General features: G+C 44.2%; 2 protein-coding genes across 5 annotated transcripts; both read right to left on the bottom strand.

Annotated features, from left to right (window-relative positions):
• Nucleotides 1–5978: 5978 nt before the first annotated feature.
• On the bottom strand, nt 5979–10849 carry spa17 (sperm autoantigenic protein 17). 4 transcript variants are annotated; one of them, XR_008810534.1, is made up of 4 exons: nt 10700–10849; nt 8691–8849; nt 6813–6911; nt 5979–6655 (listed from the first exon to the last, which is right to left on the bottom strand). XR_008810534.1 is itself a non-coding variant. In XM_056284028.1 (4 exons), exons 1-3 carry the CDS (start codon nt 10712–10714, stop codon nt 6856–6858), a joined length of 276 nt encoding a protein of 91 aa, XP_056140003.1. In that variant the 5' UTR covers nt 10715–10849; the 3' UTR covers nt 5979–6655; nt 6813–6855. The 4 variants fall into 4 exon arrangements, 3 of the variants coding, with proteins under 3 accessions (XP_056140003.1, XP_056140002.1, XP_056140004.1); XM_056284028.1 differs by having other exon boundaries at nt 8645–8849; XM_056284027.1 differs by having other exon boundaries at nt 5979–6911; nt 8645–8849.
• Nucleotides 10850–28303: 17454 nt separating this feature from the next.
• On the bottom strand, nt 28304–30668 carry LOC130116156 (uncharacterized). Its single transcript, XM_056284109.1, has 10 exons — nt 30620–30668; nt 30137–30439; nt 29967–30020; nt 29856–29891; nt 29606–29722; nt 29470–29494; nt 29304–29344; nt 29150–29200; nt 28919–29031; nt 28304–28611 (listed from the first exon to the last, which is right to left on the bottom strand). The coding sequence occupies exons 1-10, from the start codon at nt 30666–30668 to the stop codon at nt 28465–28467; spliced, it is 936 nt and encodes a 311-aa protein (XP_056140084.1). The 3' UTR covers nt 28304–28464.
• Nucleotides 30669–66133: the final 35465 nt, after the last annotated feature.

The following is a 66133-nucleotide window of genomic DNA, read 5'->3' as shown; positions in this document are numbered from 1 at the left end:
GTAATCCCACCTCCATCTTGAACCCATCTGTCATTCCAATCACACACCTCACCATTGTCACACTTCCCTCATACATATGCTGCACCACTCCTACATACTTCTCTGCAACTCCTGACTTTCTCATACAATACCACACCTCCTCTCTCGGCACCCTGTCGTGTGCTTTCTCTAAATCTACAAAGACACAATGCAACTCTTTCTGGCCTTCTCTATACTTCTCCATCAACATTCTCAAAGCAAACATCACATCTGTGGTGCTCTTTCGTGGCATGAAACCATACTGCTGCTTGCTGATCATCACCTCTCCTCTTAACCTAGCTTCTATTACTCTTTCCCATATCTTCATGCTGTGGCTGATCAACTTTATACCTCTGTAGTTGCTACAGTTGTGCACATCGCCCTTGTTCTTGAAAATTGGTACCAGTATGCTTCTTCTCCACTCCTCTGGTATTCTCTCACTTTCCAAGATTGTGTTAAACAATCTAGTTAAAAACTCCACTGCCATCTCTACTAATTACCTCAATGCCTCCACAGGTATGTCATCTGGACCAACTGCCTTGCCACTCTTCATCCTCTTCATAGCTGCCCTCACTTCCTCCTTGCTAATCCGCTGAACTTCCTGATTCACTATCCCTACATCATCCAACCTTCTCTCTCTCTCATTTTCTTCATTCATCAGCCCCTCAAAGTATTCCTTCTACCTTCTTAGCACACTCTCCTCACTTTTCAGCTCATTTCCATCTCTATTCTTGATCGCCCTAACTTGCTGCACATCCTTCCCAGCTCAGTCCCTCTGTCTAGCCAATCGGTACAAGTTTTTTTTCTCCTTCCTTAGTGTCTAACCTCTCATACAACTCACCATACACCTTTTCCCTTGCTTTGCCATCTCTTCACTTTACGCCACATTTCTTTGTACTCCTGTCCACTTTCTTCATCTCTCTGACTATCCCACTTCTTCTTTGCCAACCTCATCCTCTGTATACTTTACTGTACTTCCTGATTCCACCACCAAGTATCCTTGTCTTCCTTCTTCTGTCCAGATGACACACCAAGTCTCTTCCTAGCTGTCTCCTCACTATTTCTGCAGTGGTTGCCCAGCCATCTGGCAACTCTTCACTACTACCCAGGGTCTGTCTTATCTCCTGCCTGAACTCCACACAACAGTCTTCCTTCATCAGCTTCCACCATTTGAGCCTGAGCTCTGCCTTCACTCTCTTCCTCTTCTTGATCTCCAGTCATCTTACAGACCACCATCCAATGCTGCCTAGCTATGTTCTCCCCTGTCACCACCTTGCAGTCTCCAATTCCTTTCAGATCGCACCTCCTACATAAGATATAGTCCACCTGTATGCACTTTCCTCCACTCTTGTAGGTCACCCTGTGTCCCTCACTCTTCTTGAAATATGTATTCACCACAGCCATTTCCATCCTTTTCACAAAATCCACCACCATCTATCCCTGCAAATTCCTCTCCTTGGCACCATACCTACCCATTACCTCCTCTTCACCTCTGTTCCCTTCACCAACATGTGCATTGAAGTCCACTCCGGTCACCACTCTCTCCTTCTTGGGTACTCTCTCCACCACGTCTTCCAACTCACTCCAGAGTTCCTCTTTCCCTTCCATCTCACACCCAACTTGCGGGGCATATGCACTGATAACAGTCATTAACACACCTTCGATTTCCACCTTCATACTCATCACTCTGTCCGACACTCTCTTCACCTCAAACACACTTGACATACTCTTCCTTCAGAATTACCCCTACCCCATTTCTCCTCCCATTCACACCAGAATTACCCCTACCCCATTTCTCCCCCCATCCACACCATGATAGAAGAGTTTGAACCCACCTCCGATGCTCGGGGCCTTACTCCCTTCCATCTGGTCTCTTGCACACACAGTATATTTACCTTCTTTCTCTCGACTATATCACCCAGCTCTCTCTTTACCAGTCATAGTGCCAACATTCAAAGTTCCAACTCTCACCGCTACACTCCTACCCTTCCTCCTATCTCACTGCCTTTACACATGCCTTCCCCTTCTCCATCTTCTTAACCCAATAGTAGCATAGTTTCCACTGGCACCCTGCTGGCCAACAGTACTGGTGGCAGTTGACTGATCTGGTATGTAAGTCTGATTTATGATCTGCATATTTGATTTTGGCAAGTTTTATGCCGGATGCCCTTCCTGATGCAACCCTCCCCATTTATCCAGGCTTGGGACTGGCACTAAGAAGGCACTGGCTTGTGCATCCTCAGTGGCTGACTTCCCCAGACCCCTTTCCTCATAGGGACCCATAAAATGTCCCACAAGGTAGGATAGCAAAAAAGGGCACACACACAGACACAGACACAGACACAGACACAGACACAGACACAGACACAGACACAGACACACGCACACACACACACACACACACACACACACACACACACACACACACACACACACACACACACACACACACACACACACACACAATCCTATTTCTAACCTTAACCCTAAACCCAAATCCTAACCCTGAAATAGACCCTTTTCCTCATGGGGACCAGCATCCCCGTGACCTGAGAGCATGATAAGCGGTTTGGATAATGGATGGATGTCTGGATTGCATAAAATATCCCCACAAGGTAGGATAGAAAAACAAGGGCACACACACACACACACACACACACACACACACACACACGCACGCACGCACGCACGCACGCACGCGCACACACACACACACACACACACACTGTGTGGCTCAAATGTTATGGCACATTTGAGGCGTGTTGTAAGTTGTTACTCTGCTTGTTCTTACTGCGCAGGATGATAAGGGGGACAGAGCTGCTGTTTGTAGTTTTTCCACTAGGTGGAATAGAAGGACCATCAAAGCTGAAGCATCAGTAGTTAAGCAGCTAGAACAAAGAGGCAGTAAGGAAAAGCTGCCAATAGCAGAACTGGTACATTACGACATGGGAATTACAGCATGTACTTCAGTGCACTTGTGGATTTTTGTTTTGTTTTTTGTTTTCTATCTCCCATGCTTCCAACAGTCCATCAGATGGTATCTATCTGACAAAGACAGAGGATTACAGTGGATATCTACCACATGTCATGACTGATATCCACATTTGAGTACTAAAATTGATATGATGCCAAGTGTCTGATGCTCTGCATGAGCCATCAGTTATAATACTGATTTTGTTTCAGAGATCAGGATATGTCAGCTTATGTCATTATTGCGATGAACTGCATCATATTTCAGATGTCTCTGAGGTCTGGACACCATTTTGTAAAACTACAGAGGGGCATTCTGTGCACCAAACCGAAGGCAGCAGCGTTGATGGGAAGCTGCAGGAATGTGGGAACAGCTGCTGTCATCTCTTTGCCTCACCACCACTCTCCCAGGTTTGTAGTATAATTCAGACTCCTCTGTGGCCGGCCATCAAAGCAGAACCTCTGCCCTCTGTCTCTGCCCCCTCACTGCCATGGGTAAAAGCAGCACCATCCCCTCCCTCTCATCTTCTATCAGACCCTAAATCAAGAGGAACACTTTCAGAACCACTACCGGTCAACAGAGGAATAGAAAGAAAACTGAGTGGGGTGGGGTGGGCTTTGTGTCTCAGTCTGTGTGTGTGTGTGTGAGAGCGAGAGAGAAAGAGAGAGAGAGAGAGAGCGAGAGAGTAAGAGTGAGTGTTTGTTTTGGGAGGACCGAAACCTGCTTCAGTCGTGTTGTACACAATAAGCCTCTCCCAATGTGGAGAAATGCCTTGTGGAGAAATGCTTTGTGTAAAAAATTTATGGAGGCATTTCAACATGTAGGGAAACAAATGTAATCACTCATTTATTTGACATGTCTTTTATGAGGGATCCCTCTGGCACTTGGTACTGGCTGACTAGATAGTTAGATCGGCAACTGTCTTTGCAATCAGGTTCACTCATTTCCCAACCTCTCATAACCCAGTTTGTGTAACCCAGATTGGGGTATCAGGCATTTATACCTACGCTCCTGAGAGGTCACACACGTGACCACTGGGGATCACACAGCTGTGCACCCTACTGTTTTTAAGATGGCGAGATGGCTCAAATTCAGCTCTAATTACCACCCAGGAGAGTTCAGACATGACTTCCCACTGACAGGCTGAAAAGAAAAAAAAAGGGAACCAACCAAGCAGATCACTCCAGATGAATGCTGCCTCATGTCTGTACCCCATTCAACTTGAGGAGTGGTAAAATGAGCAGACCGTGCCATGGCACTTTTCTTCCCAGTTGTAACTTGTGATTACCTTGGACTGATCTGCACAACAAATGGCAAAACATTGTCCTCATATGGGACTTACACAGGCTCTAATAAGCCAAATAGTTTTGTTATGTTTTTTTTACGAGCCTCAGAATTGAATTTACAGCCCTGGGTGGGTGTTGTGCTATGTTTGCAGGTGTGCGGAGTATTGATTATTCACCAACATTCATTAAAACAGCTGGGGGACATGACCACGGCACCTTGGGAGACTGAGGAGAGTGGATGAGAGAGAGGGAGACACAGAAAGAGAAATAATAGAGCGGTATGTGATGAATAAAGGATGTTGATGGGAGGAAGATCGTCAGTCTGAGAAGTGTCTTATAAGTTAAGAGTTTCAGATGCCATGGAGAGCTGCTCTCATGTTAGTTCAAATGTCCCGCCTCTACCCAGTGACACTGTGTGTATTTTTGTGCAAATGTACATTTGTGTGTGTGTGTGTGTGTACATGTGAGTGGGTAGAAGTGACTGTGTGCGTGGGATCTGCGTATGCAAGCATGGCTCGTGTTTTTCAGTGAGTGCGGATGCATGTGTGTTGTTAGTGTATGTACCGTGTGCAGCGTGCTGTTTTACGGCTCAGATGTGCGTGGGCGGGTAGTGTGGGAGAGCTGGGAGACTAAAGAAACTCAGGCAATTTCTCACAAACCACACAAGACACATCTTAGCAAATGAAGCTTGGCTGGTGTTGCTCTTTTTAAATGTAAAAAGGATACTCGGGCAATAAATGTACGGATCACAACATATTACATAAATCACCTATCGATGAGACTGCAAGTGCTGATATTGACAAGCAAAAAAATATGACCCAGCTGGGAGAGAGCTTTAATACATACAAGCTTGGCAAGCAGAGAGAAACCAATGCTATTGTTGTATACTGTGCTAGTGGTGTGCTCACCATCACCATTTGTGAAAGCTGGATTTGACTCATCTGGTTAGACAAGCAGATAGAAAACTGTTAAGGATGTGAATTTTTGTGTGTGTTGCATGAGTTATTTACAAGCGTCAGAAATAGCCTTGTTGTTAACCAGCCACATGGGAGGGAAAAAAAAACTCCATTTATTTTGGCTTCATGGAATCCTGTCCTCTCTAATTAGCGGAGGTGCTTATGTTGCAGTGATGGAGCAAGAAAGAACAGTTTTGGTTGATGGCTGTTCATTTGTCATGTTGTTTTTGGAAACAATCTCTCTCTCCTCTCTTTCTATCACCATTTCTCTTTTTCTCCCTATATAGAGCAACAGCATATGTATATTCTTATGTCTTGATTTGAAATGCTCATTCCATTACTTGATGGCCTGAATGAATTAGTGCATTTGTGAAAAATACTTAGTAATCTATAACGATGCATGTTAGGTTGACTAATTTGTGATCTACATAAAGCAGGAGAAAATTCTAATTACTGACTGTATGGTGTTCATTAGTGGTGGGATCCTGCTGAGCGTGAGTTGCAATCCCAGTAATCACTCACAGCCCCATTGATGAAAAGCAGGTGGCTGGGCAGTCCATCTATTTGTTGATTCATTTGTTTACCACACTGCTCCCAGGTAGAAAAGTTGGTTACAAACAAGGTCAAAACCCACTGACTGATCAACAGCTGCAAGAATCAAGAGATGGTGGAAATGATGCAAAGTTTAAAACAGACATTTTACAATACATATTACATAAATTTATTAAAGTAGTGCCATGACTCTACAGCAAGGTTCAACAAGGCTCCATTCAATCAGTTTTTAAGCATGATCATGTTGACTGTTGTAAATTCTTAACAGAATGACAATGGAATATCATACACCTGATTTTATGATGTGTCACACAGGTCAAACCAAATAAAAAAAAAAAAAGAACTGCAACTACGAACCCTAGTTCTCATAGGATAAAGCTTTACCAAGAGTGTCTCAAAAAAAAAGTGTAATAACTGCATGCTTACTGCTCTGGAAGATCAGATTTATAGAAAATGTTGGAGAATGTGAAAAGTGAACTGTGTGTGACCAAAAGGATAACTGATACAAGTGACAATCTAAGTGACAAGTTAATATGGATAAGATATATCATATATCATATACTTTATAAATAGCTACCTTTGTTTTGATATTGTCATGTGCAAGCAAAAAAGGTTAACAATAGTCAAGACACAAAAGAAAAAAAAATCATACAAGCCATCACATAAGCAAAGATTAATCATGATGCATACAACATTTGTACACAGATGGTATGAACTGTACCCATGTAAGTAAGCCCTGTTTAGCATTTGGAGCACATTCATTTTCACATTCACAGATTGTCATCTAAAAACTAGCGCACTACCAGAAGTTTCACAAGTACATGCAGTGAGTTGCAAAATCTGGGTCAGAGATATCCATACTGATGAGACCGCTGGGGGAGCAGAGAAGGAGTGTTAGAGTTCAGATATATCATATAGCACACTCTCAGACCTGTGTGACTGACTGTTAATTTTTTAGCGGTGATCAGTGATACAGAGAAAGTTACTCCTGGGATAAAAAGGTGGTGCCCAACAGCCAGCTCACGCTACCTTGCCTTCCCTCCGTCTCTCCATCCAGGTCAGGGCAGAGGTGTCACTGCTCTGGCACAGATGTGTCGTCTCTCTCTACTGCCCTCGATCCTCCTGTCTCTAAAAACAGAAGTAGGCAAGGCATACTTAGCATGGCGTATCCTTGAAAACATTTTCACGGCACACAATCTTGCATCGCAAGCTAAATGCTATTGTACAGTGTCTAAAAAAGATGGAAGAGGATAAACTCGATAAATAGGTTGCATTAATGTGAAACTTCAGGTCTATGGTGCTAAAAATCCACTTCAGGGTGTCAAAAATAGCAATAATCGTACAGTCTACTAGCAACATAGAATTCACTGTCTGATCATATGAAGTGTTTAATGATGCATATGTCACCCCATAAATAGAATCCTGTATTTAAAGTAAAGCCATTAACATGTTCTATGAGACTGAGGGTTTAATTTATTTTGACAGGTAGTGGTGGTTAATGAATTTATATACCCACTCCAGTGACTGGATGTGGAAAGGGGGTCTTCCCCAGTGGGAGGAGCTTGGGCTCAGCTCTGGTCCGACAGGTCCATTAATCCTGCCTGGCCCTTAGAGAAATCCATCTAACACACCTGGAGTTATAAATATATCCCCTACATATGGATGGCAGGCAACCAGCAACTGGGTTGGGTGGAATGAGTGAAGTAGAGCCGTGCTATGGCCTTCCTCCGAGAAGAGAAGAGTATGCTTTGTCGTACAGGAAAAGGTGAAACTTCTGGCTGAGGCTTAGAATAGAATGCCCTCTCTGCCTGCTTTTCAAACAACACCCCCCCCCCCAATTGGTCTATCAGTTTCACATCAAAAATGTGACTTCAGCGTTGAGTTGGTGGATAAGCCTGTGTGACGAGTTCCACTTGAGAATGTTTGTTCTCTTTAAGCATTGTGCCCTTCAGCAATGGTTGGCCTTGGTTTGAATAAGTACGATGATAAAGCTATGTTGCAGCTCATATGGATTGTAGATTGATTTGTTAAAGCCATCTCAAAGGCATTGGCACCTAGTGCAAAATGTATGGGATAAGAGTTATTTTTCTCTTTTCTGTTTTCTGTTCTGTTAATTTTCTTCATAGATGTACAAAAAAGAAAACAGTAAGTTACGTATGTCTTAAGATGAGTAAATACAAAACATGAACTGATGAAATCTAACAGGCGTTGACGTCTCTGAACTGATATGAACTTATTACAGCCATCGATTTAACACTACAGCTACCAGCAGAGTCATTAATCAACGCTTGAGGCAGGTCTCGACCAGCCCTTGTCAGGCGTGCCTATGGGGTAATTAAATGATTCAGTCTATGTATCGCATTAGTCCCACTTGGATTCTCTTAGTGGGGGTGCGCTATTAAGTGTATTTAATAATGTATTGGTTCTAAATGGGTTTTCTTGCTGTTAAATGGAGTATGTACTTGCGCTCTAGCATCATGCTACTATATCAGACTTTGACAAAGGCTGTGGTAACCAAATCTTCCAAGCCCCGTAATTGTTTAAATCAAATAATGACCCTTAACAAATTACTCTACGTTGATATCTAATCCACTTATGCTGTGTACTGTTTCACAAGACACTGAGGTAATTTCTTATTCTATAAATACTTTTTTCCCTCCATTACATCACTTAAATGTATTTCTTTGTAAAGACTATGTAGTAACTGTATTTATCATGACTAACCCATCACTTAACTTATGCCTTCCACTGTAGTTGTATCATCTTATTAAAGGCTCTATGACCTTAGCATCAGTAGTCACAAAGCCCTCTTTACTGGTATTATGTCACCTAGTGTTATCCCTTGGTTCTACATCACTGACCTGTGTCCCCCTGGTTGCCGTTGAGCACCTCCCCAGTGCTGCTCACCTCCTCCCCCTCCGTTTTGTCCTCTGGCTTCATCTTCTTACGGGTCATGTGGCCACGGAATCCGGCCTGGATCTTGGCTGCGGCTTTGTTGGCCTCGGGGTCATCCAGGGGGATGTCCATGATGTCCTCCTCCTCCTCCTGGGGTCTGCTGCACTCCTCCTAATGAGAGCACCAGAATACAGGGTCTCATCACAGGAGAACAACAAAATAGACCATCGTTTCAGGTGGTATTTCCCTTGGAACACTGGCAGGAGACTGTATTGAATGCATATGTAAAATGCTTTTCTGTACATGACTGAGAGAGAGCGATGTACTAGGTGCCAAGTTGTTCTACCTTCCTTTAGAACTTTAGACTCTCTTGTCCTGTTTTGTGTCCCTTGCAACTGCTAAACTAAAGCAGGAAGAGACCGTGTCCTTACCAAAAAAATGGAGAAGGTGACCCTGTCAACAAGTTAACAGTTGAAAACATGTCTGAAGACCAATGCATTTTTGTTGTTCACTGTATCATCTACCATTGCCGTTGTCCGCTCCCCCTTTGGGAGGTTATATGTATATGTCTTCTACACATTGGTTTGTTCCATGCTCTGACCAAGGTTTCTGACCAAATGCTTTGCGAATAAAGTTTGAACTTTACATGGAGTAAGTGTGTGGAAGCTTATACCCTTTTCTGTTTCATTTTTACTGCATGCCTCAGGCACTTTTTTGAGACAGAATCGTAATGTGCAGCAGTTGTTCCATATGTATTATCTACCAAAAAATCACACAGAATAGGAGTATACAAAGAGGTGCATTTACTGTAGATAGTCAGATTAGATAGACAACTCTATTAGGAAAAGGCACAAGTGACATAACTAGGTTGGTAGATATTATCTGAACTGGTCTATGGATGATAATGAAAGAATAAGATTTGAAGACAGAATATAATAATGAAAGCAACGTTGTTTCTGTGCAGATGTGTGACTTCTTTCCATGTATAAATCACAAAGTAAAGAAAAAAATCTTTAAGGTTAAGACTGTGTACAATGTTTAGAGTTTGCTTAATGTTAAGGTTGTGCATGATGTTTAACTATGGCAGTGCTGAACATATGGAATAAGGTTTAACAAAAACTTTTAAGTGAAGATGGCAACATCTTCCTATGCTCCAGCAAATGGCCCAGAAAAAAAAAAAGAATAACCAGTGAGAGAAGTGCTGGGATCAGCACCAATATCCCAGTCAGTCACTGAAAATACAGTGCACACTATTCCATAGCAGGCATGTGGGGTGGGTGGAAGAAAAATTTTGGCTTGTCATGAAGTGACAGTGGAATAGTGACATGGCTGTCATCAAGTTATGTAAACACCAATTCAAAATTTTCAGTGAAAGCATATTGGCAGCATCCTGTATGCTCTTTTAAAAACAAATTGACGTTTCACACAATGGCTGCTCACAGAATGATCCCACGGTCATCCCACTATCCTGGTGAAGCAGCGCATCTTTTCTCTGGTGAAACCCGCCTAGTGTGGGAGTGTGACCACCCACCTGTACAGCAAGCATTCATTAGCCTTTCTGTCTGACTTGTCAGTAAGCTGCCAGAATCCACTTCACTTATAGCAGCAGCACAGAGCAGGGCTGTTGGACTGCACCAGCTATTGGCTATACTTCTTTGCCCCCCCTTTTTTTTGGACTATCATTTCAGGGTACATAGGCAAGCTCTGATGTAATTTTAAATGAGCTGACGAAATTTTGTGATGTGGAAAAGAAATACCATGGCAATTTTACTAGAAAAATGCCTGGTAGCTATTTTCGCTAGGAAAACTTGTGCTACCTGTCTGTTAGATTCATAAACGGAATTTGAGAGAGTGAATCCAAAACACACAAATTAAATGATGTGCACAGGACTACCGTACCTGGTAAACAGATTGACAGTGGAAAAAAAAAGCTTTATATACTTTTACAAAAAACAGTGAAGACTTTAATTAGTCAATCAATTACTAATTCTGAAAAAGATTAATCTGGAGATTTTACTTACATTGTGACAATCCATGGCTTGCTACCCAGAGATAACTTCTGTTGAGCTGACTTACTATGCCTTGCACCTCAATTTCTATGTTGAAAGCTCTCTTACATGAGTCTCAAGTACAATACAGATGCCTCTCGCTGGCTCCTCACTGTTTGCTCACAAACGCCTGCTCACACACTGAGCGAGAGAGGGAGGAAGAGAGAGGGACAGAGAGCGAGCAAGAGCGAGAGCGAGAGCGAGAGAGAGAGATAGAGAGAGAGAGAGAGAGAGAGAGAGACCTCCTGCAAACTCAACACCATGTGTTCCATCTTTTCAGTCTCATTAAGGTCGCTACTGTGTTCACATTACATCACACAATCAAGCAAAATGCAAAGACTAAAGAAAAGTAACTGAAAAAGTCTTCCGTGCTGCGTGATTCACTCAATAACAGATTTAAAAAAAAAGAACTTTATTTTAAGTGAGCATCAAAACAAAATGTGCATGGTAGAGTCTCATAATGGTAAGCCCAACAGAAAAAACAAATCACTTGACCAGTGATACTATTTCAATGCTGGCCAATTGAATATATCAACAATAACAATACAAATTATTGCTGACTTTTAAAGGCTTCTGATAATTTTGATAGATATCAAATGAAGCATATCTTGGAATGATTTACATTGCAAGGTGTTATGAATTGATAGAGCCTGAGTGAGCTAACAGCCCTGTCTCTGATCCCAGCTAGTCGCCCACACGCCTCTCCCCGCCTCAGAGGCAAGACGAAGAGGGAGAAAAATAGAAAATATATCCATGGGTCTGAATTATTATCTTTGAGATTAACACTCCCCTAATGTGTTACAGACCAATTACTATAATGCATTATCTGTAATTTAAATGTTATGCCTGGTTTCATTGCACTGACTTGCTGTATCAATCAAGACATGTCTGTCCCTAAACAGGACGGCTTGTCACTCTGAAATCAAAATCGGTCTTACTATCATCAGTCTTATAGTGAGTTAGTCTGCAAGTAAAAAAAAAAAGTTAATCTGCAAGTGGCACATTAGCCTAATCACAAGTGCATCTAACATGGTATTCATCTAAGAAGATGACACATTGTGTTCTTGTCGATGCAGGTGGGGCCTTGTGCAGATGCAAAAGTATAAAACACCACTGTTAGAGTAGCTGGCCAACATATAGTTCAGTAGTATTTTCATTGCAGGTAAAATAACTTGTACCAATAAACAACAATGCATCAAATGCAAAAAGCATATGGAAAAAAGAAAAACAGCAGTTTTATCTACCAGTCAAGGTAAAAATTGCTGTTAAGGTTGAGTACTGATGCAGATGGTGCCTAGCAACAATCAGAATCACCATCTCCCATTAATATCATGACGACATCGAGAGAGAGAGAGTAGGATGGTGAGGGGTTACCATGGTAACATTCTTAATACCCTTTCCTCCACTCCCACCCTTTGTGTTTGGAGCCATGTTGGTCCAGACAAATCAAATGGGCTAACTGTGACAGCAGTAAAAATCTTTATGGGCTAATTCACATGATAAATTGTTCAATCAGTCTTTTATAATGGTAGATTATTGGACTAAGTTGCAATCTGCAGATGCTGTGGTGGCACTCAAGAGTATTTAGAAAACAGCATGAAAAATAGCAGTGCAGTGATAGTCTATGAATGTACTGTATGTATGCTGGAGAAAAGGCCACAAACAGCATCTCTGGGGATACATGTCCAGACACCCACACAAGTACATATCTGCACTTTATTGAATCACATGGATCACTTTAGAGTTTGACACTGGTGTCTGCACTTTGCGCTCATGACATTTTTTTTTTTGGCTGTGGTCTTTTGGATGACATTAAAAGTTCGCAACAGTGTAGGCCAGTCTAGTCATCTAGGAAATTGACTATTTTTGGGAGCGTTTTCAATCAACTGTCTCTGGAGAGTCTAGTGGAGAGAAAGATGCACTGATGATCGGACACGTCCTTGAAGAGTTTACTTATATATAGGCTACCTGAGGAAGGAATGGGAGCAGAGGAGGCTGCAGCCAAGCAGAGGACACTACTGTCTGAAAATGTCATGTGAAGATTTTTCTATTGTGTCTACAAGGTGTGCTGGCCATTCTAGGTATCAACAGTCAGAGGGACTGTGTGATGACAGCCACCAATCAGCTGACTCGACATCAGCTGAGTCAGCGACTGCAAGTTTGTGCAATGGCAAAGATCTGCTCAAGTCAACATTATGCCTCATTCTGAAAAAAAATTGGTCTATAATATCTTGACTTACAGACAGGTATTGTATCTGGTCTAACTAGTGTTACTGGTCTTAAGCGCACTGCAGTGAGAATATTATCCAAGCTCTTACCTCATCATTGCTTTTGCCTTTTGACTCTTTGGTGTCTTTAACCAACCCTGGTGGCCCGCTCTCCTCCACTTTGTCATCATTTTGTCCCCAGTCGGCACTGTGAGTGGGTCTGACGCTACACTCTTCATTCACTGCATCATCCTTTGATTTTCCCTCAGAATCAATCTTCTTTTCCTTCACATGTTGCCCTGTTTTGGAGACCTGTTGCTTTGACCTGCCACTTGTATCTTCTGACCATAGCTCTGCAGGTGATCTCGCTTTCATTTCCCACTCCTCTGGCAGACTCGCGGCAATCCCCTCCGTAGTTTCACACTCGGCTCCATTAGCTTGAGATATATTCATTTCTGTGCGACCAGCTTCATGAGTTAATTTCTGCTCCATCCCACTAAAACCTTGTATTTGTGGATCCTCATTGTCCTCTCCACCATTGTCTGTCTTCTCAATAATGTTTGTCCCATTTGTTGTTCTCTCTATTTCGGAGTCCTCACTCTGGCTAAAGTCAGTCTCAACTATTTGTTCATTATCTTGATCTTCAGTATCATCGTAAGTCTTATCCTCTGGGCTCTCCTCCACTGTGTCAGTGGTGGGCTGGTGTGATGAGCTTTTCCCACTCTTTCCCTTCTTTTCTTCTTCTGTATCACTTGAATGAGAGTCACTTGTGTCTACCTTCTTTTTTACTATATAAGAAAACTCTTGCTGACTGGTCATTTCCTTCCCTTCGGGGTTAACTTTCTTCTCTATACCCTCAGTGTCATCATGGCCCTGTGTAATATAGTCTCTTGCTACTCCTGTAAACTCTTGAAGTGGCTGTATCTTTTTTTCTTCTTCTTCTATATCATTTGAATGAGTGTCACTTGTGTTTACCCTCTCTTTCGCTATATAAGAAGCATCCTGTTGATTGCTCATTTCCTCCCCTTTGGTCTTGACTTCCTTCTCTACTCTCTCATTTTCATCATGTCCATGTATAATATGGCCTCTTTCTGCCCCTGTAAACTCTTGAAGTGGCTGCATCTCTAATAAATCAGTCTGCAACGCAGCTAAACTCTCCATCTTAGGTTGTTTCTCCTCTACCACAGTGCTAGATTGAACCTCAGGAACATCCTCAAAGCTAATTTCAACTAAAGTTTCCTCCTTTTGACCAACATTACTATCTAAATCACCCTCCAATTGAGGCATCTCTTCAAAGGCATCTTCTTTGGTGGGTAAAGGCTCATGTATTTCCCCAAAGCAAGAATTGGTTTCTATTTTCTTTCCCTCCAGTGTTTCCTCTTCCTGATCTTCCATTTCATGTATTTTAGCTTTGTGGGCTCCAATTTGGAGCAATGATGATGGCACAGTTATTTCTGTCATCTCTGATGATGTTATATCTTCCTGTTCAGTGGTTTGAACATCGCTGTGGTCATCATCAACCACAGCCCCTATTATTGTTTCCTCTGTTGTTATCCCAAGCCCCTCAGCACACACATTCATATCTGCTAGCCCGGAATATGGGAGTTCCTCGGTTTCTTCTTCAAGTATAGTATTTTGCTCCTCTCTTGCTGTGTCTTTTATCTCCTCACTACCAACATTGACCTCATGCTTTTGAAAAGTTGGTTCTCCCTTGTCTTTTTTCATTTCCAACTCCTTGGTACACACATCTATATTTGATTTGTAACGAAATGAAGAAAAGTCGGTGGGCTCTAATTCGGACTGACATATATCTTTTGTTTCAGTTAGTCTACCAATATTTTCATCAAGCACCCTGTCAGATGGATCAGATACATTTATCATTGTGTCTTGGTTCTCCTCTGTTCCGTCCAGTTCATCGTTATTTGCATCTGTAACTGGAAATAGGTTGTCCGATTCTTCACTCAAGACATTCATCTTCACTGAGATAACATCTGTCTCTCTGGGGTTTTGTTTTTCTTCTTTTCCTTTGCTTTCAGTTTCCAACACCTCTTCAGAGGCATTAGGGTTTATGGTTGTGGAAGAGACCTGCACTGGGTGGTTGGGTTCATCTTCACTTTGGTACTCAGATGACTTTTCTCTAAAAATTGTTTAAGTCAAAGCAAAGGAGGAAAATAATTTAACATTTCAAACATTGCATAAGACCTGTGAGGCCTCTTTTAAATAAATGGGATGGTGTCACACAGACTCTAGATTCATCCTAACCTTGTAGCTCCCTCACTTCAAATTAATGGCATCTGAACCTCCAGTCCTGTTCCTTTGATTCACATTATTATTGTGACATTTGGATGATCTGCCAGTTTCTCAACTTGATGAATGATTGTCAGTGTGTATGTTTGCATAGCTCTCAGACTATGCTGAAATTTTTTTTGCTCTATTTGCCCTAAGAGGAGAGCAACTAAAAAAAGGTTGAATAGCATCTCATTCGAAACAATTCCAAGTATACACTTATTGTATAAGTAATACTAATGAAAAATAACACAAATTATCAATTTTTATTGGTGTCTCTACTTTCTTTTCACTCCTCTCTGCCCCTTTCTTCCATTTCATGCCCTCCCAGTCCTGTCATTGATAGTGCATATGAGGTAAGACTCACTCGCTGCTGGACTTCTCTGCTGCAGGTTCTTTTTTGGGACAGGTCTGTGAGAAATAAAAGCAACAACACATGATAAAATCATAAAAGAATGTCTCAAGCAAGTTCATGACCACTTTATATGTATGCTTGTACACATCAAATAAATAAGCCAATGCTGTATAAGCTAAAGAGTCAATTTGGCACCTACCCATTTTGTATAATGAGTATTTTTAATCAAATAAAACTAAATTGATTATAATTAGGTTGACATTAGTTGTGTGATGTAACACTAGCCTTGAACACATGGTTGTTGTAAAATCTGTCTTCAAGTTTCGCAGCCCATTCGGCAGGGTCCACATCACTCCCTGCGAACAAAAGCAAACACAAACGTTTTCACATAACAAGGAGTTCTTACGCAGTGACGTTGTTCGCAGTTATAGGTTATGCTCGTTAAGACTGCTCAAAAAGTAAGTTTTTCATTACTTTCTCGTTCTTTGAGAAGAGCCTCAAAGTGAAGAGCAGCATAGGTGGGGATGTCCTCAGGTTGGTCTCTCAGGACCTCTCTCGCCAGCCCCTCCAGGAGGGCGCGAAACCCATGGGGCACACGCAGGTGAGTATTGGAGAGAGGAGCCGCCATCTTTCCCTAGATCTGACAACAGACATCAGAGGTGTTTATGGAGGTGAGTCATGACACTATTTGACAAGAATGAACATTGTTTTCTATCAGGGGTTGCGGGTAACTCGGGCTAAAGAAGGATAAGCTGCCCCTGACTGCAGGCTATTGTGCACCCTACACGGCCATATGTCCAGCTTTTGGACGGACAGTTCGGTTTTTCAGCTCTCTGCCTGGCATAACATCTGGACGGATGCCTATTTGTCCTCTTTTTGATGGTACTGAATAAGTATCACGCGCGCTTGTAAATTCCCTCTCAGAGTGCTAAAGTGCACTTTGTTACATTGCGTCTTGTTGGCTACTTTGAAGGAAGTCTGTGTTTTGACTAGCTAATGGTGTGTGCAGGCACTCTGAAAGTGCGTATTTACGATTCACAGTTATTTTCAATGTCAATGTAGCTCCTTTACCCCATGTATTATGTTTGAAGGATCACACCATGACTCAGTATCAGTGTCAACACAGCGTTCGTTTTACTCTCCATTTAAAAAAAACCCCTTACAGCAGACTCAACCAATCAATTCAAGAACAACCATGAAGGCATCACATACCGATTGCAGCACAATAGAACAGTGCTAACCCAAATGCAGCACTGATGACCCAGTGTGCAGACATAATATCCCCCCCTCCCTCCGCATGGTTTCAAACATGAAAAGTTTACACAAAGTTCTCTTGGTGGCCAGGGCGTGAACGTGTGCGAAAAGGTTGCAGGGAGGCATGAGGCTGAGGCTGAGCAGGCCGAGGTGAGGAGGCAGAAGGCAGGGGCAGCTGAAGCCCAGGAATGTCTGGGGCCTGTGTAGGGGCTGCCTGAGGCCCCGGGTTCACCTGCCATGCTGAGGGAATGGTTTGGGGTGTGTCACCAGCTGTGTGTGGCAGAGCTGGTACCTTCCGGAGGTGGCTACAGTGATCCGAGTGCCATCGATGAGGAGATAGGTGGCTGGGCCCAGCTGACGGGTGACTTGGAGAGGAGAGGACCAGTATGAGGCCATTTTATTGTCCCTGTGGGACTTACGGACCCTGACCCAGTCTGAGGCGTTGATATCTGGAACCCTGGCTCATTTTGACTGGTCAAATCATTGCTTCATCCGCCCCTGCTGACAGGTGACTGAGGCTCTGACCTTAGAGGGAGGTGCCTGGGGTGTAGAGGGGCGGAGCCTATTGAGGGGCATGTTTAGCTTCCGGCCCAGCATGAGAGACTGGGGAGATGCCCACGGTCGAGTGCTGTGTGACCCTGTAGTGCAGCAGAGTGTGATGGATGGCATGCGTGAAGGAGCCCCCTTGGTCAGGTGTGCTCTGACTCAGTTCATCCGTGTTCTCATCGGGCATGACCCTCAACAGTAGGTCAGCATCTACATTTTGTCAACCTGGGTGACACTGCACATCGAACTCGTATCTGGACAAGGCAGCTAACCATCTGTGCCCTACTGCATTGAGCTTTGCTGTGGAGAGCATGCACGTAAGAGGGTTTTTATCTGTATGTACTGTGAACCTCGTCCCGTAAAGATAATCATGCAGTTTGTCGACCACACCCCACTTTAGGGCTAAAAACTCCCAACTGGTGGATCGGGTAATATTTTTCAGATACACTCAGCTTTCTGCTTGCAAAGGCAACTGGTCGCAAACCGTATCGATACTCCTGGTAGAGTACTGCACCAAGTGCCTTTAAGCTGGCGTCTAAGTGTAGGATATAAGGCCTCTGAGGATTTGCAAATTCCAGCACAGGTGCATGCATCAGGCAGTGGATGATCTGGTGAAATGCGTCTGTGCAAGAGTGATCCCATCTCTTCCTGAAGGGCTCGGACTCTTTCAGGTAGACTTTACTATGATCTGGGGCATGTTTCCTGCTCTTCTGAGTTGGAGCATAGCCCTTTGTGAGCTCTGTCAGTAGTTGGACAATGGCTGCATAATGGGCTATAAAACAGTGATAGTAGCCGCAGAATCCAAAGAGGGATTGCAAGGTCTTCAAGTTGGTCGGTCGAGGCCAGTTGGTAACTGCTTCTATTTTTCGGGGTCTGGCTCAACACCCTCTGTGGACACAATGTGTCCCAGATACTTAGCCCTCACCCTCGGCAAGAAGTTTTGGCACTTGTCCACAGACAGTTTCAGCCCAACCTCTCCGAGATGGTCTAGGCCCATGAGCAGTCTTTCCTCATGTTCTTCCAGAGACCTCCTGAAGACAATCAGGTCGTCGAGGTACACTAACACCTGACACAAGTTCATATCACCTACTGCCCTCTCCATTAACCTCTGGAAGGTTGCCGGGGCTCCACTTATGGCCTGTGGCATTCTCTCTAACTCACAGAAGCCTAAAGGGCAAATAAGATGCCATTTTCTCCTTGTCTTCTTCAGATATGGCTATCTGATAATAGCCACTTCTCAAGTCAAGGGAGGAGAACCATTGGCTTCCTGTCAAGGTGTTCAGAGCATCATCAGTGCAGGGTGTCGTATATTGGCACAGGATGGTATGACTATTCAACACCCTGTAATTGATGCACATCCTAATAGTTCCGTTTTTCTTCCTCACGGCAACTATTGGAGATGCATAGGGGCTTCAGAACTCTGTTTCTGCAGAAGCTCTTGTAGATGCTTTTGCACATTTTCAATGTCTGCAGGTGCCAGTTGACGTGATCTTTCATGGAACAGTCAAGAGTTGGAGAGCCGGATTTGGTGTTCCACCCCTTTGGCTAATCCGACACCCTACTCAGACATGGGATCTTTGCGACAGTTTCTGATAAAGTTGGTTTTTCCATTCTTCTAATATAGGCGAGTCGCAGAAGTTGATCTTAGTCTCATCAAACTCTGACGGAATTGTCTCTTTGTGCAGGATGGTAGTTCTAGGTGGGCCGACCAAACTTTCAGGAATACATGGACTCTCCTGCAAGGTAATGGCATTTTTTTTACATCACAGTTCAGGTCGCCAGCTGAGGCATCACCTGCCTGCTGCTTGTCTTTTGACACTTTCAGGGCCTGGATTCATTTCTTGATAACCTTAGCCTGATTTTAAGGGTTGTGACACTTCCCTGCAAAATGCCCACTCTCCCCACAATGGTAGGAGAATGCTCCTCTGCACCCTTTGGTGATCCTTGCGGGGAACTGGAGACGGGTTTTGAAGTGTCAACAGTTGCGACTGCACACAAAGTCACTGTTTCAGTCACCCTATTTGCGACTTTCTGCTGCAGTCTCTTCATTTGCTTCTTCAAAGCTGCCAGCTTACAGTCAGGACAGGGCTCACTGTGCAGAGATGCATTGAGGGATGTTTTCTCAGCACATTCCTGCATTGCCTGGTCTGGCCTAGTCGCCACAGATGCAACTAAGGACTTCAGCTCTTTTATTTCGGCTTTCAAGCTCTGAATTTCAGCCTGCTTTACGTCAGCCTCTTGCATCGCATGTACATACTGCACAACGGTGCTGAGCTTTTTCCTTGAGACCTCATATTCCTCCTCTGTACATATCTGTACAGAGTCTCTGTATGTATCATACCGATGTTATGACCATCTGATGAGGAGATGATTCCTTCTTGGTTGTAGCTGATGAATTCAGTTTTCCTAGCACTGATGTGGAGGCCTACTTGTTTCACTGCATTTTCAAGACTGTGCAGAATGCTACCTTGATGTTGCACCGTCTTGAAAATGTAGCGAAACAAGTAGGCCTCCACATCAATGCTAGGAAAACTGAATTCATCGGCTACAACCAAGAAGGGATCATCTCTCATCAGATGGTCATAACATCAAATCTGTCTCAGAATTCATTTACTTGGAATGCAACATCGAATCCACTGAAAGAGATGTGCAGCTTCGAATTGGAAAGGCTTGGGGTCCATGTTACCAGACAAACTGAAGCACGATTTTTTTCAAGCAACAGTTGAGTCCGTTCTCACTTATGGATCATCTTCTTGGACCCTCACTAAACAGCTTGAATCCAAATATGATGGGGCTTTCACCAGAATGCTGTGTGCTGCACTAAATGTATCCTGGAAGAAGCACCTTACAAAGAAGTGTCTCTATGGCAATATACCCATCATCTCAAACACTATCTGAGAATGAAGGGTTCGATTTGCTGGTCATTGCTGAAGGAGCAAGGAAGAACTTGTAAGCGACACTCTGCTTTGGTCACCCAAACGTGGGAAGACATGTGGGAAGGCCTGCAAGAAACGACATCAATCAACCTGTCGATGACACAGGATGTCCATCCGAGGATCTTCCAGCTGCTATGCAGGATAGAGATGGGTGGCATGTGAGGGTCAGAGCCATTTGAGGATACTCGACCTGATGATGATGATGATGATGATGTACATATCTCCTTCAACAACTCAAGAAAGGTTGGCGGTTTGGCTTTCCTCCCTCTTAGGCAGAGATCAACATTAAATCTGAGGCTACAGCACCTCCCAACAACTGCTCTACCCATAAGCGTCAGTTATGCTGGGGACGCTGGGGACATGTCCCAACCACTTTTTGTCATGGCCCATTTTGTCCCCACTTTTTTTTTTTTGCAAGCCTTTGGTTAGTCGAACTTTGTCCAAATCGTGTCATTAAAAGAGATACCTAAAATCACTATGATCCAGGTAAATCTGAATCGAAACAAAATATTCTTGAGCGCTTATCTTCTACACGCCTATGACGCTGCTGTGCACTTGGTATGCAGCAGTGCATGAATGAGACCTGTTAACAGATTCAAGTTCAAATCGAAAATCAACGGAACCTTAACGGGAAAAAAATGCTTCTTTCTTCCTCCATGTGTTGATTTGTTTGGTTGCATCATGGATTAAGGGAAAGCAGACACGGGTAACTTGAGCTTTTGTGTGATTTTCCTGATATTTTATTCTATGTAAAAGCAAATTGCTTGCATTGATGTTTATAAAGCATCCTTAGAAAAGAGTCTACTTCTAATTTGATATGTTAGCCCAATTAATAGCGTTGAATCATTTGCACTTCAGCCACTCCACAAACGTTGGTGCTCACAGTCAGATAAGGACAATTAACTACGATCAACTTAATGAAATTGAAGGGTTGAAAATTGTTGAAGTGAATTATATGCTTCAGTTCAGTCATTGAGAAGTGGCCCATTGAACTGTTTGAAGTTAATGCGTTGGTCCACACAAAAGCAGATAGCTTAGCTAAGCTAGGATATCATCGCTAACATTAGGTAACACGAGAGACCTACTAAAATGGACCTCGCCAGTGAATTGTCATTTAACTATTAATAAAGAATTAGCCTGTAAGTCCTGAAATTTGGATAACTTATCAAAGGTATTTTGAAAGTTAAGCAAATTATAGGAAATTTGTGCTAAGCTGGCACATGTTACTTACAGTACATCTTTGCCTCGTGAAAAATGCTCTGATATCACTTCCATTTTTTCTTTTGGACATGATGCACAGCAATAGTAGTAGTAGCCACAACACACAGAACTACGTTAAGGGTTAACTTTTTTTTTTTTGGTAGTGGGCGTGAGTTCCTCTGAATGGCTGATTGTAGATTGTCAGGTTTTGTAAAAAAAAAAAAAACAGTTTTCATTTGTGACTATTACTTTTTTCATGAATTTGGTCAGATGACAGTAGTGTAGTGGTAATGATGACTTAATTCACATAGTTATGATTTTACATCACGTCCATGATTGGTGGAATTGTACTCGTGACCTTTGATGAGATGACCCTAACAACACACACAGAAGCCAGCCATTTACTTTAGTCTGCGTCTGAAAACCACATTTCTTTCGGAAAGTAATCAAGCAACTTATTATGAAAATAACTATGGACACAAAAGAACGCCATGCTACATGGAGAATTTTTAGAGGACCATTTAAAGGTAAGACAGGTTTATTAATAAACTTTGCTGCTGTTAGCTAAGTTCGGTGTGTATTTGCTCAACTGTTGGGGTTATTTCAATTCTAGCTATTAGCTGCTAAACTCTATAGGCAACTGGAAGTAGCTGGTGGTAGAAAGCTAACGTTAGCTAAACTGGGTCTGTGTTACAGGGAACAATTAGAGAAATATAGTGCTATTTAGTGTACAGTCACGGACCCTTGCATATAGCAAGGCTAGATGGTTCGGGCATCTGATTAGGATGTCTCCTGGGAAGTCTGCAGTGGTGTAGCGGTCTAAGCATCGGCTTTGTGTCGATGCAGTTGCCCACTGGGGACCGGGGTTCGCGCCTCGGTCTCGTCAGATCCGACTATGGCCGGATTCGATGAAGCAGCAATAATTGACAACGCTGTCTTCGGGAGGGGACAGAGTCGGCTTGTGTTCGTCACATGAATGCGTCTCTGTGTCGGAAAAAGCAGTGGTTTGGCCTGGAGTCGCCTTGTCACCAAAGTGGCGAGGTGTCTCTTTTGAGACTGCCGGCTGGCTAGATGCAGTTGGCGAACACATATAGTACGAGGGTGGGTGTTTGAACTAGAATAGGGAGCGATTGGCCACTAAATTGGGAGAAAAAAGGAAAAATCTGAAATAAATTTATAAAGGATGCCTCCTGGGTGCCTTCCTTTGGAGGTTTACCGGGTATGGCCAACTGGGAGGAGACCCCGGGGTAGACCCAGGACTTGCTGGAGGGACATGACTATAGGTCACGCCTCTTTACCATCAGTAAGCAGCACTTCAGGAGGAACATTCTCTTTCATTAACTTCTCCCGACATTCACACAGGACCATAAACCTGTCGCGCGATGGGATGAGGACCATAAGTGGATGAGCCTCATCTAAAACCTCACCACAACACCAGCCCTTAAACTCCGTCACTAGCTCAGCTTTACCTTCCATTTTCTCCAATTACATTTTTCCTTATGCAACTTTAATTTGTCCTGACTTTTAACTGATTCTTTTTTCTTTTTTTTGTACAACCAAACTATCCCAGCGTTGCCTACATTTTATGTAGCCCTTTTTACCCCGTGACTAGAGAGGACAAGGCCCTAGGTTCTCTCACTATTGTAAAGTTTTGAAATAACAACTCAAATATCAGGAAGCTGCGTTTTGGAATCTTTAATGATACTTCTGCATAACGACAATGGTACATCTGCTAGTGTACCTGCTATCCATGACTACTAACACACCTCCCTCACTCTCCAACTTCCGGGCTTAACACTTAACTTAGAGCGCCCCCTAGAGCGCCCCCCTTGTGACCAGAATAAATATCAAAAACCAACACCAGAAACATTATTAAACATGTTACATTACAACCCTCATGGACATTACAACCCTCCTTTCCTTAATTTTTTTTAACAATAACTATTAACCAGTCCAACTCAAACTTTCTCTTGCATTATACCTTTTAGTCAATTCACTTTAAAGTCAGTGAGGTATGACGGGGGTCTTCTGTTTATCCTGACTGGGTATCTCTGAGCAGGTGACTGTGGCCCAGCGGGGTTGGGGGCTAAGGGTTCTGGGATTATTTCAGGGTGGATTTCGGTCCAGTCCATGCCTTTCAAACCACATTGCTGAGAGTGGTGATTTTCAGTCACCGGGAGGAACTTGAAGTGGGATGAGTTTCTGGTGATGACACGGTCATTGTGTTTGGCTGTCACCATGGAGCCTTTGATGGCGATGACCCTTGTGGGCGGGGATTGTAAGCAGGGCATAGCTTCCCTTCCTTCTTTTGACGACACAGGACCCTGTCGCCTAATTTCACAGCCAAAGGAGCAGCATGACACATCCTGTCAGCATTGTGTTTCATCCTGTTCTTTGCCATTGCATCTGCTTGTCGTAGCTTTGCATTAGCCTGAGACTGGAAGGGAAGAGGAGATTCAGGCAGCTTGATTCTGAGGGGCCTACCGAACAGCACATCTGCAGGTGCCATACCAGTTGAGCAGTGAGGTGTGGCATGGTAGTTATGGAGGAACGCGTACAGAGTCTGTTTCTATGGGCGACCTTCAACGTGGGCCGCACGTATGGTCTTTTCAAGGGTACGCATGAAGTGTTCAGCCTCAGCATTGGCCTGAGGCCACATCGGAGTTATCTTCCTATGCCTGAAACCCAAGCATGTAGCGAAGTCTGCATATTCCGAGCTTTGGAAGGGTGGGCCGTTGTCAGTTTTTTCCTTCAGTGGAATTCCCAGTGCAAACCGCTATCTGGTGTGTCTGGTTCCGTTGCAGTCTACTTTTAGTAGCTGCGCATGTTCACTGAACTAGCCAACAAGGCTACTACATCAGCTAGCTTAGCTAACTAGCTGACTAACGACAGTTACGGTGAACTGGAGAATGACGCAGTAACAGCTAACCGACGCTCACTTTACATCCACCAGTATCACACTCAAAGCTTACGCCTTCGAATAATGTGCGACTAAACTTGTAAACCATAAGACTGACGTTTGCTACGTTTTCCAACTATGTTCTCTTGACAAGCACCGAATCTACCGTCTCACCGCTTCTCTCCCTAACGCCCTTCTTTTTTCCTCTCTCCAACCGCTTGCCCCTCCCTTCACCGGGACCCTTCCCCCTTACTCCTGATTGGCCTTACGTACAACAGGTAAGTAAAATAAAACATATATAATCATATATACATATTTGAAATAACATTGAACATTTCAACATATTTTAATCATATTTCAATTACTATGTAACGATCACGGATGAATAGGCTCGGTAGCCCTTGGCTAACGGGTCGGATCCTTTAGTCGACTGGTTGACGTTGTCGCCTGCGGTGCAGGAGATACGGATTCGCGTCCCGGCTGTGACGTTTCCCGACTGCCCCCTCCCCCCGAATTCGTTGCGTTGGTGTCAGAAGCTCTCTGTCATCTCGGCTCTCTGTATCTGGAGTGCAAAGGTGAAGCTAGAAATCTTGGGTGTAATCATGGACAGTGTTATGTCTGCACACATCGACAGTGCTGGATTTGATTTGGTGCTGTTCTATTGTGCTGGGATCGATTGGTGATGCCTGCGGGCTCTGGGTTGTTTGATCGGGTCTGCCTTTGATGCTGTGTCGGTCTAAATAAAGAATGCCACGGAGAGGTTGTGTCGAGCGACAGCGCTGTGTCCTGAAGTGATTTAAAAATACAATATTGGCGACGAGGATGGCTGATATCTCTCTCCCACCACCTGCCCCCTTCCTGGCATTACCTGGCGAGCCTCCGGTACCATGGACTCGCTGGCTACACAGTTTTGAAAATTACATCATCGCCTCAGGGCTCGACGACGTGAGCCAGGCTAGGAAGACGGCTCTGTTGCTACACTGCTTGGGAGCAGAGGGTCATCGTGTGCTCGGGACTCTGGGGAACGTCACAAGCTTTGACGACGCTGTGGGACTTATGAGCACCCATTTCGCTGCTCCACAGAGTGCCCTCCTTCGGCGATTTATATGCCGTCAGCGACACCAACTGCCTGGTGAGTCTGTGCGGCAGTACGTAGCTAATTTGCGAGGGCTAGCTAGCTCATGCAAGTTTGGCGCGCTTCAGGACGAGATGGTTCGCGACCAGCTAATCGAACACACCAACAACGCAAAGGTGCGTGAGACTCTCCTGCTGGAAAAAGACGATCTGCTGCTGTCCAGAGCAATTACCATCGCACTACAGGTTGAGGGAGCAGCTGAGTGTGCTGCTATGCTAAATACACAGCAAGTGGCCACCTCCAGTCAAGCTGCCAACGACTCCTCCCTCTACTCACGGCTGCCCCTCGGGACGCAACCCAACCAGAGCGAGGCGGGCGCCGACTCCACTGGGGACGTCTTGCAACTGCAACGACGGCGTTCTCGGCCCCGCCCTCAACAGTCCTGTGGTAACTCTGGGTCTCGGTCTCATGTTTCAAGGGCTCAGAACTGCCCTGCCCGTGGCCAGACATGCCGTAGCTGCGGTAAGCACAATCACTTTGCCAACGTCTGTCGATCTTCCCCGGCTGGGTCAGAGGGCCACACCCCCCAGTCTTCAACCGCCGTCATTCACAAGGTGAGCTCTGGGCCATTCAAATCATGCACAGTCAACATTAATGATGTGTGCATCCCCCTGCTGTTGGACACCGGTGCAAGTGTGTCGCTCCTGAATGTTGATACCTACAGTCAATTTTTCGGTTCACTGCCACTGTCCGCACCCTCAGCTGTCCTCTGTGGGTATGGTGACTCCAAAATCGATCTGGTTGGCTCTCTCCAAGTGACTGTCCGCTATGGAACCAAGCTGGTGCCCAATGCAGTTTTTCATGTGGCACGCCGTGGGGCCAACCTGATGGGCCTGGACCTGTTCTCCGCTCTGGGGTTCTCCCTTTTAGACACAAGGGGGGCAGCAATCCTGACTGTTGCCACACCTTGGCAGCAGAAGTGGCCATCGCTGTTTATGGGGCTGGGCTGCCTCTCCGCCAAGTAGATGGAACACCCTGCCTGAGGACCTGAGAGAGGCCCCCACACTGGACACATTTAAAAGCAGGTTAAAAACCTGACTTTTCAAAACAGCCTACAGCTAAATTCATATTGTGTGTGTGTGTGTGTGTGTGTGTGTGTGTGTGTGTGTGTGTGTGTGTGTGTGTGTGTGTGTGTGTGTGTGTTTTATATATTTTGCTATTTTTATATATTCTGCTCTGTTGTTACTTTTAATTAATCAGTGTTTATGGCACTTTTATTTATTTATTTCACTAACTCAGTTTTAAATTTGTTTGTACTTTTCTAGAATTTGCCTGTACTTTTATTTATTTATTTTTTGTGAGGGGGGAGATTTTATTGATTTCATTGTTTTATTGTGTGAAGCACTTTGTGTTACATTTGTTTGTATGAAAAGTGCTATACAAATAAAATCTGATTGATTGATCTGATTGATTGAGAAGTGGGATGCGCGCGGACGCGCTTCCCGAAGGAGGGGGGGTAGTGTAACGTGCGTGCATAAGTAGACACGTTAGCCCTTGGCTAACGGGTCGGACCCTTAAGTCGACTGGTTAACGTGGTCGCCCGCGATGCGGGAGATGCAGGTTCGCGCCCCCCCGAATTCGCTGCATTGGAATCAGAAGTGGGATGGTGAAACCGTGAGGTCATCGGACGTGCGGGGACGCGCTTCCCGAAGGAGGGGAGGTGTAGTGTAACGTACACGAATAAGTAGACACGTTAATCTTCGGATAACAGGTCGGACGAGCGGTTAGCGATGTCGCTCCCGGTGCGGGAGAAACGGGTTAACGTCCCGGCTACGTCGGTTCCTGCGGTTGCCCCCGGAATACAATACAACTGTACTAAAATAATAACCGGGTCACAAACCAAATAATAACCGGGTTACATTAATATAATTATTTTGCAGGCTATTGGCTGATGCAACTGTCAAATCAATGATCTTGTATTTCGTTGGTTTAATGTGTAAACGCTTTATGTAAAAGTCAGTCAAAATGCTGGAACGAAAAACTATACAAGTTCCAGAGTAGAGTAAAGAACATAAATTCATAGTGAAAAGTGTCAAGGATGAATTTCATACATTTTGCATGCTTTGCCAAGCCGACACTGGCGTGAGCAGCAACAGAAAGGGAGCTATGAACGGCATGCAGCAGGTAATTAAAACAAGTATGATAGTTGGTCAAATGCTAGCCTTCCCCATCCTCAGCCTCACCCGCCGCCTGATATATATATATATATATATATATATATATATATATATATATATATATATATATATATATATATATATATATATATATATATATATATATATATAGTGGCGGACACTAGGGGCTTCGCCTTCGTCTGCTGTGTTTTTCCTCATCCTGCCACAATATGGTTATTTTTCCCCCAGCGTATTTTGTCCCCCAATATGTTGTGTCGGAAGCGCTGGATTTGCCGACAGTGGTGATTTTTGAAGTTCCTTGAGATTGTCTGGGAGTCGCACATCTATCTGTTATTAATATACTGGTAGTATACTGTTGGCCCATGAATTTTATCTCTAAGACAGAATTATTTATACAGACGTTTTTAATAAAAGTGTGATAAACCGAAACTAGGAAGGCCTATAAACTGTATTTCGTACGTACCTGTCAAGCTTTTGTTTTTCCGTTAGTGGAGTTTTGTTGATGCCTGTTGCTATGATACCGGTATAACTACGGAAACCGATGAGGCCCATGAGAGGACGCACTGAATAAGCGCTCCGCTTTACTTGGTAGTTACAAACCATTTCACTTTATTGGGGGAACCAACTTGACAAAGGACAAAACGTATAATAAACATACAAGACGTCAGCACAATACGCAACATGCATGTTAATGGCAAAATTAGATGACACAAGTCAAACATATCCAACAATTGTGAGAAAATCTTAAAAAAAATCCCCTCCTCAGCTGAGGCATCCTGCAGTCAGGAGTATGTGATGACTGCATACTCAGAGCTGGTGCTCATTTTTCGGGTGATGTCTCTGGAATGGACATGCAGCCTGTCAGTGGAGCGTGACATCTGCAAGTGGGATCTTGGTGCAGGGCTAAGTCTTGACTCTTCTCTCCACTTCTTGGGGGCGGGCGGGCGGGGGGGGGGGGGGAGAAAACACTCATGGGTAGTGTGTCACACACATGTTCTGCCCTCACAGCTGATACCTTGGTATAATTGGACCCGTGCATTCATTGTGTGCTTATGTACAGATCTGCATAAGCAACAAATTAATAGATTTAGCTAGACTAAAAATTAAGCCTGAATTAACACATGCTCCTTGAGAACTTTAAAGTCACAAAAAGTTGTGCTTTCATCTGGGATCACTCTGAGATCAAAGTGATGGATGGATATATGTCCTAGAGGACATTGCAGTCAGGACCCTTACCTTACTTTGATCGTCAGGAGATAAGTAACAGATCTGAGTGAGTTCTGGTGTACTGGCTCCTCGGACAGCGATCATTATATCAGCATATGGAACCTCGGTATCACTCTGGTTATCTGGGTCAAAGGAAAAAAACACCGTAATTATCAGCCTCATTAGACTCAGTGGTGCAAAGAGCTGAAAAATCATGCGGTGACAACATTTATCAGGATATGATTATATGATCATGATTACCTTGAGTAGGAAGCCTCACCGTCACTCGTTCACTTTGTGTTGCTGACGACCCTGTGGAATATCAAGTTTTTTTCGATTGGCTGGAATGAAGTCAAATCTAAAATCTAAAATCTCTGCAAAATTCCAAACAATTTTATCCACGTGAAAGGATTACCCTTAGTTGGTGAACAAACAGCGTGAGATGCTGTTGATGCACTGAAAGAATAACGAGTAAAGAATTTTAGGTATACTGATTCTGATTTCCTGAAATACACTTAAAACACAACCTGGTTACTAAATATTGACTTTTGCAAATATTTAATAAAACATATTTTACTTACTCTGAATCGGGCACAGCTGGCTGCCCTAAAATGCACATTACAAGATTAATATGACCACACTGTTTGTATTTTCCTAATTTGAAAGTAGGATTAAGTTTCCAAGTATCATTGTAATTGTAATATGTTGTATCATCACCTTTACCGTTCCGGCTTTGTCTGCTCCTGTTCATACAAAGGGAAACAGTCAAAACTGCCAGGACTACGGCCACAACTACAGTTACAGCTGCCAGCACCTTTATTCCTGTAAATTCCCCTGTTGCATTGACAAAGATGGAATCAACATGGGCTGAAAGGGTAATTTGTAGTTATGAAATGTTCATTGTGTTTGTGATAATGTGTCAAAGAAACATATTTATAGTCCACCACATTGTAAGATGCCACTTCACCTTCTCCTGAGTCTCGTGGGTATGTTTGAAGTGATACTGAGAAATGTAGAAAGAAAAATGTCAGTCATTTTGATGGATTTTGTTATTTACTTGATCAATTTCAAAACTCACCAGCTGGAGTTTCAGGGAGAGGGGTGACCGTCTGGCTTGTGGTCCTGGTATGAGCTGAAGAAACAAATTATGAGTTGTCTACTTCTGACTTTACTGTATAATCCCTAGCAAACTGTAATTTCCTAAACTTGTTGAAACCAAAAAGAGATGCAGCATAGGTTTCATCTTACCTTTAAACTGTAGTAAGACAGTGTGCTCTGTTTTTTGTTGAAGTTGCTTGTCATCTGTTTCCACTGTATAGCAAGTGTAGTTATACCTAAGATCTTCCACTGATACATTTAGCAAGTGAAAAGATACTGTGCAAAATTCTCCGTGTGTGGTCCCTAGACAGTCAGAGTTGTCCAACGCTCTCCTCCAACAGCCACGTACGAATCCAGCAGAGCAGTTGTAGGTGCAGTTCAGTGTAAGCGATTCCCCTAATGCCACATTTACGGTCACAACAGGCCTCTCTGAATCCATACAGGTTACGGATTCTGCAATCAAAAAAATAAAAATAAAAATCATGCTTCATAGAGCAGTCTACAGGAAAATGCATGTTGAAACAGTATTAAATTAGACACAGGGAATGTTTTGTAAAGATGTACTAATTCGTAAAGTTTCATCTTGAAGAACCTGATTGTAAAGTCTGTGTGCATAGGAACAAATTACTTTACCTTTGGTCACCCAAAGAAGAAGCAGTGTAAAGTGGAGCAAGACTATCATCATGGCTTCAAGTATTACTTATTTTTTTTTCTTTTCAAATCTTTCAGTCATGAGCCTTTCTGGTGTATGTGACACCTGCATCTCAACTAATAGGCACTCTAGTGCCTGCATGAGATGTAGCTATGTAGCCATCCCTTTAAGAGCACAGGAAGTGGTGTTGAACAGGATGTTGTGTAGTGTGGAGAACAGTTATAGTTTTCCAGGCATTACATCTGGCTTCTTGACAATAGCTCTATCAGTAATATGCATTGATAAATGATTATGAAGGATTATATATCTTTGTGTAAAAATTTATACATTAACTCCTAGTTCCAAATAGCGGAATATGACTCAAGCTTTGTACTGCAAATAACACATTTGCACCTGGCTTGATAGAGTAAGACCGATGAGGGTGGCACATGCATAGCTGCAGGTGCACGCCCACACATTCACATCTCACCCACTGCGAAAGTTGGGAGACACAGGAAGCAACCCACATTCATTTCACACTAAAATAGAATAAGTCATCTTTAAGACATTATCGGCAAAAGAATGCCTTGTGCGATTAAGCAATCCACTGTAACCTCAGGCCTCACTTTGTTTTATTCAATACAGTAATGTGGTGTTTGGAAATGTGTTTGGCACACATTTTATTTGTCCTTGCAAGAATAAAACAATTGTAACCCAAATGGTTAAGCCATTTCATTAACAGGAAGAATGTCTGGGTTAGCTTTTGCACACACACACATACATTATGAAAGTAGAGGGTACAGTTACAGGAGAGCTTCCCTACATACCATTATCAGACTGGGAGCGATCTAAGAATCAGATTTCAGGGCCATGTTTCACTTTCAGTGTCTGAGGACTTCTCACTTTCATCCCTCTAACTAAACAGTCTCATACAGACCAAACTGCCTTGCAGGGAAAAAAAAAAAACCCAAACCAAAGGATCAGGATGAAGTTAATAGGGGATTCTATGATAATGTGCCGGTGGACAGAAATATATTTTTTCTGTTTTTCAGTCAACTGGATTTGTCTCCTGCTGATGCAATCTGTAGTCACTTCAGGTATGGTCATTGGCTATTTTCAAGTTACATAGTATAAAATGGAATCTGTAAGTGGATAACAAAGCAAAGCATACTGACTTACTAAGAGTTTTACATTCTGTCTAACCTTAATTTGTAATGTATGTAAGAATTGTTTGACGGGAGGGCAGACCTCAGCATCAGTGAGGAGAAACACCTTGGTCTGTGTCCAGCAGGAATGTACTTCATCAATCACCTTTGTCTTGAATGCCCCTCTGGTCATTAGTAAGTCCATAACCAACTTTATAACTGTCCTGTTTTGCTACATAGAGGAAATACATGAGAAGTTGAGGTTTTTTTTAAACTATTTTTCAGTATTTTTCAGCTCTGCAGAGTCCTGCATGAACAAGCAGTTGAACAACAGATAAATAAGACATTTGAATGAATATATTTCTATTATCTAGTTGTCCAGGCAATGTGTCTTCACCACATAGATGTCCAACAGGAACATTCAACCTTTATACAGGGAAGAGCAGTATTGGAGATTGCAAGGTAATCAACTATATAATTTGCGGGGAAAAAAACATTCTTCATTATATTTTTTTATGTTAGATTGCTTTGCTTACAAACATAACAGCAGATTTGTACATTGCCCTCCACATCTTAATATTGTGTTTAAACTGTGAGAGACAGTAGGTTCATGATCATGTGTGCTGGCATGCTGTAGTCCTGTTGGCCAGGTCTGATCAGTTCAGAGGACAGGGTAGACTGTAGATTGTGTCCTGCGGGTTTCTCCTGCGATCCAGCCAACAACACCCTCTCTCAGTGCCCTCAAGGACTACATTCCCCTGAAGGAGTCCGTCAGTGTTTGCCCTGTCCACTGGGCTCTGTCTGCACCTATGGACATCCTCAAAAGGTAAAAAAAGAAGTGTCAGTAAACTCTGGCATTAGATCGAATCTCCGCTAAATATTGCCCCAGAAATATAACTCAGCATAAATGATTCTCAATAATTGGAGGGTTTTTTTTATGTCTATGCTTCACATTTAGTGTGGGCCTGGCAAGGAGCCCAACTCAAACCAGACTGAGTGTGATGACTGCCTTCCAGGCTTCTTCTCCACTCTGTGTACTACCCAGTGTCTCCAGTGTCCTGCAGGTAGCACAGCAATAAACACCACAAATATGAATGGAGCGGCTGGCCCTTGCCCCCCCATTGAAAATGTATTGTTTTGGTGTGAAGTTAGAACAGCTATTGGCTGATGTATTAATTTATTGTACAGTGTTGACCGTCTCTCCTGTTTTCTTTCTTTTCTTCTTTCTTTCTTTCTTTCTTTCTTTCTTTCTTTCTTTCTTTCTTTCTTTCTTTCTTTCTTTCTTTCTTTCTTTCTTTCTTTCTTTCTTTCTTTCTTTCTTTCTTTCTTTCTTCCTTTCTTTCTGTCACCCCCCCACCCCCCTTTCAGCGGTGTCCTATGGGGGACTAAGAGAAGCAGGGTGGAAGGGAGTAGGTTTGGTTTATAACTCATACAGGCATCCGACATACAGAGGTCGATTTGAAGGGGATGCAAAGGGAGCCCCCCGTTAAACTAAGTGACAAAAACAAACCCTTTATAAAATTGCCATCCTCCCTTTCCATCCCCATTGGGTTAGTGGCACTATGTGATATGTCAAGGAATGCTAGTAGTATATAAAGATACCTATTCTTGATACTTCTCCTGGATCACCACCTTGTTGTGGTGGAGAAGCTTGTGTGTACCAATGATCCCAAGAGCTATGCCGTCTGGAGCTTGGCTCCTGGTAGGGTCACCCAAGGTGGATAGGTCAAGGGGGAAGGTTCCAGACGAAGCACGAGCCAACAAAGATCAAACAAAGAACTAAATGGCGAAACTGTTGGAAGATGTCTCCAGGTCACAATGGCGGTGAAGGAGGATGAAGGCTGCAACAGGGGGTGGTCCCCAACGTCTTGGTTGGCCATTGGACTCTGGCCACCCCCTGTCAAGGATCATGTGGTGGCTGCAGGCACATAAACCACTCCACGTAAAAAGCTGTCATGCACAGGCGTCCTCCCATTATGCAGCTCCAGGATTGGCCTCTATACCCACCTGAAGACCCAGAAGGACCCAGAGGGAGGACAGTCATACTCGACCCTGAGTGACCACCAGTGATGATTCTCGATATTTAGATTTCCTCCTTACTAGAGAGTTCCTTACCTGTAGGCTTGCCCTTTGCGGCATCGGGACCCTTCCCCGTTGCCAGATCCAAAAGAGTGAGGAGACATGTGCTCTAAAGAATGACTCTTTCATTTCCATACTTATATTATTGTGATATACTGATAAGAGTGTGTCAGTTACCTCATTCCCATCTTTCCACATAGTTAAATCACTCATTTAACATCCAGCATGTGTTTTTCTGGCTCGAAGGTCGTGAAGTGTATGGTGTTCTCGGGACAGTGTTGGAATGAAATAAATTCTTAACACAATCAAAAGTATAATGAGTACAGAATTGCTAAAAAGATTACACTGTGTCATAATATAAACGAAAGGGGAGTCTGGTAACAAAACTAAACCAAACACCAGACACGTGGTGATGTGGTACAGAATAACAAGTAACAATAGTCTTCTGCCTCCCATAGGAAGTTACTGTCCAGAGAGTGGGATGTCACAGCCCCGCCCTTGTCCTCCTGGTCATTATTCTCATCCTGGCCAGACTATATGCCTCAAGTATAATGACACTTCCACACTGTGTGAAAGAGCCTTGGCTGCCCGCTGGAGCCAGTCAGGGAGCCACCCAGCTCAGAGGTCCAGTCAGCCTATCACCTGTCACCCAGGAACGTATAAGGACACCAGAGAAGGGTCAACCTGCCTGGTCTGTCCTTTAGGTCAGTGATTATCTCCACATACTATGTACGGATGTATTCATGGAAAAATGTGTTGTTTCTATTGTATGGGAAACCCTGATTTATTTTCCCCACCAGGCCATTACTGTGTTGGCGGTGTTGCTCTCCCATGTCCTGCTGGGACATATGGTCCAAAAGAAGGGCTACAAAAGCTGAGGGACTGTCCACCCTGTCCGTCAGGTGCACCATTAATTATTCAATTACTTTACAAGCTATCACATTTTTAATCATCAGTTGGCCCCTTTGCATTCATTATATAAAAATGTGTGTGTGTGTGTGTGTGCGTGTTTGTGTGTGTGTGTATATAGTATATATATATATACATAGTATAATCCAGTGAATCAAGTACATTCTTTATGAGACAGTACAAGCCTGGCAGTACAAGTAATCACACAGCCCAATAGTGTACTTATGCAGACAAGAGATACTTTATTTCATGTGCAAAAACAGGATATTTGACAGGAATTTACATATATATACATACACATACACACACACACACACACACACACACACACATATATATATATATAGCGTTTTTTCCCCCCGAAACCATCAATGGTGTTGTTATAAGTGCTCAACTAATGAGGAGCAGAATATCAGCATGTGTTGATATATATTATAATCCAGTGAGTCAAGTAAATTCTTTATGAGACAGTACAAGCCTGTTTCATGCCATAAGTAATCATCAGCTGTTTACAGCTGTTTACTTGACTCACTGTATTATTTTGTTCCTTATTTGTTGAGCACTTTCCCTACCATTGAATGTTTCCTTAAACAAAGTTTTATACAGTGCATCCGGAAAGTATTCACACCCCTTCACTTTCCCCACATTTTGTTATGTTACAGCCTTATTCCAAAATGGATTAAATTCTTTTTTTTCTCATCAATCTACACACAATGCCCCATAATGACAAAGTGAAAAAGGTTTTGTAGAAATTTTTTCAAATTTATTAAAAATAAAAAACTGAAATATTGCATGTACATAAGTATTCACACCCTTTACTCAGTACTTGGTTGAGCCACCCTTGGCAGCGATTACAGCCTCAAGTCTTCTTGGGTATGAAGCTACAAGCTTGGCACACCTATATTTGGGGTATTTCTCCCATTCTTCACTGCAGATCCGCTCGAGCTCTGTAAGGTTAGATGGGGAGCGTCGCTGCACAGCTATTTTCAGGTCTTTCCAGAGATGTTCAATGGGGTTCAAGTTTGGGCTCTGGCTGGGCCACTCAAGGACATTCACAGACTTGTCCCGAAGCCACTCCTTCATTGTCTTGGCTGTGTGCTTAGGGTCGTTGTCGTGTTGAAAGGCAAACCTTCGCCTCAGTCTGAGGTCCTGAGCACTCTGGAGCAGGTTTACATCAAGGATCTCTCTGTGCTTTGCTCCATTCATCTTTCCCTTGATCCTGACTAGTCTCCCAGTTCCTGCCGCTGAAAAACATCCCCACAGCATGATGCTGCCACCACCATGCTTCACTGTAGGGATGGTATTAGCAAGGTGATGAGAGGTGCCTGGTTTCCTCCAGACATGACGTTTGGCATTCAGGCCAAAGAGTTCAATCTTGGTATCATCAGACCAGAGAACCTTGTTTCTCATGGGCTGAGAGTCCTTTAGGTGCTTTCTGGCAAACTCCAAGCGGGCTGTCATGTGCCTTTTCCTGAGCAGAGGCTTCCGTCTGGCCACTCTACCATAAAGGCCTGATTGGTGGAGTGCTGCAGAGATGGTTGTTCTTCTGGAAGGTTCTCCCATCTCCACAGAGCAATGCTGGAGCTCTGTCAGAGTGACCATTGGGTTCTTGGTCACCTCCCTGACCAAGCCCCCCCCCACCCCGATTTCTCAGTTTGGCTGGGCGGCCAGCTCAAGGAAGAGTCCTGGTGGATCCAAACATCTTCCATTTATGAATGATGGAGACCACTGTGCTCTTCGGGACCTTCAAAGCTGTAGAATTTTTTTTGTACCCTTCTCCAGATCTGTGCCTCGATACAATCCTGTCTCGGAGGTCCACAGACAATTCCTTTGACTTCATGGCTTGGTTTCTGCTCTGACATGCACTGTCAACAGTGGGACCTTATATAGACAGGTGTGTGCCTTTCCAAATCATGTCTAATCCATTGAATTTACTAGAGGTGGACTCCGATCAAGATGTAGAAACATCTCAAGGATGATCAGTGGAAACAGGACGAACCTGAGCTCAATTTTGAGTGTCATAGCAAAGGTTGTGAATACTTATGTACATGCAATATTTCAGTTTTTTATTTTTAATAAATTTGCAAAAATTTCTACAAAACCTTTTTCAGTTTGTCATTATGGGGTATTGTGTGTAGATTGATGAGAAAAAAAAGGAATTTAATCCATTTTGGAATAAGGCTGTAACATAACAAAATGTGGGGAAAGTGAAGGGGTGTGAATACTTTCCGGATGCAATGTATATATAAAAATTCCTGCCAAATATGCTATTTTTGCACATGAAATAAAGTATCTCTTGTCTGCATAAGTATGCTATTGTGCTGTTTGTGACTATTTTTACTATATATGATACATACGCTACAAAAATGTTGCACTTATGTTTTATCATAGTTACAAGTTTTTTACTTACGGCCTTCTATTATAAATACTTCTCCTCAGGGTTTTACTGTCTGGAAGGCAGCTCTCAGAGACCAAGCTCCCAGTTCTTGTGCCCACAAGGCTACTACTGTGAAGAGGGCACCGCCACCCTGTATGGGTCACCTTGTCCTGCTGGCACGGCAGGGGAACAACTGGGACAGACAAGTAGGGCAGCCTGCAAGAGATGTGGCGAAGGACGTTTCTGTCCTGCAGGTAAGGCTTTGAACTAGTACAATTATACTCCAGGAAACCAATACACATGCAATAAACTCTATTGTGTTAGAGTAGCTAAAGGTACGCACCATGAAAAAAAAAGAGTCTCAAAACCTGATGAAATCATACACACAGAAAGGAATATGACCAACTGTGAGGAAACGATCTTAGATTATAACATACACTTTCCTAAGTAAGCCGTTTTGTTCATTTAGATGTGTGAAATGAGTAGATGTGTTCATTTGTATTGTCAAACCAGCTTGTTCATGCCTGCGTGTGTGTGTGTGTGTGTGTGTGTGTGTGTGTGTGTGTGTGTGTGTGTGTGTGTGTGTGACAGGTTCAGTCAGCCCTGGCTTGCCCTGTGCTCGAGGGAGATACTGCCCCGCTGGCACCATAGAGGAAGTGATATGTCCTCGTGGCACTTTCACCCCTCATCAAGGAGCTTTAAGTAAGGAGTTTATGCTGCAAAGTATCACACATTTCTGCAATAACACAATAGCCTCAATTTAAAGAAATTACAATATTGATTGATACAAAATTTGGATGCAGAATAGAATCTATCACAGAGCAAAGCTTAAAGTTGTTTTACATTCCTGCTGATTCAACAACACTGACTGTGTTTCTAACCCCTCCCTTGTTCTTGCAGGAGTGAAGGACTGTCTCAAATGTCCAGCTGGTTTCTACTGTCCTGAAGATATCAGTGACCCCATACCCTGTCCTCCAGGCACCTTCAATCCCCTGGAGGGTCAGGATGAGTTAGCCGACTGCAGACAGTGCTATCCAGGGAAGGCCTGCACCCAGGTCGCTCTAAGGGCCCCTGACGTGGACTGCATGCAGGGGTAACTAGCCCCCTCAGACCTGAGAAAAAGTTGTTTGTCGCAGATTCGCGAGTTACACTATTAACATATTCTGTTGAGAACGAACGCCTTCTTTGCACAGACACCAAGTCTTTCACATTCTGTAAATAACATTGCCCCTTCTCACCGAGGGATTTGTGTAACCAGTCTGACACAGCTTGGACCGGCTTATTTTCTGTTTGCTTTGGCTTGCTTCAATATGTTGCCTCCTACACTGGTTTCCTCCTTTGTCACTCTTTTGATCTGGCTGTCTGAATGCCGATAGGTTTGTGTGTCCTCCTGGTTCCTCCAAACCTAATGCCCTGACCAATGCCTGCCCACCGGGGACACTTAGCAATCGCACTGATCTTACTGACCGCTCACAGTGTCAGCGGTGCCCGGCACGATACGCCTGCCTTCAAGGTTCCACTCCATTAATCTACTTATATTCAAAAGCTAGCTGTCAAAAATGCATTTTAATATACATATCTTGCCCTTAATTCACCCTCTGCATAAATTTACCCAAGCAAGAAAACCACCTAAGGCATAAAAGGGTCAGAAATCACATTGCTTTCTTCAGCTTAGATTTTAACCATTTTTTTCTCACCTGTCTTTCATGATATAGACAGAAACTGATTTTGATAACAGAATGTTGCTGAATTCCACTCACACACATTATATTTGATGCTTTCTATGTTTTACAAATCAACAGTTCAGCTAAGAAACTAATCAGATGTGCTTTTTCCTGACATTTCAGCACCTTGAACTGTTATTACTCTAACCAGGCACAGGTTGGATCCAGAGACCACCTCTCTCCTGCTTTGTGGGACACTATTGTCCCCCTGGAACCATGTTCCCCACCCAGTACAAATGTCCTGTGGGGACATGGAGTAGTCGCAGTGGTTTGGAGGCTGAAAGTGAATGTCGCCGATGTCCCCGGGGGTGGTACTGTTTGGCGGGGGCAGGAGCTCCATCAGGGCGATGCAAGTCTGGACACTACTGCCCTGAGGGTACGTTAGGAAGAGAATGTACAAGGATAATTTTGGTTTGTAAGGTAATTTAATATACACTCACCGGCCACTTTATTAGGCACACCTGTCCAACTGCTCGTTAACGCAAATTTCTAATCAGCCAATCACATGGCAGCAACTCAATGCATTTAGGCATGTAGACATGGTCAAGACGATCTGCTGCAGTTCAAACCGAGCATCAGAATGGGGAAGAAAGGTGATTTAAGTGACTTTGAACATGGCATGGTTGTTGGTGCCAGACGGGCTGGTCTGAGTATTTCAGAAACTGCTGATCTACTGGGATTTTCATGCACAACCATCTCTAGGGTTTACAGAGAATGGTCCGAAAAAGAGAAAATATCCAGTGAGCGGCAGTTCTGTGGGCGAAAATGCCTTGTTGATGCCAGAGGTCAGAGGAGAATGGCCAGACTGGTTCGAGCTGATAGAAAGGCAACAGTAACTCAAATAACCACTCATTACAACCAAGGTATGCAGAAGAGCATCTCTGAATGCACAACACGTCGAACCTTGAGGCAGATGGGCTACAGCAGCAGAAGACCACACTGGGTGCGCCTCCTGTCGGCAAAGAACAGGAAACTGATGCTAAAATTCGCACAGGCTCACCAAAATTGGACAATAGAAGATTGGAAAAACGTTGCCTGGTCTGATGAGTCTCGATTTCTGCTGCGACATTTGGATGGTAGGGTCAGAATTTGGCGTCAACAACATGAAAGCATGGATCCATCCTGCCTTGTATCAACGGTTCAGGCTGGTGGTGGTGGTGTAATGGTGTGGGGGATATTTTCTTGGCACACTTTGGGCCCCTTCGTACCAATTGAGCATCGTGTCAACGCCACAGCCTACCTGAGTATTGTTGCTGACCATGTCCATCCCTTTATGACCACAGTGTTCCCATCTTCTGATGGCTACTTCCAGCAGGATAACGCGCCATGACATAAAACTTGAATCATCTCAGACTGGTTTCTTGAACATGACAATGAGTTCACTGTACTCAAATGGCTTCCACAGTCACCAGATCTCAATCCAATAGAGCACCTTTGGGATGTGGTGGACCGGGAGATTCGCATCATGGATGTGCAGCCGACAAATCTGCAGCAACTGCGTGATGCTATCATGTCAATATGGACCAAACTCTCTGAGGAATGTTTCCAGTACCTTGTTGAATCTATGCCACGAAGGATTAAGGCAGTTCTGAAGGCAAAAGGGGGTCCAACCCGGTACTAGCAAGGTGTACCTATTAAAGTGGCCAGTGAGTGTAGTCTGATTGCTGTTACTGCTACCTATCTATCTATCTATCTATCTATCTATCTATCTATCTATCTATCTATCTATCTATCTATCTATCTATCTATCTATCTATCTATCTATCTATCTATCTATCTATCTAATCTATCTATAAAATGTGGTTCACAACATGGTCTAATGTACTCCAATTACTGTTACTTCTCTATACTTGAAGTACAGGAGTTCACAATTCTGCCAAGTTTTTAAAAAAAATAATTATCACTCCCCCCCCCCCCTCGTTGATATAACCCTGTTCTTTTTACATCACCAGGGACCACATATGGATCCCAGTTTCCCTGCCCTGCAGGCACCTACAGCACTAGAATGGGAAATGGCCACATAGACGACTGCCTACCGTGTCCGGAAGGTTCTTTCTGTCAGATGGGCACCTCCAAACCTTCACCCTGCCCCCCGTAAGAAGGGGTGTTGTGTAGGAAGATGTGAAAAGAAGGGGTGGAGTGGGAGAATTTAAGGATGATGATGATGATCATGATGAAGGGGGTGACAGGAAAGAGGAAATTTGCTGAAGACCACGTGGTGTGATATGATAAATGAAGCGGGTGAAATGATCCTGATTTAATATCTCCTCTCTGTCTTGTCTTTCTCCAGCTCCACATTTCGCCATCTGAAAGGAGGCCGAAGGCTGGAGGACTGCACTGCTTGCCCTGCTGGCTATTTTTGTCCCCACTCAGCCACTGTCAGCCCCCGAGTGTGTGGAACTGGCAGCTACTCTGTAAGGCGCTGTCCATAACACGGTCCACTGTGAATGGTCAACTTACAGGATCAGTGAGAGCTAGAGCTAGTTTTTTTTAACCCTGTCCCACCACAAGCCATGATTGGCCTATTTTTAGGTCAGCACTTTCCACCTACTGTGCAAACATCATCTTACATTACTCACCATGTATATACATCTATAAATCTGCAAATGTCTAGCAGAAGACCAGTTTGAGTCATGGACACATGATTCTGTTCCTCCCAGCAAAGTTCACATTTCTGCCCCCATTATTGAAGCGATACCATTTCCATTTCATTATGTTTCAAATAAGCTTCTCTCTTCCACTGGATTTTTAGCCCATGTTTTTTGCTGCCCTCCCCCATACTGGATACTGGATGAAGATATCTTTATCTTCGGCTCTCTCTTTTTCTACTTTCTTGCTCTCCCCTGTGTAGGACGAGGGCTCTGTAGAATGTTCTCCATGCCTGCAGGGCCACTACTGCAGTAATGAAACCACAAGTGAGGAGGCCATGTTGAGTGTGATGGTGTGTCCACCAGGCTTCCTCTGCTCTCAGGGACTGGCCAGAGACCCTCAACGCTCCGCTACCCTCTGTCCCCGAGGCTTCTATTGCCCCGGAGGAGGCATTGTGAGTTTGACGTTAAACCATAAATGACATTTGTATGTGATATATGATCGATGTTTAAAACGTTCTAAGTATTTTTAGTCTGTCCTTGCCTCTGTAACCTCAGTTGAATAACTGTCAATGTGATTACCCCTATAGGATCCAAACCCTATCCCTTGCCCCAATGGGACATACAGTGGGTTTCCGGGTTTGCGTGACATTACTGATTGTTCCCAGTGCCCTCGGGGAATGTACTGTTACTCCCAGCAGCCTCATGAGCAGCCTATTACTGAGCCTGTGAGATGCTGAGTAGATACAATATAACATCATATATACAAGATGAAGAACACAAAAATCTAATGTCTTATGTTTATGCAAAATGTTATACATTTCATTTGTGAATAGTTGAGTATGTTACAGATTTAATCAGATAAAACTTTCGGGAATGAATGATGTTGTAAAATGTATGTCACTCTTAAGCCTCACTAAGTTTTTTGTTGTATGGATTCAGACGGGAATGTGTCCTGATGGGCACTTTTGCCCCCAAGGAACTGGCTACCCATATACCTTCCCCTGCCAGGCTGGCCAGTACAGGAACAACAGAAATGGTCACAGTGGGGAGGTGTGTGCATCCTGTCCATCCAAACATTACTGTCACAGTCCAGGAATGCACACTCCTGCAGTCTGCCTTCGGGTAGGACAACTCAGTGTTTTGAGAGGTTTCTCCCTCCCTGTCTGTCTGTCTGTCTGTCTGTCTGTCTGTCTGTCTGTCTGTCTGTCTCTCTCTCTCTCTCTCTCTCTCTCTCTCTGAGCGGAAGTGCGAGTGAGCGTGCTGAGCAGACGCCCGAGAGCGGTTGTGAGCGTTTTTCTATCTTTTTTGCCATTTTTCCCGCGCAAATATTGTACATAGTGTGTTTCGTAGGGTTGCTGGCTTGGTGTGTGTGTATAAGGGGGTTTCGAGGGGTTTTGTGTGTGTGCGTGTTTGCGGTCGACCAGCGCTTGCTGGTCGGCGTGCTAAACGCCGACATGGAGTTTACCAAACTCACCAGAGAACATGGCCTTAAAGCAGCGGTCGGGAACCTATGGCTCGCGAGCCATATATGGCTCTTCCGGTGACGGCATATGGCTCCCAGACAATTTTGAGTTGACATTTTTAAAATAAAAAAAATCAGTTTGGAACTGATTTTAAAATACTTGTGATATTTCTTAATAATACTGTGTCATTTTAAAGTAAACAGAAATTAGTTTTGAAGATAAATTTCACGGGTCACGGGTCACCCGTGGGTCGGGTCGGGAACCAATGGCTCGCAAGCATGTCCGGGTCATTGTAAAGTGAAGAAATCAATTTGATCAGATAGCCAACTAGTTTATCCGCTTCAACCCTTGTAACGGAAAAGATGGCGAAAAGAAAAAAAGACGATGATTACCGTGCATTCCAGGCTGCGTGGACAGAGGAATTTGCATTTGTGGAGAGAGCAGGATCTGCGGTATGTCTAATATGCAATGATAAAATTGCATCGATGAAACGGTCAATTATAAAGCGGCACTTCGATACGCACCATGCTTCATTTGCATGGAAATCTCCAGCGGGGGACAGCAGGAAAAGGGCATGCGAGGAGCTACAGCGGAGAGTGCAGATGAGTCAGCAGCAACTACGTGTGTGGACCAAGCAAGGTGACGGGAATTCCGCTAGCTTTGCGGGGGCTTTGGCAATAGTAAGGAATGGAAAGCCATTCACAGATGGCGAGTATGCCAAAACATTCATGCTTGATGTGGCCAATGAACTGTTTGATGACTTCCCAAATAAAGACGAGATAATCAAACGAATAAAAGACATGCCCCTGTCAGCAAGAACTGCACGATCGTAGCATCATGATGGCAAATCAAGTCGAGGAAACACAAATTAAGACATAAATGCCGGGACATACTTTTCTCTCGCGTTAGATGAGTCAACAGACGTTAGCCATCTATCTCAGTGCAGTATAATTGCCAGGTATGCTGCAGGTGACACACTGCGTGAGGAAAGCTTGGCTGTTTTGCCAATGAAAGGGACAACAAGAGGAGAGGATTTATTCACATCTTTCATGGAGTTTGCTAAAGAAAAAAAACTACCGATGGATAAACTTATTTCTGTCTGTACTGATGGTGCACCCTGTATGTTGGGGAAGAACAAAGGATTTGTAGCGCTTCTCCGTGAACATGAAAAGAGAGCCATCCTAAGTTTTCATTGCATCCTGCACCAGGAGGCGCTTTGCGCTCAGACGTGTGGCCAGGAGCTTGGCGAGGTGATGTCGCTGGTCATTCTAGTGGTCAACTTTATTGTTGCCCGAGCTTTAAATGATCGCCAGTTTAAAGCTCTGTTAGAAGAAGTTGGGAATCATTATCCCGGTCTGCTTTTACACAGCAACGTGCGTTGGTTGTCAAGGGGGAAGGTGCTCAGCCGTTTTGCAGCTTGCCTGAGTGAAATCCGGACTTTTCTTGAAATTAAAGGCGTCAAGCATCCTGAGCTAGACAACACTGACTGGCTCCTGCAGTTTCACTATCTCGTGGACATAACTGGCCTTCTGAACCAGCTCAATGTGAAAATGCAAGGTATTGGAAATACAATCTCATCCCTTCAACAAGCAGTGTTTGCATTTGAAAGCAAGCTGGAAGTCTTTCTCAGGGACATTGAAACAGGTCGTTTCTGCACTTTGAAAGACTGCAACAATTTAGAGATGCATGCTTAGCAAGTGACTCCACTCAACATCTGGATCTCCAGCAGCTAGCTGGCTTTACGTCCAATCTCCTGCAGTCATTCAAAGCACGTTTTGGAGAATTTCGTGCGCGCACTGGTCTTTTCAAGTTCATCACTCATCCACATGAGTGTGCAGTGGACAAAATCGACCTGACATGCATCCCCGGGGTCTCTATCGGAGACTTTGAGCTGGAAGTTGCTGACCTGAAGGCATCAGACATGTGGATGAGTAAGTTCAAGTCACTTAATGGAGAGTTGGAAAGTCTTGCACAACAGCGAGCAGAGCTGGCAAGGGAACACAAGTGGACAGAAATGAAAAATCTTCAACCTGAAGACCAGCTGATTCTTAAAACTTGGAACGAGCTTCCTGTGACATACCACACAATGCAGCGTGTGAGTATTGCCGTACTGACCATGTTTGGCTCTACATATGCATGTGAGCAGTCATTCTCGCATATGAGGAACATTAAGACCAACCTACGCTCACGTTTAACTGATGGAAGCCTCAACACCTGCATGAAGCTCAACCTCACCACGTATGAACCAGACTACAAGGCCATCAGCAAAACCATGCAGCACCAGAAGTCGCATTAAAAGTAAGACATATTTAATTTATTATACGTTAAAAATACTATATGGCTCTCAATGAAATATATTTAGAAAAATTTGGCTTTTATGGCTCTCCCAGTCAAAAAGGTTCCTGACCCCTGCCTTAAAGTGTCGCCCGGTTTCCCGTGTTCAGTGGAGGACTGTGCCCTGGCAGTGGGGGAGGTTGTGGGTCACAGCAGCGTTAAATCTGCTGCTAGGATGAACGGCGCTGTGGTGATTTTTGTCGACGCTGTAGCCAAAGCACACCAGGTGGTCGAGGCCGGCGTTGTTGTTAATGACAGTTTCGTGTCGGTGTCGCCGCTCACCACGCCGTCGACGAGAGTCACCGTTTCAAACGTCCCGCCGTTCATCTCCGATGAGTTTTTGTCCAGAGAGCTGTCGAGGTATGGAAAAGCAGTCTCGTCCATCAGGAAACTGTCGTCTGGCTGCAAATCGCCGCTCTTGCGACATGTCGTTTCACACAGACGACAGGTTCACATGATCCTGAACAAACAAGACCAGGACTTGGATGTGGCTTTTAGGGTGAAGGTAGATGATTTTGCCTATGTCATCTTTGTAAACTCTGGGACCTTGAAGTGTTTTGGCTGTGGGGGAGAGGGTCATTTGGTTCGGGCTTGCCCGGAGAAACACCCCTCCGATGGCAAAACGCAGAGTGAAGCGGGAGGACACGAACAGAGTGAAACCAGGCAGAACAGCGAAGAGACAACAGAAAAGGGACAGAGTCCAGATCACAGTGATGAAACTGAACCACCTAAACATAGTGAGAAGTCTAAACAGGAATACGTAAAATGTTGAAAACGAAGCACAACGTGAACAGGCAATGGCATCAAACGCTACAGGTGGAGTTGCAGAAGGTGTAGTGTTGAGCACTGATGAGGACTTGCTGGAAGATGAAACAGTCTGTAAGGTTCCTGTGCTGAAGAGAAAGCAGGCAGCTGAACCGAGTGGCTCTCAAGCCAAGAAAGGAGCATTGACAAGGGAGAGAAGCAGGCAGTGCGAGGAGCACCTGTCTGGGGATGAGTTGAGTATGGAGGAAGAGGAGGAAGGGGACTGTGGTATAGGCAGCCAGGTACCTGTATTGAAGAAGAAGCAGCCAGAGGTACAAATGTCTGAAGATGAGTTGGAGGAGGATGGTGGTGTAGACAGCCAGACTCACACTTCCTCCCAGTTGTCAGGGGCGGCACAGCAGGAGTACTACGATGCACGCCAGATTAAGAAATTCTTGCAACGAACAAAAAGTTTGAGGAATGTCAAACTTGAGGACTTCTTCGCAGACAAAGAGCTGTTTCTGTACTCTGTTAAATCCTAGATGGGACACAAAGACGGATGCGGCTACACTGATCAGGAGATATACAGGCTACGGAAAATAGTTCTGAAAATTAAACAAGAATTACAACATGAAGAGTCAGAGGCAACATAAGACAAATCTTGTCCCGTCCTGGTCAATGTTGTTGATGAGGTTTGAGACCAGGCTGGTTGACAAGTGTGTTGCACCGGGCGTTCTTCCTCCTACTGCTGCTGGAGGAGCCACTGATACATGTAACCAGGCTGGTTGTCTACGACTGGTGCCTTCCAGGATTTCCCGGAAACTGTTTTCCTCCATGACCATCACCCCGCAGCGCATAGTGGCTGCAGCAGGATGGGGACTCAACAACACCGAGGCCGTAGCTCAGCTGCTCAACATGAGGTCTCCATGCTGCACAAGAGACTTATTTTATAGCTACGAAGTAAAAACTGTCTGAAGGAGATGTTTTTTTCACAAATACTTGTTTAGACTACTCAATGGTATTAGTTTTTCCCTGAAACTGTTTTTTGGATGAGCTGGATTATAAAGAGATAATTGTGTTTGGTTATAAGATGTTGGGCTATTGGACTGTAGCGTATTTGGAATAAATGTACGTTTTAAAAATCAAATCAAAATCTCTCTCTCTCTCTCTTTCTCTCTCTCTCTCTCTCAGCGGAAGTGCGAGTGAGCGTGCGGAGCAGACGCCCGAGAGCGGTTGTGAGCGTTTATCTATCTTTTTTGCTATTTTATCCTTGCACATATTGCACATAGTGTGTTTTGTAGGGTTACTGGTTTGGTTTGTGTATATAAGGAGGTTTCGAGAGGTCTTGTGTGTGTGCGTGTTTTCGGTCGGCGTGCTAAAGGCCGGTATGGAGTTTACCAAACTCACCAGGGAACGTGGGTTTAAAGTGTCGCCCAGTTTTCCGTGTTCGGTGGAGGACTGTGCTTTGGCAGTCGGAGAGGTTGTGGGTCACAGCAGCGTTAAATCTGCTGCTAGGATGTCATGTCTATGGTTACCACGCCCCTCAGAGTGGAAGGGCATTGTGGGTACGCTCGTGCCAGTTCGTTCTCTAATAAGCAAGAGCAAGAGACCGCGAATTAGATGTGTCGTCCAAATTATTGAGATTAAATTCTGTATAAACTGCTTAATTCAGTAGTAAAGTAGAGATAAAACATTGGCGACGAGGATTAACATGCACTAGGTAGTTAAAAGAGTCAAGTTTAGCTAGTTAGTATGGAGAAATCCGGGATTCAAAATGTCGCATGCTACACAGAGCCAGCTGTTGTAGGGTAATGTTATGCAGCCAACAGCTCCCCCTGGGGGCACTGATTGATGTATACTTGCCCTGTGTAACATGCCTCAGTTGCGTTATGGGCACAGCCGGTGAATACATGTTACTAAGCGACACAGCCCGACTCTGTTATTTATATGCACCTACACTTGCAACACCAGCCACGTTAGGTTCCAGATGGAAGCGGTGGCTAACATCGTTCGAGCTATATGCTGACGATTCACCTGAAGCTACTGTAAACTACTAATAAGACACGTTAGCCCCTAGCTAACGGGTCTGACCCTTTAGCTGAGCGGTTAGTGATGTCGCCTTGTGGTGCAGTACACCCCGTGTCGAATCCCGCACCGGGTAAGAAAATAACCGGTTACACTACAAAGCAAAGGAGACGTGCACTATTACTACATCTAGCTGGACCAGACGTTCAGGACGTTTTTTCAACTTTACCGGACACTGGTGATGCAACGGACTACAAGAAGGCGTTCGAGGCTTTGAATGCATACTTCATGTCCCAAGTCAACAGAGCGGTAGCAAGGCACGCATTTAAAAAAATGCACCAGAACCCAGGTGAGACAGTGCAGCAATTTGCTACACGCCTGAGACAGCCTACGAGAGACTGTGGATATGGGGGAGATTCTGATAATCAAATTAAGGGATGCAATTCTAAGTAAGGGAACATCGGAGTATGTGCGCAGGAAGCTGCTGGAAGAGGGTCGTGGGCTGACGCTAGCAGTAACACTGGACATAGCTGCTCGTTGTGAGAGCATCGAGGAGCAAATGGCTAACATGTCGTGCACATCGACCGGAGCTACCCCAGAAACTGTACTCAGAGTTGACCATAAAGGAAAAAAGGGAAAGCACGGAACAAAAGGTAAACCGAACAGAGACAATAAAAATGACGGAAAATGCTATAGATGTGGAAATTCTGATCATATTGTCCGAGATCCAAAATGCCCCGCACGCGGCCAGAGATGCCACAAGTGTCAGGGTTAGGATCATTTTGCAAAAGGTATGCCGCACTACAGGCGAGAAAGTGAAACAAAACGTGAACAATGTTGACGAACAGGAGGACTTTGCATTTGCCATTAATGACAATCACATGTCAGAGAGACTGAACTTCTGTGTGGGGGGAGTGAATATGAAAATGCTCATTGACTCTGGCGCAACAAGCAATGTGATGGGAGAAAATGTGTGGGAAAAATGGAAAGCAGAACGCACTAAGTGTCATTCCTATGTCCTTAAGACAGAGAGGAAATTGTACTCATATTGTTCCAGTGAGCCATTAACTGTCAAGGGTGCATTTACATGTGATTTGTCAATAGGTAACAAAACAATGTGCAGAATTCATTGTAATCAGAGGAAAAAGTGAACCACTGCTGGGAAAAGAAACAGCGATGCGACTGGGCGTCCTGAGAATAGGTGCCAACATTGCTGCCGTCACAGAGATGTAGCAAACACTCCAGCAGCAGTACCCTGAAGTATTCAGTGGAGTTTGGAAACTGAAAACGAGACAGGTCAGTCTACACATTAACCCAGAGTTCAAACCAGTAGCCCAGCCACTCAGGCGAATTCCATTTAACCTCCGGGGAGCAGTAAAGTCCAGAATAAAGGAATTGGAGGATTTGTACATTATTGAACCAGTGAATGGGCCCACCCCATGGGTGAATCCAGTCGTGATTGTCCCAAAACCCAGAAATGATGTCTGACTTCGCCCGGATACAGTGTCGGCGCTACGGGGGAGCATTGGCCGGGCCTCGCCCCCCCAAATGAAAGTTGTGCCCCCCTGCCAATTACCCAGTGATGATGTGAAAATTAATACTTAAACATCATGTAAAAATTAAAATTCATTAATGCACATAGCACATTTAAATACGTAATAAATAATAACAATAATCAATGAAATAAAATGCTTAAATTTCGTGATTGTGGAGGAGCGGGGTTAGCAGGACACCGGAGCGGAACATCAGTGTGTGATTTTGTCCGTTCAGGTGGTAATTGCGTGTGACACGCAGGGCTGTTTGCTGCGAGTAAGCTCACGCGATCTGCTTGTAGCATCTGTGCGAAAACAACAACGGGGGGGAAAGAGCAGAGCACAAGTAAGGATTCTAAGCGCACATTCAAAGGTTAATTTAGCAAATAATTAATAATTAATAAAACAATTTCACAATCGAAGAATATTCAAATATACAATGTAAATTTGACAGCCCTAATGCTCATGCCCCCCCGTGAAAACCGTAGGCCCGGCCGTCAGATTTGTTCTGGCGCCGACACTGCGATATGAGACAGGCCAAGCATGAGCATGGAGTTGATGAGCATGTGAGGTTTGTGGCGGTGAACGCAACGCCGAGAGCACTCGTCACCCAAGAAGTGGAGGAAGCATCTGCCGCTGACCCAGAGCTTCATGAGGTATGCGAAGCCATAGCGACTGGACACTTTGAAAAGTGCAAACCGTATGCTGTCATTGCAAGTGAGCTACGCACAGTGGGATATCTTGTTCTGAGAGGCACACGCATAGTGTTGCCATAGGCCTGGTGGACGCGGGCACTTGCACTAGCCCATGAAGGACAGCTTCGTGTCGGTGTCGCCGCTCACCACGCCGTCGGCAAGAGTCGCCATTTCAAACATCCTGCCGGTCATCTACGATGAGTTTTTGACAAGAGAGCTGTGGAGGTATGGAAAAGTAGTTTCGTCCATCAGGAAACTGTCGTCTGGCTGCAAATCGCCGCTCCTGCGACATGTCGTTTCACACAGACGACAGGTTCAAATGATCCCGAACAAAAAAAGACCCAAGACTTGTATGTAGCTTTTAGGGTGAAGGTGAATGATTTTGACTATGTCATCTTTGTGAACTCTGGGACCTTAAAGTGTTTTGGTTGTGGAGGAGAGGGTCATTTGGTTCGGGCCTGTCCTGAGAAACACTCCTCTGAGGACAAAGCGCAGCGTGAAGGAGAGAGCGGAAATAAACAGGGTGAGACCAGACAGAACAGCGAAGAGACAGCAGAGAAGGGATAGAGTCCAGACCACACTGACAAAACGGAACCACACAAACAGATTGGAAAGTCTACAAAGGAAAACGTAAATGTTGAGAAGGAATCACGAAGTGAGCCGGTAGTGGCATCAAACACTACAGGTGGAGTTGCAGAAGGTGTAGTGTTGAGCAACAATGGGGATTTGGTGGAGGATGAAAAAGTCTGTAGGTTTCCTGTTCTAAAGAGAAAGCCAAAAGAGGAGCATTGATAAGGGAGAGAAGCAGGCAGTATGAGGAACAACTGTCTGAGGTTGAGTTGGGTATGGAGGAAGAGGAGGATGACGGGGACTGTGGTATAGACAGCCAGGTGCCTGTATTAAAGGAAAAACAGCACGAGGTACAAATGTCGGGAGATGAGTCTAAGGAGGAAGGTGGTGGTGTAGACAGCCAGCCTCACACTTCCCCCCCACTTGTCAGGGGCAACGAATCAAGAATACTATGATGCCCGCCGAATCAAGAATTTCTTGCAAAAAACAAAAAATTTGAGGAATGTCAAAATTGAGGAATTTTTTGCCGACAAAGAACTGTTTATGCACTCTGTTAAATCTCAGATGAGAAAAAAGAAGAATGGAGCCACACTGATCAAGAGATGTACAGGTTGACGAAAATGGTTCTGAATCTCAAACAGGAATCACAGCATGAAGAGTCAGAAGCAGTATAAAACAAGTCATTTCCCATTCTGCTCAATGTTGTTATTTTATCATGTGTTGTTTTTTCTCTCATCAGTCTCGATGGCCAACTTCAAGGTCTCAACACTTAACCTGAATGGCGCAAGAGACGTGAGAAAGAGAGCATGTCTTTTTGAATTTGTAAAACTAAAGCTCGTTGATGTCATGTTTGTCCAGGAAACACACAGTGATATAATGAATGCCACTGACTGCAAGAAGGAGTGGGATGGTGATGTTGTCCTAAGCCACTTGAGTAAGTTGTTGTGGAGGAGTGGCTCTCCTCTTTTTGAAAAACTTTTTACCACAATCTTATGTGGTTGAGTAAATACTAGTGGGGGGTAGATTGATGGTAGTTAGAGCCAAATATGAGTCCTTCACAGGGCCTGACAGAGTTCAGTTTTTAACCGACCTAAGTGCAGTTTTAAATCAGTGTGGACCTGAAGAGTTTCTGGGAGGGGAGGGGATTTTAACTGCACAGAAATGATAACATGGACAGGAATCATTGAATCTCATGCTGCCTCCAGACGTGCAATCAAGCAGTTGATAGTAACTCATAGTTTGGTTGATATGTGGAGAGAGATGCATGAGGATGTCAGGCAGTACACCTGGGTTCATAGTAGAGAAGCATCTTTTACTATGGCACGGCTGGATCATTTCTATTCTTTTAGGCATAATTTCAGTATTTTTAAAGAATGCAGGATTATGCCCGTAGGTTTTTCAGATCATTCAACGGTGACATGCAATGTTTTCATTGCAAAAGTAAAGCAAAAGTCTGCTTATTGGCATTTTAACACTGCTCTGCTACTAGATGCACACTTTATAGAAACCTTTAAATTTTTTTGGGATATTTTCAAAACTAGGAAAGGGGAGTTTACGTCTTTGAAACAGTGGTGGGATTATGGGAAAGTGCAGATCAAGCAGCTTTGTCAACAGTACATTCTCAATGTCTCGTGACATTACCAAATCTATGAGGAATCTAGAGACTGAAATAGTGGAGCTGCAGACTTCTGCAGGGTCCAAAGGAAACCGAGGTTGTGTTGAAGACCTGAAGTCCAAAAAAGCCTTGCTGACTGACTTGCTGGGTGTTAAGGCACAGGGGGCATTGGCCCGGTCTCGTTTTCAGAGTGCCACCCTGATAGACTCGCCTTCAAAGTTTTTCGTCAGCCTGGAAAAGAAGAATGGACAAAGCGGGTTCATTCACACCCTAAAGTCAACAACAGGACACCTGCTGACTATGGCCAATGAGATCCAGAAGAGAGCTGTGGATTTTTACTCTCTCTGTACAGCAGCGAGTACACCGAAAATGAAGGGGCATTTGGCTCCTTCTGCAGTGGGCTGCCCAGAATCTCAGAGGAGAGTAACAAGGGGTTGGCGGGTCCTCTGACTACAGAGGAGCTGTCTACAGCGCTGCAGAGCATGCAGGGGGGGGGGGGGTTGGGATTGATGGACTCCCGCCAGAATTCAAACCTACTGTGTGCCTGGCAGGTCCATTGTTGACAATGTGTCACTAATTCGGGATGTTTTGGAAGTCTCTGGTCCATTGGGCTTTGATGCTGGTCTGGTTTCATTGGATCAGGAAAAGGCGTTTGACTGGGTTGAGCACCAATACCTTTGGAAAGTGTTAGAAAGGTTTGGCCTCAGCCCTGGACTTGTTGCCAAGATTAAGGTTTTGTACAAAGATATTGAGAGTGTACTGAAAATTAATGGTGTTTTGTGTAAACCTTTCAAAGCATGTAGAGGTATAAGACAAGGCTGCTCACTGTCAGGCATGCTCTATACGCTTTCGATTGACCCGTTATTACACAATTTTCGCTCTTCTATTGGTGGTCTGTGTTTGTCTGATCTTGGCACAAGAATTGTCATATCTGCGTATGCAGATGATATAGTTATCATCATAAAAAGTCAAGGTGATGCTGATCTGATTGAGAAATTTGTGGAAAGGTTTGGGAATCTTTCAGCTGCTAAGGTAAACTGGGCAAAAAGCGAAGCCTTAGTGGTTGGAAAGTGGTCTGCAGGTCTCCCTCAGCTGCCAGGGGGGCTAAATTGGAGGGGGGGGGGTCAAGTTCCAAGGAGTGTTTCTGGGTGACGACTAGACGGTTTGTTAAAACTGGGAGGGGTTGGTGGAAAAGGTGGAGGGGAGATTACATAAGTGAAGATGACTGTTACCACAGATGTCTTATAGGGGAAGGGTTTTGGTTGTTAATGACTTGGCAGCCTCCAACCTCTGGCACAAGCTAACCGTTCTGGAGCCCCCTTCCGTATTGCTAAAAAAAGTACAGTCCATCTTTGTGAACTTTTTTTGGGATAACCTGCACTGGGTACCACAGAATGTACTATACCTACCAAAAGAGGTGGGAGGGCAGGGTTTGGTGCATCTGGAGAGCAGAGTAACAGCCTTTAGACTACAAATCATACAGTGCTACCTCACAGGGACTGATGATGTGCTGTGGAGACCTCTCATGAGTGTTATTTTAAAGAAGGTACAGGGTTTGGGTCTAGGCGCTTCTTTGTTTCTAACAGACTGTGTTTTTAAGAACATGCATGACCTGCCACCCTTCTATCAAGGATTGTTTAAAGCTTGGACTCTATTCAAGTGGTGAAGACTGGAGCCTACAGAATCTCTGTTTTGGCTTCTGGAAGAACCCCTAATCCATGGGGCCAAACTGGACGTTCAGGATGACAGCAAACCAGGTCTCAACTGGAGGCTATGCTCAGCTGGAACTGTTAAGTGGAAGCACATTGTGGATGCTGCAGGTCCGATGCTTCTTGACACAGGAGCAACGGCTTCACTGCTGGGCTTGAGGTCAAGCAGACACACCAGAGACATTCTGAATGCATGGCATAGAAGACTCACCAGGGAGGAACTGGTCATGCTGCATGACTATGCCATTGGGACCGAGGCTCCTGATAATGTAGATCCGGTCCCCGAGTTGGGCCTTCAAATGGACCAGACTGGTCTAACAAGACCTTTGCCGGTCCCAAATTTGGCTACTAAAATTGACCTTTATATGTTAGATAGAAAGGTCTTGTACACATGTTGTGTTGTTGCCATGAACAAGAAAATATTGAATGAGAGAAAGGACACTATATGGAGAACAAGGCTAAAAGTGGCAGATGATTGTAAGCCAGTGTGGAGGGTGCTGTATAAAGCCCCGCTGAACAAAAGGTCAGGTGACTTGCAGTGGAGGATCCTGCAGGGAGTGCTGGCAGTCAATAGTTTCATCGCTAAGATTAACCCAACTGTTTCTGTTAAGTGTCCTTTCTGTCAGTCGCCAGAGACAATTTTTCATTGTTTCATGGAATGTGAAAGACTTCAGGTGCTCTTCGAGGCTCTACAGATCATATTCTCACACTGTGATGAAAGATGGAATGAAACTGTTTTTATCTTTGGCGCTGGGTACAAGAGGAAGAATGTGGAAAAGTGGCAACTGTTAAATTTTGTAGTGGGGAAAGCTAAGTTTGTGATTTGTAGGAGCAGGAAAAGTCTGATTAATAATGGTTCGGAGGAAGATTTACTTTCGTTGTTCATTGCCAGGGTGAAGGCGAGAGTCCGAGTGGACTTCAGCTTCTTTACCTTAATGAACAACTTGGATGAATTTATTTCACAGTGGTGTTTCAGTAAAGCCGTTTGTTCAGTAAATGAGAGGCAACTGGTATTTCATTCTGTTTTTGCAAAATATTTCTTTTGAATAGTATGTGACTTGGGCCACTGTTCTTAAAAAAAAAAAAAAAAAATACTTTTTTAGACGGCTTAATGTGAAGGAGTTGCTCGTGTTGATGTTGTGAAATGAATGTGTCTGTTGGTTTTTTGTTTTATGTAAATTAAAGAGTTTTTTTAAAAATTCAAAAAAAAATCTCTCTCTCAATTTCTGAAAAAAGGGAAGGTCTGTATTTTTTGTTTTTACTGTGTATGGGGGTTGTTGTGTTTTCATTATGTATATGAGTATCTGTGTTAATATTGTTATTTTACTGTGAATGAAAAATTGGACCATTGAAGACTCGGTTAAAGGTCAAAGGTCTCTCTCTGTCTCTCTCAGACAAACACAGACACTCACACACACACAAGAAAGTCTTAGAGCTGCAGACACTATATATATTTGAATACTCTGTCTGTCTGTCTGTCTGTCTGTCTGTCTGTCTCTCTTTCTCTGTCTCTCTCTCTCGTTCACTCACTCTCTAATAGGGCTTTTACTGTCCAGAAGGTACCTCTATCCCCAAGCCTTGTCCAGAGGGTACCTTCAGTTCACATCCAGCTCTCAGTAACAGGTCTGAGTGCTCCCCATGTGGCGGAGGGCAGTATTGTGTTGGTGTAGGATTGACTGAGGTATCAGGAAGCTGTGAAAAGGGCTTCTACTGCAGAGAGGGTGCCAAGTCTGCAGTAAGAAAAAAAAATGCAGCCATCTGAAATATTAATTAATGCAGAGTCTTAGATTGAGCATTGCCGCCTGCTAGACTGAGCATAGCCTCATCTAGTTGAAAGGGTGGGTCAAATACATAATCTCTCTCTCTCTCTCTCTCTCTCTCTCTCTCTCTCTCTCTCTCTCTCTCTCTCTCTCTCTCTCTCTCTCTCTGTCGTGTGTGTCTGTGGCCTTTTCCAGACTCCAGTGGATGGGCTGACTGGAGGACTGTGTCCAGCAGGTAGTTACTGCCCTGCAGGTTCATCTTTTCCCTCCCCCTGCCCCCCTGGTACCTTCAGCAACAGCACTGGGCTCAGCAGGCTACAGCAATGTGTCACCTGTCCATCAGGGTAATATAAACTCACATATAGCATGTGACCTATTTTCTGTTGTAAATTCAATGCAAAGCTGACATGACTGATGGATTCATTCTCTCCTTAACTATGAGTAATGATAATTACATAAGACGAAAGCCTCCATTTCTTAAAACCAATGCTGTTTTTTTTTTTTCTTGTCAGCTTCTATTGCTTGGGTTCCAACAATACCGCCCCTTCAGGTCTTTGCTTTGCCGGTTATTATTGTATGGGTGGCTCCGCTTCACCTATTCAAAATGAAGCAGAGGAGGGACATTACACGTTAGAAGGGGCAGCTAAGGCTGAACCATGCCCTCTCGGCACATTCCAACCGGTGAGCGATAACTCATACACAGCGCAGCTTTTACTCACCACTGCCATGTATTTGTTAGAATTTGATTTTAGATAGTATCTTATCTGGTATATAGAACCATATCAAGAATCTTTGTTTATCTAAACACTCCCATCAAGTATTGAAAATGCACATGAAGAGGAAGAGAACAAACACTACATCTTTTTAGTCCATTCTAGACTTTTGTTTCCGTTTTACATCTCAGGGACGAGTTGGTCAGTCCTGTGTGATGTGCCCAGGAGGAAGACTCTGTAACCAGACAGGCTTGTCTCAGCCAATATTCTGTCCCATGGGACACTACTGCCCTCCAGGCTCTGCTGTTGCTCAATCCTGTCCTCCGGTCAGTGCCTGAGAGAGAGAGAGAGAGAGTGTATGTGTGTGCACGTGTTTGTCATTCCCCCGCCCTCCACTCAGTTCTACAGGAAGATGGACCACTAAAGTTGCTAAAGTTCTCCTCATGCCTCCCTTGTGCTTTGACTTTACGACTCGCTCTTCATCATTTCACATTAAAGTATGGTATTACACAATGTCATATTTCAGGGCACCTTCTCTGACCAGCCCGGTGGTGACGATGTGCAGCACTGCAGACTGTGTGAGGCCGGCTGGTTCTGCAGCCAGAGGGGTCTGTCTGCCCCTCAGGGTCTCTGTGACCCTGGGCACTACTGCACCACAGGATCCTCCACACCCTCTCCGGTTGGACACAAACATATTCAATTTAGAGTTCAATTACACTCTAAAGTGCAATGAGGCTTTAAAGGGAAAATTCACCAAATTTCAACCTTATCTGCAGAAGGGATAGCATGTGAAAAATAATTTCCCAATCGTTTCTGCATCTCTGGGGCAGCAGTGAAAACGAGTTTTTTTGTGTGTGACTCATTGTGACGTAATTTGGTGGCCAGAAAAACTCCAGCCTAGCAGGATCAAATACTTGAACCTACTCGAAACACGCTGTTTAAAAAAATACATCCTCATTTTCTCATCTAAGCTACATTTCTGATGGTGGAAATGATGTCCCACAACACTAGCGCAGAGGATTTTATGGACGTTCACATTCTGGTATGTGTAGGCGTTGTGGGAAAGACTTTGTGAGCAGGACAACACTGATTTCTCCCTCAGTATAGTACACAATGAGGACTTCATTGCTTCAGTTGACTACATTAAGTCAAGTCAAGTCAATTTTATTTTTATAGCCCAATATCACAAATTTTAAATTTGCCTCAAGGGGCTTTACAGCAAGACAACATCCTGTCCTTAGATCCTTGCATCAGAAAAAGAACAACTCCATAAAAAAACCCTTTAACAGGGAAAAAAAGGAAGAAACCCCAGGGAGAGCAACAGAGGAGGAATCTCTCCCAAGACAGACAACGTTCAGTGGATGTAGTGTTTACACAATTTACAGAATACGACATTGAAAGAGCGTAACAGAATTATAACAGAATTATAAAATATATGAAGAATATGATGAGGAGGATGCCAAACAGTCTCCAGATGCCATGGGAACAGCACAGGACCCGAGCCATGCAACCAGCATCACCATGTAAAATAAATAAATAAATCACACGTCTGAGTGAGAGAAGGATAACAAAATTATATGGATTTATAAGATATATAAAAAGAAAATGTGATGAGGGGGATGCCAAGCAGTGTCCAGGTGGTGACCACCATCACCACGGAGACCTGAGAAGAGGACAGACTACATGTGCACATAAGGGAGACTCACATCACACCATTCACACAGAAAAAGAGAAAGGAGAAGTCGTCATTCAGAGAGAGACAGAAGACATGTGAGAGAATAGAGCAGTTTGCAATAGTCAATAATCTATACGCTACTCATTACATAATAACTAATCTATACATTTGTCATCAGTGAACTGAATGCTGCACATACACAAAACCATCAGTGAAATTTCCCTTTAATAGTCTGTGAAAGGAAATGAGGAGAAAACTTGTCTAGTTCAATTGCTGGATAGATGTGTGTTATAGCCATGTCTCTTCTTTGCTGCAATGGTCATTCCCTACATCCCTTCAGGTGGCTGTGTCATCTGGGGGCGTGTGTCCCGTGGGCTACTTCTGTCCACAAGGGACCAAGTACCCCCAGCAGCACCCTTGTCCAGCCGGGACTTGGAGTAACACTGTGGGAGCCCCGAATCCATCCTCTTGCTGGCCCTGTCCTCCTGGACTCTACTGCAACACCACAGGCCTCAGCCAGCCCTCTGGGATCTGTGATGCAGGTATGGCACTTCATTATCTAGGACACTGGGAAAAAAAATGCATGATACAACATGCAGCAAACAGGCAGTGTTATCTATGGTATAACATTAATAGCTTGTAAAGTCAATGTGTCATTTTGTAGCTGTATATGCTGAATAAAGCCATAACCTTGTTGACATTTTATTTTGCATTTCATATTCATGAGAAGGTAGTTTCAAACGCTGTGCTATCACTCAGTTCACTGATTCACAGGATACTACTGTTCAGAGAAGGCAGTGTCCCGCATGCCTTCAGATGGTGTGACAGGGGACAAGTGTCCACTAGGACACTATTGTCCCATGGGTTCAGCCTCTCCTGTTGTCTGTCCTGATGGGACTCATTCGAACAGGACAGGTAAGAGCTTGTGCGACACTTAAAAGTTGTTGCACTGCCTATGATACACTTGGATTTCGATATGAAATGATGGTGTTGTGTCCCTGTCTAAGTCGAACTCATATGAATCCAGGGGTGGCAGAGTGTGAAGACTGTCCACCAGGGACGTATTGTCTGTCAGGGGAAGGGGTCCAACTCTGTCCGGCAGGGCATTACTGTCTCGGGGGCAGCGTGGAGGGCATTCTGCCTTGCCCCCCAGGTACATATAGCTCTCAGCTTGGCCTCAGTCAAGTGGAGCAGTGCCTCATATGTCCAGCAGGTGAGAGTATTGGCACATGGATCGTTTCAATATTCCTTTAGATACAGGCAACTCTAGTTTTAACCTGTCAAATTAACCTCGTCATTTTCTTTTCTTTTTTTCTTTTTCTTTCTTTTTTTTGGTGTGGCTTTTCCCCCTTTTCTCCCCAATTGTACTTGGCCCATTACCCTATTTTCCGAGCCGTCCTGGTTGCTGCTCTACCCCCTCTTGCTGATCCGGGGAGGGCTGCAGACTACCACATGTCTCCTCCAATATATGTGGAGTCGCCAGCTGCTTCTTTTCACCTGACCGTGAGGAGTATCACCAGGGGGACGTAGCACATGGGAGGATCACGCTATTCCCACCAGTTCCCCCTCCCCCCCAAACAGGCGCCCCGACTGACCAGAGGAGGTGCTAGCACAGCAACCAGGACACATACCCACATCCGGCTTCCCACCCGCAGACATGGCCAGTTGTGTCTGTAGGGATGCCCGACCAAGCTGGAGGTAACACGGGGATTTGAACTGACGATCCTCGTGTTGGTAGGCAATGGAATAGACCGCTACGCTACCTGGACGCCCCCTTTTCTCATCATTTCTTATGTTCTACACAGGCTTAATGTGTTTGACTTTGCGTTTGGATAGGAGTTGAATTTATGCTGACCATTGTGATGTTGTGTTGTAGATTTGTCAAATAGTTTTTTTTTTTTGTAGACCATCGCACCTTGAAAACATATTGTTTTGTGTCCCATGTCTGACGTTTTGATTATATTTTGCATTTAAATTATTTTTTTATGTTGAAACAGGGATGTACTGTGAAGACTGGGGCCTGTTTGAACCCACTGGGCCATGTCAGGCCGGTTACTACTGCTTAGCAGGTATGCTGTATATTTCCAGCTGCTGACATTAAAACCAAGACCAGTACTGCATCTTGACTGCGTATGCATTACCCCTGTCTGCTACTGTGACCTTCCTCAAAAGCCTGTGACTCTGCAATATGTGTGGTTGCAGTGGTGTTGTGAACTGTGAAAAAGGTTACTTAAAAAGATACCTTTCTAGGTATAAACTTTAGGAATCCAGATGGCAACTTCAGTACTGGACTAGGAGGAGCCTGTCCACAGGGGATGTACTGCCCTGAGGGTACCAGTGTCCCCCTGCCCTGCCCACTAGGCACCTACTCCAACAGGTTAGTTAGTCAGTGTGTTTTCATATAAACGTATGTGTGTGTGCTCTCATATATATATATATATAAACTTTGTTAAAAGAAACACTCAATGAGAGGGAAAGTGCTCAACAAATAAGGTGCAAAATAATCCAGAGTCAAGTAAATTCTTTATGAGACAGTACAAGCCTGATGATTGCTTATGGCACGAAAAAGGCTTGTACTGTCTCATAAAGAATTTACTTGACTCACTGGATTTCAAAAATATATACACACACACACACACACACATACATACATACACATACATATACACATACATATATATACAAATATACATACACACACATGTATATATATGCTCAACTAATGAGGAGCGGAATATCAACACATACAGGAAAAAAAGTTTTAATACATTGCAGTACAGGCCTGTTTCGTGCGACGCGTGTGATTCTTTGTTTAACCACGTTAGCAGCTGGTGAGTGTGCATCGCACGAAACAGGCATGTACTGCAGTGTATTAAAACTTTTTCCTGTATCTGTGTTGATATTCCGCTCCTCGTTAGTCGAGCACTTATAACACCATTGATGGTTTAAGAAAAAAAACGCTATATATATATATATATATATATATATATATATCTCAACACGGATACAGGAAAAAAGTTTGTAATGCTTAGGATGTTGCAATGAAACCTCTGATGTAGAAAAAAAAGAGCTCAACAATTCAAGAGCAAAGATATATTTAACACGTATCTTCTTTCAATATCATCTGGATACTGCTTGGGGATTGATGTACTAGGCATGGCTTGGAACTGTTGATGAGAGGAGGTATCAGTCAGTCTTTCGAGGTTGAGCTTTGGGCAGCTCTGCTTTTTCTGCACCCTTCTTTTCCAGTTAAGTTGGATGGACAGGATGGAGCAGATAAGATGGTGGTCAGTCCAGCCGTCATCTACACTGATCGTCACTCTGGTGTTAAGTACCCTGTGTCAGTCTCTTTGACAGATGATAATGTAGTCAATGAGGTGCCAAATGATAGAATGAGGGTGCCTCCCGGTTGTTTTAAATTTGTTCTTCTGGTGGAAGAGTGTGTTGGTAATGGTTAGGCTGTGTTCTGAGCATGTTAACAGCTGGATGCCGTTGACGTTTGTGTTTCCAAGTCCTTCATTGCCAATTTATGCCTCTCCACAAGTTGTAATTTCATCCCACTCTAGCATTGAAATCTCCAAGCAGGGTTAGCTTATCCTCCTTGGGGACTTTGGTGAGAACATTGTCCATGTTGACATAGATGGTCTCCTTTACTTCATTTTGTGAGTCAAGTGTTGGAACGTATGCACTGATGACAGTGATGCTTTGGTTAATTACAAGCGCCAGTTGTATTGTCATCAGGCATTCATTGATGCCCACAGGAAGCTCAGCAAGGTGGCAAATAAGGCTGTTTTTGACGGTAAAGCCAACACTGTGGATCCTCAGCTCATCAGCTGCTCTTCCTTTCAAGAAAAAGTGTAACCACCCTTCTCCTCTTTCAGCTGACCTTGGTCGGTCAATCTGGTTTCAGAGAGTGCAACAATATCAATCGGGAATCTTCTCAGCTCTCAGGCAATGATGGCAGTACGCCATTCAGGTCGATTGCTGGATTGATTTTCCACGATGGCTTGTATGTTCCAGGCTTGAAAATACACAAGTTTCTGTTTCTGACCTCATGGTGGTGATCCCTCTGGATGCGGTGGTCCAGACAGGAGGTATGTGGCAGACTATGTTTAGGGTACCTTTTCTAGCCCCCTCCCCAACTGGGCTGACCAGAGCAGATCCTAAATAGGGCTGCTCAGTCGTGGGTGCAGCAGGTGAGAAGCCCCTCTGTCTCAGTCCCAGGGCTTAGTGACTGATCATGCACCCACCGCCTGTGTGCAAGGTTGTGGCTAGGAGCTGCCAGACTTCACTATCCTGCCCCCGTCACCTCTTCCTGGCTTTGACCCAGGATGTTTATGCATTGATCCTTGTGGGAGGATGCCTACGTATGACAGCTTTTTACATGGAGAGGCTGATGCGCCTGCAGCCACCACATAGTCCTTGGCAGGGGGTGGCCAGAGTCCAGTGGCATGGGGAACCAAGATGATTGGGGACCACTCTCTGTTGCAGCCTTCATCCACCTTAACTACTGTTGTGACCTGGAAACATCTTCCGCCAGTTCCGCCATTGAGGTCTTTGTTGGACTGTGCTTCATCTGGAACCTCTCCCTTGACCTGTCCACCTTGGGTGACCCTACCAGGAGCCAAGCACCAGATGGCATAGCCCTTGGGATCATTAGTACATGCAAGCTTCCCCACCATGACCAAGTGGCGATCCAGGATGATGATGATGGTGTGTGTGTGTGTGTGTGTGTGTGTGTGTGTGTGTGTGTGTGTGTGTGTGTGTGTGTGCGTGTGCGTGTGTGCGCATATGTGTGTGTGTGCGTGTGTGCGCATATGTGTGTGTGTGGCATGTGCAGTCTTCATGTTGCAGAGACCTCTGGCTGCCATCCATGTCCAGCTGGTCAGTTTTGTGGTACTGTGGGTCTGACCCGTACATCAGGGTTCTGTCAGGAGGGTTTCTACTGTCCAGGGGGAGACGCAACAGCCACAGGTTGAGTGTAAAAATAAACTGACTTTGTATTTGTACATCAACTTTCTCACTGTGCCGTACTTGCTCTTCCCTGCTGCAAATTTGAACAAAATGATTTTTATTAAATCTTTTCTACGCACGATTCCTTTCATGAATATTTGAAAATGTAGCAATCAAACATTTTTCAGTTCTTGAAGCTTAAAATTTTTCTTTTTTTTTAACATTTCGAGGTGCTGAAGGCAACAATTCATATTTAATGTGGCAATTTTGTTGTAAGATTAAGCTCATTAGAGAGACGTGAAGATTAATGCAGGAAATCTGACTGCGAGGGTGTTTTGTACATTCATTACTGGAGTAATCAGTGTTTATCACAGGCTTTATCACATTAAGGATTTAGCAAGCATAATCCCACTGATTTGTCATATCTAATTGTTTTTTTTCTCACAAGGCTCAGATGGAGAGGGTGGTCTTTGCCCACCGGCTCATTACTGCCCTCAGGGTAGTGCTAACCCAGTGCCGTGCCCAGCTGGAGCCTATGCCAACCTCACAGGCCAGACAACGTGTCTACGTTGCCCAGCTGGCTATTACTGTCCAGAGAAGACTGGCAACTTCACCAACTTCCCATGCCCCCCTGGATTCTACTGCCCTGATGGTAGACTTGGCTGCATTTGGCTGTTTGTTTTCTCATGAATTTATTGTCAATATCTGTCATGCTGGAAACTATGGTGAGTCTAAACTAAGACACTAACATACTGAGCTTTAATTCACTCCTTCCCTTGGCCTCGACAATATAGGAATGGAATGACAATAAATAAAGTGTTACTATAATATGTTGTCATAAACCGCTGTCTTTTAAGCTATTGTAGTTGAGAGAAATGATGCACCACTAATTCTGTTGTGATGGGTATATAGGAACGAGGCATGCCACACAGTTCCCATGTCCGCGTGGCTACTACAACCCTGAGCCCATGACTCAGAGCCTGGACAGCTGCCTGCCCTGCCCTCCTGGACACTACTGTGAGAAGGAGAGGCTGACCAAAGTCTCTGGGAAATGCAAGGCAGGTCAGCAGAAGCTTTCTGTTTTTGCCATCTTACCCCCCCCCCCTAATTTTTGATGCAGTGCATTTGCATCTGTTGGTAACAGGCGATACAGGTGTCCTCATCTTAGTCTAGTAGTTCCCTCAGTTTCATTTCCAGCCTCTACTTCAGGCAGTTATGTTTGATGTCTCATCTGTCTTCTGTCACCACATCTCTTCCTCCATCTCTTCCTCTCAGGTTGGTTCTGTGTGTCAGCGGCATGGAACTCGCAGCCCTTTGACCTGGACAATTACACAAATGCAAACTGTCTGTGTCCTGCAACTTCCACTGGGGGGCGCTGCCAGGAGGGGTTTTACTGTCCCGCAGGCAGCTCTGAGCCTTTGCCCTGCTCGACCGGGACCTACTGTAACATCTCTGGTATTAAAACACTGCTAATTGAAGAAAAGTACCCACTCTTCTGCACTAACTAATAACCCGCCCTGAGGAACACCCTATAAGTAATTTGTTGTGGTGTGATCATTTGGGTTTATATTACTGGCTCAGGCCAACAAAGTTTCTTCTTTTAGAAAACACTCGTAAAAAACAAATTTTACAGATTGTTTACTTTATACTTTATAAGCCAGCGATATATTATGATTTTGTTCTTATATCGTTTTTACTTTATTCTTATTTCACCATTTTATCTGTTCCTTTATTTGACTGTTTATTGCCTTTTTTTGTTTTTAGTTTTTGTAAAGCACTTTGTAACACTATTTAAAGATATTGCTACATAAAATAATGTAATAATAGTAATAACAACTGTGTAATAATGATATCCATGATAGGTTTGGCTTTGCCTATGGGTCCTTGTGCCCCTGGCTACTATTGTACAAAAGGGGCTACTCAGGCCAAACCCACAGATGGAGAAACGGGTAATGTCTGTCCTCCTGGAACATACTGCGGTAAGGGCCATTTTGTTGCTTCTGTAATATGTATGTGCCAACAATGTTGTAAACTATATAATCAGTTGCATTTTAATGTACGGCACATTGGACACAATGTGCTATGCTATGGCTGCATGGTAGCATGTTTAATTTTTGGTATCTAAACATGGAGCAAGCCTGCAAACGAGTTCAGGTAGACACCTTGAGTTGCACTGCTAGATTCACAATACACTCTCACACCAACTCATGACCAACGTAATAATGCACCCATAATAAGTTGGTCTATTCAAACTGGGGAATGCACTTGCTCACCGGCTCTTGCGCTGACACACTGCTACTGCTCTTCCTTTGGTCATCGTCCCACCTCTGCCCCAGCATCCATCTATAGGTTCTGATTCCTAAGTTCCCGAAGTTCACTTTTTTTGGGGGGGGGGGGGTATTTGGTATCATCATTCCCTGCTCTCCCATCTGATATTTTGATGTACATGCTCACAGGAAGTGACAAGATCATAGCCTAGACATCAAAAATATCAAAAATGTACATTCCAGTCATTCTAATGAATATGTTCCATGTGAGTTATCTGACTGTATGTCAGTATTTTCCACCCCTCTCTACCCTCAGTGGAGGGCTCAGGGGAGCCAGGGCTGTGTCCTGCTGGCACCTTCTCTCCAGTGCTAGGTCTATCCAGGGAAGCTGACTGTCAGCCTTGTACTGCAGGCTTCTTCTGCAGAGGACCTGGTCTCAGGACTCCATCTGGGCCCTGCAGCCAAGGTCAGCCCCTACAGTGGTTTGTTTTCACTGCACTAAAAATATATTATTCATTACTGCATTGTAAAACTTGGGGAATACTTTTAGTTTTGCAGTAGTTGCTTTCGACAGTTTGCTAGTTCTGTTTTAAGGGAGGCGTTTTGGCACTGCAGCTACCACCCTGCAGCCACCAG

The sequence above is a fragment of the Lampris incognitus genome, chromosome 7 (genome assembly GCF_029633865.1).
Source record: "Lampris incognitus isolate fLamInc1 chromosome 7, fLamInc1.hap2, whole genome shotgun sequence".
Lineage (NCBI taxonomy): Eukaryota > Metazoa > Chordata > Actinopteri > Lampriformes > Lampridae > Lampris > Lampris incognitus.
This window is presented reverse-complemented; position numbering and strand designations above follow the sequence as displayed.

What these genes read in the sequence shown, in the direction of transcription:
- spa17 (XM_056284027.1), bottom strand. An exon ending in CGGCAACCAGGGGGACACAG is followed by an intron (nt 6,912 to 8,644) that starts GTCAGTGATGTA and finishes TTCTGTTTTTAG; the next exon opens with AGACAGGAGGATCGAGGGCA.
- LOC130116156 (XM_056284109.1), bottom strand. Translation starts at nt 30,668, where the DNA reads ATGATAGTCTTGCTCCACTTTACACTGCTTCTTCTTTGGGTGACCAAA. An exon ending in TCTCCCTGAAACTCCAGCTG is followed by an intron (nt 29,892 to 29,966) that starts GTGAGTTTTGAA and finishes TACATTTCTCAG; the next exon opens with TATCACTTCAAACATACCCA. An exon ending in CTCCTGACGATCAAAGTAAG is followed by an intron (nt 28,612 to 28,918) that starts GTAAGGGTCCTG and finishes CCCGCCCCCAAG; the next exon opens with AAGTGGAGAGAAGAGTCAAG.